Below are 58,754 nucleotides of genomic sequence, written 5' to 3' on the forward strand. Positions count from 1 at the left end.
CAGATTGAATAATCGCGAAGTAATCCCGACGTGGCCTGACTTTATAATCCTTGATAAGCGATAGCTAATCTCTGTCTCCTCAAACCTGATAAAATAGCGAGAACATTGCGACGTCCTCAAACTTGATACACCTGCATTTGATTTGATAATAAGGCTTTGGGGATAGGACTAGGGGTAGATCTAGGATACACGACGGAGACAGCCGGGTAGAAATCATGTATACTAACATAGACGCTCAAATGGGACGAATAACCCGAGCCTGTGCAATCCATTGACAGTCTGTTAAACATTTCCCGATACTTGGAAAGAGTACACCTCTGTCAAGGCAAAATTCTCCCTCATACCACACATCATGCTGTATGCCTGTTTTCTGTTGCAGAGAAGAACAACATGTTAAATTCATACATTGATCCTAACTAGCGGTTTGTGTTACCATGCTCTCGTCTACCGATTAGGATATTCCCTATTCTTACGTTAGCAGAAAGAGGTTGCGTAAAGTCAGTGGTCAATTGCCTCTAATTCAATGAATTTTTTTTTTGTATTTGAAAATGAAATTTATGTTAAATGAAGGAATTTCTTTAAATTACAAATAAAAAAACAAAACAAATGCGGATAAAAAATTCCTGGTAAATTTTTGTTTCCGGAACTTTCTACGTATTTCCCCTGATGTTTTGTTACAGTGTAGCCCCTTGTCTGACAGGAATGACACGGTGAAGCCAGTAAAACAGGAAGTATGGTATAACAACGAATATAGTAAGGCAAACAGCTGTCTCATTGACAACGCACTCGGTAAACAAATATTTACAGACATGACAATCTATGTTTTTATGTGCATATAAGGCCGATAAACTTCCTTGGGGTTTTCCGACGTGATTTCCCTTTGTCAAAGGTGGAGGACAGAGGAAGGACGGAGGACCTAAGCTCCCGTGTACACATTGGCAAGAAAATAAAACAACCACTGACAATTGAAATAATTAAGAGTTTCCCTCTTGCCAATGTACGGGGCGTGTATGTGTGTGTGTGTGTGTGCGCGAGGGGGGTCTAGTGGTTTAACGTGTGGGCGTGAAATCATAAGGTCTATCATTGAGTCAAGCGGCGTGGTTTCGAGTCCCCGCTTGTACGTGACAAGAAGTAGGATCGCGTGTCTAACCTCTTAGGTTTTCTCCGGGTCCTCCACCCCCCCCCACCACCACTGTTAAAGACGAATTATTAAAATAAAATTAAACCATATGTTAGTCCCAACATGACCTAGTGTTGTGTTTAGTGGACGTTAAACCCTATTTTAACAGGTTCTCGACGCCCTATTCTTATATCGAATTCCAACTGCCGAGGGTTCTTTTACGTGCATACCAATGTATACACTTGACCTCGTTCTTTCGTTCCATTCGAAAGACTATATGCCTGGCCTTCTATCCTGCATCACCGCCAGAAAAACCGATGAAATTTCGCCACCAACACCAGGATCGAACAGTTTAACGAGCTATTGTCTTACGTTCTGAATCACCGTGGCGCTTATCTCAAAAGAAAAAATCTCCATTACTAGATGAACTTTCTTGTCAACTGTGCCCAGGTAATAAAATATCAGAATAGTTAAAAGGTGACTTTCAACTCGAGGGGATTCCCCTATTTATTAAAACGTGTTTCTATAAATAATAATAAACACATAATCTTGTAATAAAGACACTCAACACGTCGACACAAAAAGGTTTAAAGTAGATGTATTATAGTTCACTCATCAAAAGAATATCTTAACACGTCTATTCTGCATGAACAATAGTAACGGTAAACCCATTCAGCTATTCAAGGGGATTCCCCTACTTATTCCCACGAGGCTTTTATAGTAATTCAACAAGAGCCATGACTTATTACATGCATGATAAAATACGACAGCAAAACAACATAAATTTATTCAGTCTTTGTCAACCGCGAAAGAGTTGGGAGGTGTGGTCCCCGAATGTTTTAACGTGTGCGCTTTAGATCACAAGGTCTGTCATTGAGTCAAGTTGGGTGGTTTCTGGCCGAGAAAGTTCATCAGGATTTCCCGACGTGGTTTCCCCCTTGTCAGTGGTGCAGAACGGAGGGCCTGAGAAGGCCAGCTGTCTAGTCCTTCGGATGACACGAAAAACCGAGGTCCCGAGAATATATTGGAATGCACGTAAAAGATCCCCTGGCAGTTGGAATTCGTTATGAGAATAGGCGATAGTGCCGCTGCCCGAGGAAAATTTCCCTCATAGCACACTGTATGGCGTATGCCCGTCTTCATTAGCCCAGTATAGGAGCAGAACAGTAGGACGTTAAACCCCATTTCATTTCATTTCATTTTGTGTGGTTTCTATTCCCCGCTTGTACGTGGTAAGGAGTAGGATCGCCTGTCCTACCTCGTGGGTTTTCTCCTGGTCCTATGCTTTCCTCCCATTGATAAAGACACCTACGTTCAAGCAAAATATTGAGATAAAATAGGATCATATGTTACTCCCGGTGACCTAGTTTGCATAGAGTATATGTTAAATCCTATTTTCAAGATAATTCATTATTATTTTAATTCATCCTCTTAAGAATGATAGCATTATATGAAGGGGCCGCTGTGTGATTTTCCCTTTTCAGTGCACGTGAAAGAACCCCTGACATAACTCTCGAAATAAGAGTAGGTCGTAACGCCGTTATCTGGGTAAAATTGCCAGTATAGCACACTGCATGACGTAAGTCCGTCTACATTAACCCGGGAGGGAGTAGAACATTAAATCCCATTCCTGAACTTCTTGGATAAATCCACAAAAAATCGGCGCGCGTTCCGCTACTGACACGTCATTATTTATATTGGCTAAGAGGGTAAAACGCTGGCTCGCTAACCTGGAGATCGCGTGTTCAATCCCTGCATTGGCCGAGAACGTTCATTGGAATTTTCCGACGTGGTTTTCCATTGTTAGTGGTGCAGGACGGAGGGCCTCACAAGGACAACAGTCTAGTTGTTTGGATGGGACCAAAAACGGAGGTCCCATGTATACATTAGTGTACACGTAAAAGATCCTTTGGCAGTTAGAATTCGATTTAAGAGAAGGCCATAGTGTCGCTGCCCGGGCACAATTACCCTCATAGCACACTGTATGACGTATGCCCGTCTTGATTAATCCAGTCGGAGTAGAAGAGTAGGACGATTAACTCCATTTCATTTCATTTCTTATAATGTATCATAATATGGTATCCGATCAATCTATGTATAAGGTCCCATTTGTAATGTCACTGCTATTGCTACTTTTAAAACTAAACTCAGGCCCGGATCCAGTATTTTGTCGAGGGTGGGGGGGGGCATACATTGGAGCAAAGGGTAATCATACCGACCCTAAACAGAAACTAAAATCTGGGAATCCCATTGCTGGCTGCAGGTGCTGGTCTGAACAGTGATGTCCAGTCTCACTGGGGCTGGGGGGGGGGGGGGTACGCCCCCCTGCCCCCACCCCTCTGGATCCGCGCCTGAAACTAAAGACATATTTATTTACAAAGGCTTTTACACATGAGTGATCCTTTTATATAGATTATTCTAAACTATTTTATTTACAAATTAGATGTAATTTTATCTAAATAACAATTTCATCATGTATGCTCTTTGTTATCTCGTTTTGAGAGATAGGCTTGCCGAATGGTTAATGCCTTGCATTATAAGGTCTGTAATTGGTTTTACTGCTTGTCGGTTTTGTTTGTGTTCTCCGGTTCTCTTCCACTGCTAAAGACTCTAGTCTTACACGCAGGCGAATTATTGAAACAAAATTTAACCACGTGTTAGTCCCGAAATGACCTAGTTTGTGTCAATTGGACGTTAAACCCCATTTTTCTCTCTTTCTCTGATATCTCTTTTTATCATGTAAATGTAATATTTAAAGCGCACGTGAACACAATAATAATAATAATAATAATAATAATAATAATTTCATTTTATTTCTTAAATATGAATAAACAAAAAAAATTCCTTTTGAAATATATTTTTGAATTTACAATGGCTTTACAATATATCTGTGAATATATATGCCTGTGTTGTTTGATAATAATATATTTAATGGGCATTTAGTGAAAGCGATATATATAATAACAGACAGCTTTATGGATAACATTCACCCGGTTTATTACCGACTTTTATTTGATAAAATTGTCGGCGCTATATAAATTAATTATGATTATTATTTATTACTGACTTTATTGTGATAAAGTGAAAACTGGCTGTTGAAAATAATTTTGTACTAAATATAATTGACCACTTTTCTAAGAATATCTGATAAATATATAAAAATATAACTTAATAATTTAGCAATGTGAAAGTTTAACTAAGACCAATTATTCATGTGAAGGTAGAGTTAAATATTTTAACTACATATCGTTATTACATAGTTAAATAATAATAATTAACCTATGTGTATATATATAATTCATTATTTTAGCTATGTATATATATTTATATCTGTATAACTCAATATTTTAGATATGTGTATATACATTATAACTCATAACTAAATATTTAACCTATGTGAAAATATAATTCATTATTTTAGCTATGTGTATATATAGCTGTATGTATATATAACTCAACATTTTAGATACATTTTAACTCATAACTAAATATTTAACCAATGTGAAATAAAACTAAATATTTAACCTATGTAAGAAATATAAATAGATAATAAAGATATGTTGAAATATAACTCAATATATTAGCTATGTGTATATATATAACACAATATTTAACATATGTGGAAATATAACACAATCTTTAACCAATGACCAATGTAAAAAATATAAGTAAATAATTAAGCTATGTGAAAATATAACCAAATATTTAAGCGATGTGAAATATAACATATAACTAAATATTTAACCTAATATAACTAAATAATGCAGATATGTGAAAATATAATTCAATATTTTAGTTATGTATATATTATATCTTATAACTAAATATATAACTAAATATTCAACATATGTAAAAATATAACTAAATAATTAAGCTATGTATAATATAACTAATTATTTAACATATGTAAAAATAAAACTAAATAATTAAGCTATGTTTAATATTACTCAATATTTAACATATGTAAAAATATAACTAAATAATTAAGCTATGTATAATATAACTCAATATTTAACCTATGCGAAGATATAACTCAATATTTAACATATGTGAAATAAAACTAAATATTTTACTTAAGTAAAAGTTTAACAAAATATTTTTCCAATGTGAACTTTTAACTACGTATGTTACTTATTTCAAAGCATAACGAAATATGGTATCTAAGTATCTAAGTACTTTTCTATTTGCAAATATAAAGAAATATTTGATCAATGCCAATATAACTAAATATATTCATTTCACATATCTGAAAGTATAACGAAATAAATGACTTAACTTAGAAGGTTTCTATTTATAATTAAGACATATTTCATCAGTGTGAAATAATAATGAAATTGTTAATGCTAGGTTCTCACTATGGTGCGGTGTGTTACGATAGCATTGTCTCTATTGAGACAAGATCGGCTACGTGCAGATGCATTCGGATACGTTTCGATACGATCAACACGATTGCTACGCCCTACCTCAATATATGATAAGACCTGATAGAATCACCACGATTACTCCACGATTAAAACCACGATTTCAATCGTAGCGTGAATCGTGAATCGTCATAGTTTAGCTCTATGACAACAATTCCAGGCCAAGTAAGATTCAATGCATATACATGTAGTTCAAAAAGGCATTTCCTGAACAATCTTAACTAGACCTGAGAATATAGGAATTTAGAATGGAAGACGAAACCAAGTGTCTGTACAGAAACACCAAACCCCACAACATCATTTGGCAGCCATTTTGAAAAGTTTATGTACAATATTCTATTTACTTTCCATGAACAACCATGGTTTATCCTATCATCCAACCAGATGTAATTCTTGGTATCTGGTACTTTCGACAAGAATTTAGTCTGTGGTGTCTATTTGATTGTGGGTATCTTTACTTATTGCAATCTGATTATGTATTTCGTTTCGTTTTTTTTATATTTTCCATTGCCTTCACTACATGAAGATCTGACCGGTTTTAGTGGTGAAAGTTCGCGTCAGGTGTCATACGAGCGGCGTTTTACCTTGTGACGTCAGACATTGATTAACCAATCAGTGGCTTTGTAGTGGGTTACCTACAGTTCCGTGCACTGCGGGTTATATAACAACCCATCCAGTTCCTAGTGTAGTAGAGACAAATAAAACGATATTTTGGACTATAAAAAACGAAACGGAATATGATCTGTGTTTTAATCAGATTGAGTGAAGACGTGGTTTTAGTCTATAACATCTTATTGACGTTCCTGATGTTTCTGAGATTCAGGGTTGTCGTCCCCAAGATGATTATAAGTAGGATCATCTGCCTGGCATTGACTGTCAAATGTTGAATTCGTCAAGACAGCGTTCTGATGGTGTGGTTTCGTGGTATGACCCTTTATACCGAGATGGTCATAGTTAGAATCGCAGTAGGGGTCATCCACGGTCTTCTTTGTCTGACTTTGACTGTTAGATGTGGAATTCGTAGCACCAATGTTCTCTTGAGGTTTTGGAGTATGACCCTTCTCACCAAGATGGTTATAAGTAGGGTCATTATTAGAATCATCGACATTCTTCGTGCTGTGGCTGTCTTGTTGTGCAGTATAACCCTTCCCACCAAGATGGTTATAAGTAGGGTCATTATTGGGATCATCGACATGCTTTGTGTTGTCGTCTTGTTTTGGGGTATGGCCCTTTTCACCAAGATGACTATAAGTAGGGTCATAATTGTGATCATCGACATTCATCGTGCTGTGGTTGCCTTCTTGTGATTTTGATGTATGACCAATTTTACCAAGATGATTATAGGTAGGCTCATTATGGAGATCAGCGATATTCTTCGTGCTGTGGTTGTCTTGTTGTGGAGTATGAACCTTCCCACCAAGATGGTTATAGGTAGGGTCATTATTAGAATCATCGACATTCTTCGTGCTGTGGTTGCCTTGTTGTGATTTTGATGTAGGACCAATTTTACCAAGATGATTATAGGTAGGGTCATTATTGAGATCATGGACATTTTCCGTGTGGTGGTTGCCTTCTTGTGATTTGGGAGTATCCTTTTTGTCACCATGGAATGGTGATTTCGAAAAGACAGTGTTGCCTGTTTGTGGTTTTGTGATAGAATGTTTGTCACCCAGATGATTATAGGTAGGGTCATCAATATTTGCCTTCGATTTTTGGGGTTGGTATTGACTGTTAGATGGTGGATTCAGATTTCTAGTATTGTCTTGTTGTGGTTTTGAGATTTGGCCCTTTTCACCCAGATGGTTATAGGTAGGATCGCTGTAGGGATCAGATAAAGCATGTTCGTCACCCTTTGGAATATGATCATAATACGTTTTATCTTTCACCATAGAGGTTGACGAGGTACGTTTAAATTGGTCGTAATTTGGATCCATAGGTTCCTCTTTTCCCAAATTATCTGCTGTTGTCTTCGCACTGATGTGATCATATTCCGATGGATTACCTGTACCCTGTCGTCTGGTATTCTTTGGTTTCACCACACTATATTGAAATTTCGAATCTAATGGTTGGGTTCTGGGGTCTAGCTTAATGCGGGGATCACAGTAGCCAGATGTCGGTTTCGATTTGATGTCAAAATCGTTGTCAATGACATGATAGTTTGACTCCTGTTTTGGCGATGTCTTGTTAGGTGGACTACCAACTGCTTTGATGGACTTGGTGCTAAAATCATGGTCTATGTATGTGTAGTTCGTCTCACCTTGAGACGATGCGGTGCTTGGTAGTTTAGCAGCTTTGGTGCCAAAATCACCGTCAATGTATGTGTAGCTCGTGTCCTCGTTTGGTGTTGTGGCGCCTGTGTAGTTTGTCTGATTTTTGGGCGATGCGGTTTGTGACTTAGCAGTATTCATGCCTAAATCATGATCTATGTCTTGGTAGTTCGTCTTCGCTTTGGTTGATTTAGCAGTAAAACCATGATCAATAACTTGGTAGTTTAACTCATCGTTTGGTGGAGTATTATTTGATGAACTACCCGCTGGGTTCTTGTTGTTGGTTGAGTTCTGTAAGAAACTATCGTCGATATAGTGGTAAGATGAGTCGTGTTTCTTTGTATCACCATCTTGTATTGTATTATATTCAGATTCAACCCTGTTGTTTTTATTGGTATATTCTAACTCCTGATGATTATCACCTGATTTACTTCTCCTTCTTCTGGAAAATAAAATCAACATCATGTCATAACCATATAAAATGTATGTGAAATGCCTAGGAGTGGGGTTCTGTAGTTGAAGGTTGGATTGGCAGGGTTCGGGTGTCTTCTAGGAGAGATTGGCGGGGTTCGGGTGTTGCGAACTCCCTGTAATCTCGGAGGTGAGCTGGTGGTAGCGGTAAGAGAGATTGTCGAGTTCGGGTTTTGATAACTACCTGGCCTCTAGAAGAGGAGCCGGTGGTGCAAGTTAGAGGTAGGCGGGATTGGCGAAGGGTTGGGTGTTGATCACGCCATGACCTCTAACGTAAGACATGTGGATTAAGATATTGTTTCTAATATGTGATGTCATCTTTAAACCATATCAAAGCAACATCACGTGACTCCTTTCCTGTCAATCTAATGATTGACTGACTAACGTTATATCATTAGTGCAAAGGGGGGCCATGGTTAGGGTGACCCACCATAAATAAATATCTCCATATATCTCGACAATTTCGCAACAATATTTATATATATGCCAAGCCTCAAATCAGTTTCACACAATTATAGTCACTAAATAAACGGTCATGTTGTACTTAATAAGCTATGACCATTAATCATCTATAAATAATAGACTGAAAACTGGTTCCATGTGTCGTCCATAACATCCAGACACTTTGGAGTAAAAGATAGGTTACGTGCCCTTGTTTTGAAATTAGTCTCGCTTAACCAGTCTATCGACCATTCTACGTCTGATTGACAGGTCGGGATAATACTTTTTTACGAAACATAACAGAAAGCTAGAACAAGAAATTGAATTTAGAAATGAGCACGTTAGCTAGCTCAACAATTGTTTTAAGAAGCTTGTAAAAGTAAAATGAAACTACTGCTAGTATCATGTTCCTGTCTAACCCGAGTGTTTCAGAGATATTATTTGTACTAAACCAAAAGATGCCGCTCTTAACGGTACAGTTAATGATAAAGCGATTTAAAAAATGAAACGAACGTAATTTCTAAATCTGCTGTAATAACCAAGAAGCTTAATTTTACTGCTATTCAAAATCGTCAACAATAAATTTTTTACGACTGTAATAGTTGATAGATTTGTAGAGAATTGCACGTGCCATGGCTATTTATAGTATCATACTGTCAGAAAGTTGGCCTCGACACGGCAAATGTACACGCCTCAGTGGTAGTCTCGAACTATCAGCGGTTGACTGTATTTCTGTAGGTGCATGGGTCACCCTACCAAGGTGACTCAGTCAGAAGGGCGTGAAACATTGTAGCACAATGTGTATATATTTATATGTTATATATTACCTGATTATACAGTAACCCTCTACAACTAACGACACGTTAACTTGAACCACGATGTATTATTATGTATGTAAATTCAACCATACCTTATTCTACAATAAACAACCACCATCACTACCAATATAACTACCACAATACCAACAACACAGCCAATTAATAAACCCAACTCATCTGAAGACCCTGGAACTGTTTCTGGAACTAACAAGTTGTTGAGATTAGATAATTACTGGTGGATCAATTATATCTTAAGAAGTTGACTAAAAGAATTGTAATCAGATTCTGGATTGAACGATTTCTACCTCTACCAAAATCTATCGTCTACCTTCTGTGCATGATGACAGTGTGTGGAAGACTTTGTCCTTTATAGATCTTAATTTGATCCAAACCATCAAATTGTAAAAACATCCATTAAGACCGGTCGTCCTTAGCAGTGATATAGGTCGTTAAACCCAGTTATGTCTATACAATACAACTGTTTCGCCTTATCAGCAGTAACAAATAACCTAATGATAGCCTGTTGTTATAAGCCGGAAGTTTTAATTAATAACCTACTTGAACTTGGTTGTAAATATCTGGTACAAGCAATGCTTGGTCCTGAAAATATAATTAATACTTGTTAAATAAATCATCAACTGATAGTGAATATACTATCTACATACGGTTAATGACAGTGAATATACTATCTACATACGGTTAATGACAGTGAATATACTATCTGTACACGGCCAATGGCAGTGAATATACTGTGTGTACACGGTCAACGGACAGTTAATGTACTGTGTATACGTTGTTCAATATAACGTCAACTGACAGTGAATAAACCATGGATACACGGTTAAGTATAACGTCAATTGGCAGTGAATATATTGCGTATACACGGTTGATTATAGACTCAACTGACAGTGAATATACTGTCTATACACGGTTAAGTATATATAACGTCAACTGAAAGTGAGTATTCTATATGTACACGGTTAATGACGGTGGATATAATGTGTATTCCCAATTAAGTTTTAAGCCATCTGACAACCAATATAATGTGTACATATGGTTAGTGTTAATACTTGGTAAACCAAGTCCTACGCCATTTTGTAATCGATCTATAGCGAAGTGGTTCCATATACAATTTTATTTTTTTATTGTTCGAATAAGATAGAAATTGTCCTACCTCCATATACTTTAATCCACAGGACACCCTCTTCTTCGTCTGTGATGTCATCAATTTTAACATTTATAGTTTTTCCAGATATTTTTAACTCTGAACCAAGACTAATTACATCTTTAGAGCAGTTTAATAAATCTTGGTTCCGGGAAAATACTTGAATTTTACTACATGATTTTACACTCAAGTTGATAAAAACACTTTCTATTTGAACTGTCTGTAAACTTGTAAGACTACAAGAAAGGTTACCACTGTAAGGTTGTTGATTAGAGATATAAAGATAGGCTTCATTCGGTAATGTTGTACTATCAATATTTACAAGATAATACATAAGATTATCTGAAACAGTAAAAGTTTGAAATAAAAATGTATGTTAATACTTAAACCCTGTAGACATATCAAAGCTCTGGAGTTTCGCTATAACAACTGTGATCAGTTTAAGTAAATCTTAATGAGTTAGCCTAAAATAATGTGATTTTTATATATTCTTTAAACATGGATTGCTTAACCCCTCCGATATGATCTGATCGGGAGTAGTGCCGATGCTTCCTTAAACGTTGTAATATATTCTAGTCTCTTTCTAAAATGAATAAAGTGAAAGTAATAATTTACCTGGTATACATATATAAGGATAGTAGATATAATTATAATCAACTCCAGGTGTGAAAGGAGAGGTGAGACTACAGGTACGTTTATTAGAACAGTTTTTATAAACTTGTAAACGATCGTCTCCATCAACAGGTAAGTGTAGATCTGCTATATTTCTTCTACAACATTTTCTGTCAACACATGAGGTGGTATTTAGACTCGGTTTACAGGACGAGTTGATCGTCTTATCATAACGTATTTTACGTATCTCGGTTCGTTCATCTATTACTATCACTTCACCTTCACCACAAGTCAACGTGTGTTTGGTACCAGATTCTGATCGACATTCATTCATTTGAGGAGCTGAAATATGATCATATCAAAGTGGTAGTCAAACGATCCTGCATTCTTATGCTGTCAAAAATCAATCGAAATTTGGGATTTGGAAATTTTATTATGTCACAGTGTTATTTATTGGAGATATATCATGTTTGGTTTAGACATTATTTATTTTGAGGGTATCGTAAAATTTAAAGGCATAAGTAAACAAAAACAAACCTAGGAGGCGTATATTAATTTGTGTCCATGTGGGTACGGTATATAAAATATGTACAATTTTTAGTAATATGGACTAATCATAATTACGGTATTCTAATTATGATACCAAGATTTTGTTTGACTGCTTTCTCTAGTTACCCATGTCCAACATTCATTCACTAAATATCAACCATTTTGAACAGATACAATAGCATCTACAAGAACATGTACAATTGAATAACTTAGTGTGTACTTACCCGAAGCAGTAGACACAGAACAACAATCATCACAGGTTATACTTATATTTGAATCTGTAATATGATATTGTTATACAATACACACTATATGGTATAAAAGATATGGAATGTTAATCATATACCGGTTGTTTAATGGGCGTTTTGTCTCCCCTCCCCGATGAACGTGTTTCCACAATTGCACTTCATTTAAAAAACACACTTCTTTGGTTGTAGGGTTGGATTTAGTTTATAATGAATGTATTAAACAATATTTCTGATAATGGTCTGGGGCATCGTAAAAACATAACTCAGTATGGAAGAGTTTCCAGAGGAGTTCTATTTAGTCCGGTCGCTAAAGCCAATATTTCGAGTCTCTTTTAAAGACTTGGACCAAAATTCCATAAATCATTAATCGGTTCTCGAGAGTATACTTATAACCGCCGAAGCCAACGCAAAATCAGAGCAGTTGATAAAAATCAATTCCGTTGGGCAATATTCATCTTTCAAGATGTTTTAGATTTATATGGAGGCAACCCACTTAGATATTGTTTCTTAGGAACTTATTTTGGATTGGGTATGCTTAACACGAGGAAACGTAATTGGCTTTCTTTTAAAAAAAAAAAAAAAAAAATTGGTATTTAAAGCAATATTAATAATACATAGTTGAGAAATTGACATCTGAAGACGATATAACACAGTCGTTCATAAAGACAAAAGCATTGACATTTCGTGTCATTAAACAGTCATTGACAATACCAAATCGAGACCCTTTTGTGACTTTAGATTTCGTATTTTATACCATCATCACCACACTGATCAGCAGTTAATAATCATCGAGGGGGTGACATAGGTACTGGATAATTAGCTAGCAAAAGTACCCTTGTCCTTTCTTAATTACAAGAAAAAAAGTTTTGAAGTATATTTAGGTACAAGATGTCTCCTATTTAGTCTAAATTAGTATTTAAAATGAGTATAAGGCACCATTCTGCCCGAATTACTTTATGTTAGTAAATAATGCACGCACCACCATCGAGCCATAAGTCAACGCCGTGTGATGTGACGTCACATGTAGAAGGCATTTGAACTTATAAAGATCACTCATCTTCTCCGTCACGCAATGCAGCGCAGGATTGATATATGCAGCCACTGGCTTGGCTCCATAACTGTACAGTGACATTCCAATTAGGAGTCCTAGTAATCAGGTCGTATAATCAAACTTTGAGAATAACCAGTCAAGTGGCGTAGTTTCGATTACTTGAGAAAACAGTACGGTCGCATGTCTAGCCTACGGGTTTTTCCACGAACCCCCCTTCAGCCAAAGAACCCCTACGCGCAAGGGAATTATTGAAACAAAATTGAACAATATGATCTCTCTCTCTCTCTCTCTCTCTTATATTCTCACTTGGTGTTGTTATTCGTAACCAAATATAATCATCATCTTCAACAGTTATGTTGTTAAGTACTACTTGGTAAATCTTGTCTCCAGAAATTGAAAGTTCTTCAAAATCATAGAATATACCACCTTCATCTATACATCTTAATAACGTCTGATTCCCGGAATAAATCTTCACGTTGTAACTTGATTCTTCTGTCAGATCAATGTAGACACTGTGGATGGTTATTATTTCAGGACTTGTTATATTACAACTTCTAGTAATTGTTGTACCTGTAGTTTGTGTTCTACCAGAATAATATAAATAACCTTTGTATTGAATACTGGCATCGGTGATGTCCATCATATTGTACATCAGACTAACTGTAAATACAACACATATATATATTGATGTAATATATTTGTTGGCAGAAAACAAAACAAACAAATAAAAAAAAGCGCTTAGCACATTGACTTTCACTGCTGGGTGCATAGTGTGTAGAACCTATCACTAAGTATTGACTAACAGGGTGGATTATATCGTTTTTTGTTTATCAGGAATCGGTTTGTAATATGCTGCAAATCTGAAGATACCAATAATAATGCTAATAGATATTCACACGATTGTTCAGTGATCAGAATTTCATCTTGTATGTGTGCATTGGTATGTGTATGAAATTCATTATTTCTGTTATTTACTATCAAATTATTTCTCAAATGTAAATAGATATTCACACGATTCTTCGGTGCTCAGAATTTTAGCTTGTATGTATGTATATGAAATTCATTATTTCTGTTATCTGCTATCATATTACCTGTTTCAATAAAATTAGTGAAAACAGATTTGTGTTGATGATCTTTTTTTAACCATTAGTTGTGATTCCAAATTTAATCCATACAGATATCAAAGTGCCGCACTTCCCAAAACATGTGCCAATCCGCATGTAACGAGAATAAATATGAATTGTAAATTAAATAACACTACATATTGCGCCGTATTCTGCAGACTACGGCGGTAATCGAAATCGCCGACAAATACTACTATTGTTCACTGCCATCCATTATTGTTTAAAAACATTCCCCGATTCGAGAATATTAATAAATAATTTAATAATTTATTTAGAATGTAGCGACAATTTAACCTATAGTAACAATGTGTGAGATAGCTTTATTTAACGTCCGCTTCCACCGACAATACTCACCAGAAATTTATATAGTTAACGATTTCACGCTCTACTGGCGTCGGTTCCACTTACTGACGCACATCAAAGATAACTGGCGGTTTCACTCAGATAGTGAACGGAAGCTCCAGTAGTGATGCGTTGCTAATTAGTCACGCTTTTGTCAATTTCTCCCGCACGCACCTGGCATGTGATATGGTCGGCTTAACTCACGTCTGTTTAATTACTCACGTTATTTTTACATACTGACACAAGTAAGGAATACTAACCAACTGACTTAAATAATCACCTTATGATTATTACTGACCATTTATAGGAATACTGAGTACGGTACAAATACTGACGGGTTTAAGCGATTACTGACAACACGTATATTTCTCACGAATTTCCATGAATAGTAACCACAATGAACATTTTCTACTTCATTTAAGGATATTCTAACACAGAGGCCGGTTAGTCAATACTTACAGATAGGTTCTACACACTATGCATGTTACCGTGTTTATTGCAGTAAAGCATGGTGCACTGAAAACATTGTTGCGATATGTTGTTAAATGTATGACAGTATTAGGAATACCATTATCATGACTTTGTAACATGCTTCAGATTATATTGTATATTGTGTACTATACAGTACAGAATAGTGAATTGAATATAATGCTTCAGTGTATATTTTTAATTACAATTATTGTTAAATATACGACAGTATTAACAGAGCAGTATCAGGACATTGTATGGTTGTATATAGAAGAATTACCTGGAACACATATATATGGATAACGTATATAATCATAGCCAGTATCACGCCTGTAAGGAGATGTGACGGTACAAGTTGGTTGATTTGAACAGTTTCTATAAACTGATAAACGATCTGATTGGTTAACTGGTGTAAAACCTTCATAATGTTTTTGCCGTTTACAGCATGTTGCGTTACATATTTCCATCTCATCTTGGCGGCATGCATATTCGGGCTCTTTGCTGGTATATGCAATTTTGTTGGCATCCTTGGATTCATCTACTGCTATAACTTCACCATCTTTACAAGTTAGAGTATGACGCGAACAGGGTGATTCTGGTTGTCTATAGCAACCATAAGTAACCTCACCATCAACTATAACAAACACTGCTAGAATACAAACAAATATGGTCATTTTATGGCTATAAATGAAATAGGGTTTAATGTTATACTGTTCTGTACTTATGTGACTAGCTAACAAACTAAGTCGCATTGAGGAAATTTTGAAAATTGAGTTGTTATGTTCACATTCTATATCTCAATACCTTCAAAATGATGCATGGTTGGTGTAAATCAGTCACAAATTGGCCGAGCTGTGTCTGTTTGAAGCCGCCCAAGCAAGGGAAGAAAGTTTTGAGAAAAAGCAAGTTAAAGATGTCGGTATGTTCCAAAGCAAAATCACATAGCAACCATGCCGTTTATTTGCTATTTTGTCGATTAATATTTCATTCTCAAGATTTTCAGGGGTGCTGAAGTCGAAAATCGTAGTCAAAATTTGATCCGACATTTGTTTTATTATATAAAGATTATATATTTTGTCTCACCAACTAGAACATTTATCTCATACAATGCACTCTTTACGTAACAAAACATCAACAACACATACGGCAAATTCACATTTCTTATGATAGTGTTACAATTTAAAACTAATGACAAAAATCTATACATTAGTAATCTATGTTTTGAATATTATAGTTTTGGTGAGATTAAGTTCTGTTAATCTCGTCAATTAATTAGTACCTTCGACTATCAGTAAAATTCTCTTCGAAAAGAAATTATTGCCCATTTTGTTTATTTCTATGTAGGTCTATAAATTAGTTATTTTTGAAGACGAAACGGCCTTACTCTTGGCAATTATCAATCAATTAATCATTAATCTGTGATAATTGATTAGTATTACCCAATGAATGAATGAAATGTTGTTTAATGGCACGTCAGCTCCAACCGGGATATATTGCGCCAAACATATAGCGAATTTAACGAGACAAATTAAAACAATATCACAGGGATGTAATTCATATATGTAAATAAAACAAATATCACAGAAAATATAATTAAATATAAATATATCAAATTCATTACAAATATAAATATTTAAAACGTAATACATATGAAATATACAATTAAAATTTTGAAAAATAAGTTTGTCTATTTAAAAAAAAAAAAATCTAGCGCTTTACAATATAGACCCGATTGGGCAAAGAACTAATATAGTGATTGGCAACGGTAATACCATGATCTTGTATGTTTGAGATGCTTGGAGTCAATCAAAATATGATTAACCGGCAGTGTTGACATTCTGGTTGAGGGTCTCGCTTTAAGATAAATATGTGAGTTAATGCGATATCACCCTAGGTATAAGTGGACGTAAAACTCAGGAACTAATGAACGAGGTATGATGACCTATGCGAGAGTGACAAAGACAACATCATTTCTCCTGTTAGACCTGTAGGAGCTTGGTCAATCTCCAAGGAGAGGCTTTATGTGAAGAAGTTTGTTGTTTGTGCCTGCAGGACTAGCACGGAAATCATGCGCATGGCCTCCGAGATAGACAAAAGGTATACATACTCAAGCCAAAAATATATTGAAATAAATCTAACTTGATTGACCCGAGCCGTGCTCTTCAAAAAGGCAGCTAGGACACAAAAGTAATTCTAAAGATCAAAAACTACCAAAGTCGATTGACCACTCTGACCTCCCGTCTAGGTTAACCAACAGTTAAACAAGTATTTATAACATAAACAACGATTTATAACATAATTACCTGTTGTAAGAAGTAATAAATACTTGATCATATTATACATGGCGATAAACTCGTCTGCAAAATTCACGCTGGCCTGTTAAACGTTTTTCCTGATAATTACTAAGTTAATTTTTCCTGATTCATTGGTTTGTTCGCTGTTCGTGCCTTATTATATCAGATGTCCAATTTTATGACCAACGTGAAGTCCTTGAATTAACACATATTACATCAGTATTTAACACACACATTACACTGGTTAATACCCGGTATTATGAGTTACACAGTACACCATATACACACCAAGGAATATTATGTTACTGATATCCCTCATGTCGTGCATATATCTCTTTATACATAGATATACATGTATCAGGCGACGATGATTTTGCAGTGTGTATATTTGTTTGTCCCAGATGATCATAATATGTTGACAAACCGACAGTGTAAAATACTACATTTATGTACAAGTTGAAAATGAGCCAATTTCTAATAATAGTATTTAACCTTCCTAGTTCGATTCTTTTCATATTTAATACGCAAACTGTATTTAATGATCAGTTAAAGAACGTAGAATCATAGAAAGGGGATGTGTGTTCGTGATTTGTAACATAAAAGATTTGTTTAATTAGTTATATTTATAGGTTACCCACAAAGCGTTTGTGGATATAAAAGCAAATGCATTTCTGTATACGCTGTTAATATTGAGTGGTCTACAACCCTTATAATTTTTTAAAAATACAAATTCTCTTTTGTATACAACACTGCCCATACTGCGACTGATCTGCTAAATAAAACGCGATGATAATCCTTACTGCACAAATCAAATCAATCAAATATATAGTATGTCAACTAAGTGTATGAAAAAAACATTTTTTTATTTTTCTGTGTAGTACGGTGGCTGATTTAGGACATGTAAAAAAAAAAATAATATCTAGAGCGCTTCAGATACTAAGTCGAGCGCTTGAGATAATTAAGTTGAGCGCTCGAGATAATTAAGTCGAGCGCTCGAGATACTATTGGTGTAGTAAAAGGTCGCGTCAGAGGTCGTACGACGTCAGACATTGATTAATTAATCAGCGTTGATGTTTCTAGTGGTCTACCCACAGTTCCATGCATCGCAAGCCAAGAAGTCGCCGTAAAATATGGTTTCATCGGCTAATCCTCCACGCCATCCAGAACGCAGGTTATATAACAATTCCTCCAGATCCTAGGTCAAACGAAACGAAATAGGATATGTGTCTTAATCAGATCGTATTATCCCAATACCCCTCCCCCCTCTCAAAAAAAAAAGAAACGTTAATGTAAGATGATTTTGCTTGCAAAGTTTTTAGCATTATGTTTTTGTTTGCAGACCTTTGAAACAAATTTGCTTGCTAGTTCTTATTCAGGCAAGAGCAGTTCGTGCCTGTGTCAAATCTGTCTTTCTTATCTAAAATTGTCGAGAAAGCTGTTAACAATAGATTGCGATCATACATAACGATAAACAATCTTTGGGATAAGTTTCAGTTAGCCTACCGTCCATCACATAGCACATAAACTACTCTTGTAAGAGTCTTAAACGACATCAGATCTTCTGTGGATAGGGGTTATGTAACGGCACTAATTCTATTGTACCTTTCAGCAGCATTTGATACTGTGGATCATCAAATCCTTTCCAGTCGCCGCAAAAATGAATTCCTGATAAGAGTAAGTGCACTTACTTGGTTTATGCCCTACCTTGAAAACCGCATGTTATAATAAATGATGTTAAGTCTGACCCAGATATCCTTAAATGTGGAGTACCCCAGGGTCGGTTCTAGGCCCAGTGTTATTTTTACTCTAATCGTTATTTGTGGCTAACATTATATCCCAACACGTCATCGATCACCTTTCATACGCTGATGATACACAATTTGTGTCATCCTTCAAGACAAATCAGATCACCCCTGTTCTTAACACCGTCGCCTTATGTTGTTGAGATATAAAATCCTGGATGACCGCAAACAAACTAAAATTAAATGATGATAAGACAGAAGCAATCATGTTTGGAACAAAGAAACATTTACAGGAACTATCTGAAACAAGTGTAACCATCGGAGATTATACCATTCAAGTTTCTAGTACGGTTAAGGATCTTGATGTGGTCCTTGATTCATGGCTTACCTTAAAGACTCGGGTTGATCATCTGTGGTGTTGCTCCCAGCTGCGACGTATTAGCGGTATTAGAAACATCATCACCAAGGATGCCATAAAATCATTAGTTCAATCACTTGTCCTGTCAAGTACACTCGAGCCATACTGTACAAACTCCAAAATGTACAAAATACATGTACAGCTGGATCATATGCAGAACATACAAGTCATCACACATAATCCCTGTCTTGAAATCCCTACATTGGCTTCCGATTCGTGCACGTATAGACTTCAAGAGCCTATGTTTAACGTACCAATGTCAACAGGGCACAACACCCCCATAACTTTCAGAACTACTAACTGTATACCAGCCAGCTCGTACTTTGTGTATTCCATCATCAAAATTAAAACAGTTCGGAGATAGAAGCTTTAGTACTGCTGCACCAAAACTGTGGAACAATTTACCTCAAAATATTCGCGACAGCAAAACTCTTACAAGTTTCAAAGCACAATTAAAAACTCACTTGTTCAAAAAATCTTATGTTGGCTAAAATTTTGAACATACATGTATCTAGTTTATTGCCGTTAAAGGACAATATTGGTGCCAGTCATTATCACATATGTGATAGAGCTGGTTAAACACATTCCCAATATAATTCTAACACAGAGATCATTGCTACGATAGCTGAGTAATACAGGTTTCCCGAATCGGAAGTGGCGAACGCCAAAGGAAAACACGAGTCATCTCTCTATATATCTGACTGATGTAACGAGTTATAACAGATACACGGCCGAATTTCTGCTCACTAATAATTCCTTCGAAGACCAAAAGTTGTTATATGGGACTGTAAGAGGATACCTGACAATTCAATAAAGTAATTGTATATCATTAGATAAGCGAACACGAGAAAAATAGAAATATTCCGTACATTCCCTTGTTTATATTCATACTATACCTTATAAAAACATGGTAATGCACGGAGATTTTATGTTTTTCTTTCGTGTTCACTTATCTAGTGGCAGTCAATTCTTTTTATGAATTGTCAGATATCCTCTCACAGTCTCACACAACAACTTTTGGTCTTCGAGGGAATTATTAGTGAGCAGAAATTCGCCCGTATATCTGTTATCACTCGTCACATCAGTCAGTTATATAGAGAGAGAGGGCTCGTGTTTTCCGTTGGCTTTCGTCACTTCCGATTCAGGAAACTTGTCCTACTCAGCTATCGTAGCAATGATCTCTGTGTTAAAATTATATTTGGAATGTGTTTAACCAGCTCTATCACATATGTGATATAAAATTATGTGTAGCTTAACATTGCTATATATACCGTTCCAATCTGACGTGTTGTCAATTTTGACATAATTTCCGTTTATTGCGCCTAATCAAGTAACATTAAGTCAGCATGCATGTGTGATTAAGATCATTGAGAATAAAAAGTACACAGTAATATTTATACGCTGTTATTCGCCTTGCTAAAATTGAGGGGGTTTATTGGCCATTCGACACCACTTTTTGACCAATCAGAATGGAGCAAATACCTACTTTTTACTACAATTTACAATAACCATTCCGTTCCTTTGTATGATTCGTGAAATTTAATGACATGAAAAAAGACCGAGTTTAACGTCCTTCATTATGTCACTAATTGGGCTAATGAAGTTGGGCATATGCCATACATTGTATTATGAGAGAACTTTTATTTGGAATTCCAACGGTTAATAGTAAGTGCAGGAGCACCAAACTACACACAAAACAAAATTCTACAAGATAAACCTGCGAAAAAGGCAGAAAATAGACATTGCAAAGAAATAAACAAATATCAGATGAAATGACGGGATCTGGAAAGCAAGTTGTAAGCGTGCCGGAATTTCTCCATGTCAACGAGTCAGCAGACTACTCCCTGATGTTGAAAGGGTACAACTCAATCCATTGATAAATTACAATATTATTAAATACTAGCTCATAGAATTTTATTGTACATTTGACATTATGCATGGCATAAAACATATTTATGCATTGAATGGCAGTTGGGATATTTAATGTATACAAATATCACGTGACTGCCAACAGGTAGTCAAACAAAAAATATTTATGCAAGTCCTGCCTTAGCTTTCAAATCGTCTCTGATTTCATATGCAACTGGTAATACCAAATATTAATATTAACCAATATATGGTGTGCTAATTTAAGTTTGAATATTAACTAGAATATTGTGTGTTGATTTCACCTGGAAGTTTTTACTGTTGTACTGTGTGTGAATATTACGTTAAATATTAATTAATATATGGTTTGCTGATTCCAGGTTGAATATTAATTACTATTTGGTATGCTGATTTGATGTGGAATGTTAATTTGTATATTGTATGGAGAGCTAAAGTTGAATATAAACTTCTATATGGTGTACTAATTTCCCCTTGCATATTAACTACGATATTGTGTATTGATTTCACCTTCAATATTAACTTGTATGGTGTATGGATTTCACCTTGAATGTTTAAAATATTGTGAACGAACAATCACCAAATCTATGTACAAATGTATCAGGAATAAAAGTATGTATTGGAAAGCGTGTGTATTGGAAACATGTATATTTTGATCAAGTATTTATTAATTTTATATGCAATTCACTATACATCCGTGGGAGTCCCTGCTTATCAGTGGTACAGCATGGAGGACCTGGCCACGGACAGTGGATAGTCGTGTCTCGGATTGGGTTGGGGCGAAAAACCGAGGTTCCGTGTACATATTGACTTGCACAAAAAAGAAGACCTGACAGTTGGAATTCGATATAAGTATAGGTCCTAGTGCCACTGTCCAAGCAAAACGTCTCTCATAGCAAATTACATGGCGTATGTCAGTCTTCATTATCCCAGTCTGTACAGAACAGTAGGGCGTTAAGCCCCATTTCATTTACAGCAATGATATAACTATATTTGTTTGTATTCCAGCAGTGTTTGTTATTATTGATGGTTTGGTTACTTATGGTTGCTATAGACAACCAACATCACCATGTTCACATCATACTCTAACTTGTAAAGATCGTGTGGTTATAGCAGTAGACGAATTCCCTGTTGGCATTGCATATGGCAGAAAAAGGCATGGATATACATGCCGCCAAGATCAAATGGGAATATGTAATGCAACATGCTGTAGACGGCAAGGACGTAATGAAGGTTTTACACCAGTTAACCAATCAGAACGTTTATCAGTTTATAGAAACTGTTCAAATCAACCAACTTGTACTGTCACATCTCCTTACAGTCCTCATACTGATTATGATTATATACGTTATCCATAAATTTGTATTCCAGGTAAGTCTTCTATACAATGTCCTGATACTGCTCTGTTAATACTGTCGTATATTTAACAATAATTGCAATTAAAAATATAAACTGAAGCATTATATTGAATTCACTGTTCTGTACTATAGTCATGATAATGGTATTTTTAATACTATCATACATTTAACAAGATATCGCAACAATGGTTTCAATGCACCATACTTTACTGCAATAAAGACAAGACGCTAAATGTTATTTGTTTGTTTTGTTTTCTGTCAACACATATTACAGCAATATGTGTTTTATTTACAATTGTTCTGATGTACAATATGATGAACATCAACGATGTGAGTATTCTATATAAGGGATATTTATATTACTCTGGTAAAACACAAACTACAGGTACAACAATTACTAGATGTTGTAATGTAACAAGTCCTGGACCAATACAGGTAGAAAGTGTTTACATATATCTAACAGAAGAATCAAGTTACAACGTGAAGATTTATTTAGGGAATCAGACTTTATTAAGTTGTATAGATGAAGGTGGTATATTCTATGGTTTTGAAGAATTTTCCATTTCTGGAGACAGGATTTACCAAGTGGTACTTAACAACATAACTGTTGAAGATTATATTTGGTTACGAATAACAACACCAAGTGAGAGTATGAGAGAGAGAGAGGGGGGGGTATCATATTGTTTAATTTTATTTCAATAATTCTCCTCCGCGTAGAGGTCTTTAGATGGGGGAGGGGGGAGGGGGGCGTAGGCTAGACATGCAATGCTACTTCTTTTCAAGTAATCGAAACTATGTCACTTGCTTTGATGTTCCCAAAGTTGTCTTATACGACCTAATTACTGGGCCTCCTAATCGCAAAGATATGGAGCCAAACCAGCGGGTTTATAGATCACACCTGCGAGACTGAGAAGGGGCCTTCTACATGTGACGTCACATCACGCGGCGTCGACCATTGGCACGATGGCGCGTGCATTGTTTACGTAACTAAAGTAACCTGATTTGGTTAGAATGGTGCTTTTTATGTACCCATTTAGACTAAATAGGAAATATTTTTTACTTACATATACTTCAAAAACTTTTATTTATTTTTTTATTGTTAAGAAAAATGCGCTAAAATTTAATTTTCAACAGGAAACAAGTAAATATTGCTAGATAATTTCCCCGCACCGATGTCACCCCCGGTGATTGTAGCGGCCTACGAATATTAACCGCTGAACAGTGTGGTGACGTTGGTTTAAAAATAAGAAATCTAAAGTCACAAAAGGGCCTTGATTTGATATTGTAAATAATTGTTAACAGGAACGAAATGTCAATGTTTTTGTCCTTATGAACGACTGTGTTATACCGTCTTCAGATGCCAATTTATCAACTATGTATTATTATTAATGCTTTAAATACCAATCGTCTAGATTTGACTGGCGTGGATACAACAGCAACTCTGTAATCTTGGACTTGTCTTATATACATTTTATATCAAGCATGATACAAAATTTATAAGCATAAATTTACATAAAACTCAAAGAGAAAATATATCCCATTCTCTCAACCCCACGCCACTAAGTCCTGCCAGTGTGGTCAGACGTCTGGCAAACATTACACCTGGTTTCTCCTAAGAACTCAAATGGTCGTCTGATTTGACAAAACAAATTTTCCTCTGTTATATTCCCTGGTATTTCATATTAATTAGGTGACTGGATAATTGCGCCCAATGACGTCGGGAATTAGCCAAATATGGATATGTAAACTAATTAGTCTTAAATATAGGTGGGTCACAAACCAATATCGTGACAGATACCATGTCATAATATCCTGTCCTAATCACGAAGTTGTAAACAAATTACGTTTTAATGGAATGAAATGAAATGGTGTTTAACGTCCTGCTAATTATGTTTGAGATAAATAGAACTTTTATGTCAGACTGACATAATTTATCTTATATTAATATATTACAATAGCTAGTTGTACGTGGCAAGGAGTAGGGTCGCCTGTCCAACCTCGTGGGTTTTCTCCGGGTCCTCCGGTTTCCTCCCACTGCTAAAGACCCCTACGCGCAAGCGAATTACGTAAATAAAATTAAACCATATGTTAGTCCCGAAATGACCTAGTTTGTGTTGAGTGGACGTTAAACCCCATTTCTCTCTCTCTCTCTCACAATAGCTAGTTATTCTAGTGGTCGTCCAGGTATTGTAGTATTGCGTGGCTTTGCTACAATATCACCCCGATTGAAGTGGACGTTAATTAAATCTATTTCGCAAAAAGATCGCCGTCTGTAACCCTGGTGTATGATTAACTTGCCATATCTTATATACCATATAGTTTGTATATGCATATTATATTACAGAGTCAAAGATAAGTATAACATGTAATGATTGTTCTTCTACGTCTACTACTTCGGGTAAGTACACAATAAGTTCTTCAATTGTAGATGTTATTGGATCTGTTCTAAAATGATTGATATTTAGTGAATGGTTGTAGGACATGGGTAACTAGAGAAAAAAGTCACGCAAAATCTTGGTATCATAATAATAATACTGTAATTATGATTAGCCCATATTGCAAAAAAAAAATGTTCTTTAATTAAGAAAGTAATTTCAATGAATAATTTTAAAATGGTTCATTCAACAATGTTTTAAAGTTGTTACTGGTCTGCCAGCAATCAAAAATTTAATATAACAATAGATGGAAAACGTTTCATATCCCACCCCATATACTTGCCTATGCCCACTACAGTGAATAATGAGAACAGATCGGATTCTGATTTAATATTTAATTTCATTTATTTATTTACTCAAGTGCAGTTTACGAAAGTTATCCGAAATATGAAACACCAGTACCGTATCATAACTCCCCCAGGAAACTGTAATTTACTGACTTTACACAGGCCCATGGCAATGGTATTTAAACAAAAAATATGACAGCAAAAAAAATAAGTGAAATGAAATGGGATTTAACGTCCTAAATTTCTGCTTCTAATGAAGACCGGCATACGGCATACAGTGTGCTATGGGGGGAAATTTTGCCCCGACAGCGGCACTGTGGCCTACTCTTATATCGAATTCCAACTACCAGGGGATCTTTTACGTACACGCCAATGTATACACGGGTCCTCGGGTTTTCGTACCATCCAAACGACTAAACAGTTGTCCTTGCCAGGCCCCTCGTTCTAAAATAAGATGCCGCATAAATATGCCTATACAATTATACATTCTGACTGTCAGCACGCGTGACCCTGATTTAATTTAAACTTGTGTTAGCCCAAGTCACATTCGGTATTTATCAAAAAATACATTTACATTAAATTAAATTTATTCTAAATATGTTCAATCTAGATGTAGGCCTATTTTGTGTGAAGTTTATAATTAATATGACTATATAGGCTACGTGCATTAACACTGGCTAGTCTACAATTAAAACCGAATTGAAATATATATGGGTATATAATGTCCCAGAAACTTCGTTTGTAAGAATGATTAACGGTAATTTTAATAATAGGCGTCACCTTGTTTAGATTAAACAGACTTGCACTGACAAGTCTCCAGATACTAAAAGAAGGTCCAGCCTATACCCGCTCTTTCCTGCTTGGGAGCATTCATTTTAACAATTTTACATGTAACCCGATGACCTTTGACCGTTGACCGTTGACCTCAAGAACTCAAGATGCAAAAGACAAAAGACAAATGACATTTTGCAAAGTTACTTTGTTGAAGTGTATATGTGAAAAGGTTGTGCACATTAGTGGATTTTTTCCAAAAAACATTTGTAATTTGACATTTGACTTTTACTTTAACAGTATTATGTATTCATCATTATAAGTATAACGACATATGTATTTTGCATCTTAGGTATTAGGTATTTTCTATGATGTATAATAACACTTTCAACATACATTTAGTTTTGGCCCTTAAATCCCGCCATATGATCCAGGATTCAGAGCGTATGTAGTCTTACAATCTTCGATTGGGAAGCCGGTCACCAGGATAGTCTTATACATGTACTAATTATTCTTAACAATCTTTTATTCGGATTTGTATCTGCATAGGGATTTGTATCTGAATAGGGATTTGTATCTGAATAGACATTTTGGAATCTACATATCCTATATCATGTCCGTCAGATATAAACATAGGCATAGATACATTTATTTACATTTTATAAATAAACAAAAAATGTACAAGTGGAAATATAATTACACTGTTTATTTTGTATGCTCAAATTTTGAACTATGGCGTTATCGTTGCTGCTGGAGACTTCTGATAATTTTGAAATACGAGTTGACAGTTTTAAAACTATTCAGTCAGCTCCCCGTGTCGTCAATATACAGTTAGCTCTCCTTGCCGTCAATATTCAGTTAGCTCTCCGTGTCGTCAATGCCGTGCAATATGACACTAGTGTTACGATAGACAGTAGATTGTGTTTTGTTCTGGACATCTGAATATAAGGAGCAATGTAAAACAAAGTGTTCAATATCTTCAAATTGATGACCACCATTACAGGATGGGTTGTCAGAAATAACCTTGTGAAAAGAGTAGAGTTGCAAACCTGACTTGCTGTCGTGTAACACTTACACCAGCCGTCTTACTAACTGATCCACCGGGGCTCTGGGTTGTACAAGCCAATAAAAAAAATAATAAATAAATTAATAATTACATTGGTCGGTTCTACCCTATTACAATACGACATGTTTAATGGAACACGGAACTCTTGAGTTGATAGGCTATCTCAAACACTGGGTTCATGAACACCCTATTACAATAAGACACGTTTGATGGGACACATAGCTCTTGAGATCATAGGCTATCTGAAACATCGGGTTCATGAACACCCTATTAAAAAAAGACACGTTTAATAGAACACAGAGCTCTTGAGTTCATAGGCTATCTGAAACACTGGGTTCATGAACACCCGTTTACAATAAGAACGCAGAGCTCTTGAGATCATAGGCTATTTGAAACACTGAGTTCATGAACACAATCATCCACACGATGACAACAACCAAACACACTAAAACACATCATTCCAACGACAACTAAACTACAATATTCTAGGGAACACCATTACTGCTTATTAATGAGAGACTTTTTCTAATGCTGCTTCTTTTCCAATTCTATTTTCTTTAACTTCACATTCTGAAGATATATAGAGTACATATTTACAATTGAAACTGAAGGCCGCAATGGCCCAGTGTGTAAGGCGTTAGGTCACTGACCAGTATGTCTCTGTTCCTCGGAATTTTCCGGCATGGTGCCCCCTTGTTAGCGATGCAGGGCATAGTACCCTCTTGTTAGGGAAGTAGGGGCCCTGGCAAGGTACTTTCTTGTAAGTGGTGTAGGGCGCATGACACGTCATGGTGCCCTCTTGACTTGTTACGGGTACACGACGCACGGCCTGACATGGTACGCCCTTGGAAGTGGTGCAGGGCCCAGGGTCTGGCAAATAACAGTTCGGATGGGAATATAAACCGAGTTCCCATGTACACGTTGGCGCGTACGTAAAAGAAAACTTGAGTGTTACAATTCGAAATAAGTGTAGACCGTAGCACCGATGTCCGGGCATAATTTCCCTTATGGCACACTGCGTACCCGTCTTTGCTAGCCTTACTTAAATCCCGTTTCCAGAATTAAAGTTAAACGAGTAGTCTCCCTTTATCTAATTTACAGTATTAAAGTTGCGTGTAGTTTTTCGTTCTCATGGCAACTCCCAACAAGTAAACATTCCCCGCCGTGTCAGTAATTTCATTTTATAATAACCAATAATATCCATAGACCAGGAAACAAGCCATATTGGAAATGTGACGTCATATCAAAAATCGAGGCCCGTCACTCGATGGTCGAATATGATGGAACAACAATGCCATATTTCATGTAGAAAGGTTTTGGAACTTGCGGTGCCTTAGGTATTTTGCCTATACCGTTTTGCCTGTACTTCGAATTTTGTCTAATGGTTTGGATTGTTCGTACTTGGTTTTATTTTATTTCGAAGATCGTCACTCCCAAGAAACAGAAAGACAATTAGATGAGTAAAGATTGGGCGTCATCCCCAAGAACAAGACGAACCACCAGATGAGTAAAGATCGGGCCCCCTGTTCCTGGTTCAAATGTTAAATTTTAAACAAAAAACATGCACAAATCCAAAATCCTCCCATTTACCTACTAGTTGGACGAAATCAACCATAGGACAGGAAACCTTGGCTTAGATCGCTACTTTATCCCTAGGTTCGGGACCTTCGTTCACTCTTTTAATCCAACCCATGTCGGGAAGCCTTGGGAAGATTCATTTTGTTCCAGTTGGGAATCCTTGGTTTAAATCGCTAATTTTATCCCAGGTTGGGAATCCGTGGTTTAGATACCTAATTTTAATCTCTCTTTGTTTAAACCGTTATTACTTTTCAGTCTTTTTTACCACTATTCCCTCCCCCCTGCACCCCCCCCCCCCCTGCCCCCCCCCACTCCCAATTACCATGTTCCACAATCAAATAGCTAAAACGATCTACCCAGGGTTATATCATTAATTTACCCACCTCTTCTTGTTTTTGACGATCCACTGTTATATGCATGTGTGTATATATTTTCTTCTTTTCTATTTTACTTACAGTATATACAACACTATTTAGTCCATCGTACCATATACGACTCTTGGCATTCTTTACAAGCGTGAATCTGAAATATATTACAGATTTGGGTCTTTGTTTTGGGTCGTAGTGTAGGACGTTGTCTCGCTAGCCTGTAGGTCCCATGTTCGATCCCTGGCGTTAGCGTGGTTTCCCTTTATAGATGTGCAGAACAGAAGGCCTGGCAAGGAACAAACCATAGTCGTTCGGATGGGACGAAAAATACCTACACATTAGCGTGTGCGTAAACGAACCATTGCCAGTTAGAATTCGATAAAAGAGTAGGTCGCTCTGTCGCTGTCTGGACAAAAACACCGTATGACGTATGCACGGTGGCTAAGTGAGTAAGACGCTAGCTCGCTAGCCTGGAGGTTACGGGTTCGATCCCGATGTTGGTCGAGAACTTTCATCGGGATTTCCCTTTGTCAGTGGTGCAGGATGGAGGGACTGATAAAGACAGCTGTCTAGTCGTTCGGGTGGTACGAATAACCGAGGTCCCGTGTACGCATTGGCTTGCACGTAAAAGATCTGTTGACAGTTGGGATTCGACATAATAGTAAGCCGTGGCGCCGCTGTTCGGGCACAATCTCCCTCATAGCACACTGTATGGTGTATGTCCGTCTTCATTAGCCGAATCGGAGCAGAACAGTAGGATGTTAAACCTAATTTCATTTCATTTAGCGTTTTTCAAGGTCTGCAAATATGACTACCATCCCCTTCTGCTGACCTTGACCTTGTAGATGGAATGCGTAAATCATTAATTAACGTTAAACCCCATTTCATTTCAAGGCAAGCCCGTCTTCATTAGCCCAGTCGGACCAGAACAATAGGACGTTAAACCCCTTTTCATTTCATTTTCCAACCAGAAGATTGGGAGTAGTAAGTGTATAAAAGTTGTTCAGCTCCAAATACCTGTCCGGGTTCAATGGACAGCCTTTATCCTTCCCGTGAACAGGGGTGGCATATCTACCATAAACTGCGGCAGGACGTACACACTTCAACCCTACCACCGCCAATCTGTAAAACAAATAATAGTCATAAATATCCAGCAGGTCTACTTTATGATCTAAAGCGTTTGCATTTGACACCCGACGATCCCCTCGCAGGAGCTAAAGGTATCGTAAAGAAAATAATTTGAGATCAAAGGTCAACAACAAAAATGATATCCACCATGAATGTTGTATTATCAAGTACCGTGGTCCACTAAATGTAATGTCTCCGGAATAAACATATGAACTCAAACATATAAACATATGAAATAAGCAATGTGAAGAAGTTAGTGGCAGACGCAAAAGTGAATTATTTCAATAATAAGATCAACGAATGTGAATCCAATCCGAAAAAACTTTATTCAACTGCTAACGATCTTCTGAACACTGCAAAGTCAAAAAACATCCTACCTGAGCATGACTTACCAGCGGCCCTTGCCGAGACCTTTGTACAATACGTCCACGACAAAATATCGAAAATCCGATTAGATATAATAACAACTCAGACAGCATGTACGGCACCATCCTCGCCTTACAAAGATTTTTCTTCTGCCACTTTCTGCACTTTCACCAACTATTCAGAACCTCAACTCCGTAACATCATCAAGAAAACAAAAACCAAATCTTGTAACTTAGATCCATTGCCTACATAGTTACTAAAGAACCATATCGACGTGTTTATTCAACCTCTGCTAGCCATCATTAACTCTTCCCTTCAAACTGGTATATTCCCAGAAGAACTTAAACATGCTATAATAACACCACTAATCAAAAACGCAACACTGGATCGTAACTGTCTCAAAAACTACAGGCCTGTCAGCAACTTAAGATATGTGTCAAAACTCTTGGAAAAATGTGTGCTTCTCCAGTTGAATGATTACATCTTCGTCAACAGACTAGTCAACGCTTACCAAAGCGCTTACAAGCCACACCACAGCACCGAAACAGCAATCATCAAAATTGTCAATGATGTTTATGTTGAGATTGACAAACAGAAAGCCGTTGTTCTTGTACTATTAGACCCGTCGGCAGCGTTCGATACCTTGGACACAGCTGACCTCCTCAATACACTTTGTAGCGAAATAGGTTTAAGAGGAACAGTATTTAATTGGTTTAAATCATACTTAACTAACAGAAAGCAGAAAGTGCTCATCAACGGTAGTTACTCAACAGACATGACCCTGCTTTGTGGAGTACCACAAGGTTCAGTATTAGGCCATGTACTGTTTATTATATTCACCAAACCTCTGAGCAAGATAGCACTCAAGTATGGATTAAACATTCACTTATTCGCCGATGACACTCAGCCATATATCAGCTTTCATCCCGGCACACAGCAGGCATCCATGACAAACATCAAGCGCTGTTTAAAGGAAATCCACAACTGGATGACCTTCCACTTCCTTAAGCTTAATCCTGATAAAACAGAGGTGATGTTCGCAGGTACTAGACATAAGCTCCAACAAATCAGAGACTGCAACATAACAGTTGGTGGTGAAAAGATTGAGCCATCTGTTAAAGTAAAGAACATAGGAATAGTCTTAGATAAAAACCTGTCATTTCAACCTCAAGTATCTGCTGTATCATCATCTTCATTTTATAAAATACACCAACTGAGTAAAATTAAACAATATCTCTCTTTGGATAACCTCTTGTCCCGTCTCTTGTAATATCTAAACTTGACTATCATAATTCAGTATTATACGGAATTCCTGACCATCAAATCCAAAGGCTCAATCATGTCCAAAACGCTGCCGCAAGGCTCATCACTGGCACCAAGAAGCGAGACCACACCACTCCCGTTTTGCGTGAACTCCACTGGCTGCCAATCAGAGCCCGAATTGAATACAAAATTCTCCTGGTGACTTACAAAGCATTACACGGTATAGCCCCAGATTACATAAGAGAATTAATATCAAAGCCACATTATTGTCAGTCTCTCCGTTCAGAAGATAAAGACCTTCTTGTCATCCCAAAATTCAACCTTCAAATGAGTAGACGATCCTTCCAATTCTCTTCACCTAAACTATGGAATTCAATCTCACCTAACAGCAACCTGAAGAACTCTGAATCAATTGACATATTCAAACAAAGACTCAAAAATTATTTGTTCCAATTACACTTTGGATAATTGGTAGATCTCTTAATCAAACATGCGCCTTTGGAACCATTCATTTGGTGTTTAGGTGCTATATAATTACTTTAATGTTTAATGTTTAAATGATATCCACCATGCATGTTGTATTATTAAGTATGTCTAAATGTAACGTCTCCAGGAATAAACATATGAATTCAAATGGTGCTAGAAACTGGATCTGAAGATAAGCCAAACTTAATTTAAAAAAATTCACATGTTGCATTTCAACATTCCATCATGGCGCGATCCAACAGCGACGTAGTGACCGCATTGAATTGTCTTTGTTACAAGAACAAGTAACATAACAATGAGGAATATATTACATATGATAATGATGACAGTCTTACCCATGGGCGTGTAAAGGTCTGGTGATGCCCGGGACCATCTCGTCGATTGCCTGCAGCCATCCCTATTCCCTCCACGCCACACACACCTGGGCTAAGTATAGAGCCTAACAGCTTGTGCACCAAAGTTAACATGGATAACACCAAATTTTAAAAAGCTTAATTCTAATTTCACTCTTTGTTTGTACCTCCACCCCCACCCAACCCAACCCATCTAGTCGTTCGGATGGGACGAAAAAAAAACCCCGAGGTCCCGTGTATATATTGGCATGCAGCTGAATAGGCAGCTGGAATTGGATATAAGAGTAGGCCATAGTGCCTCTACTCAGATAACACTTCCCCCATAGCACACTATATAGTGTATGTCCGTCTTCATTAGCTGAGTCGAAGCAGTACAGTTGAACATTAAACTTCATTTCATTTCCTTTAAAAACCCAATTCTAATTTCACTCTCTATTTGCACACCTACCACCCTCACCCCCCCCCCCTTCACATGCACCTGATTTACCTGAATCCTAGATCATCATCTTCACCACCCCAACCAAAGTAAAGATTTGAGAATCCATTGGTCTTCTCCATAACAGTCTTAGGATAAGCAACAACTCCACCATAATAATCAGGGTACGGTAATCTGGTGGAACAAAAAAACAACTTTTAGCATTCTAAAAAAGGCGTTAGGTAAGATTTAGATAAAGACTTGGTCGTTTTTTGCTATATAAATTCAAAAATAGATAATTTAAAATGAATATATTCAAACTTTCATTTAAATTACATTATTCTGAGCAAAGATGTAGCGTAGATTGTTCATTATCGTATCAACAGTACTGGACAAACGAGACGAAGTCTCTACTATTCATTTTATTCTTTCTTTTTTTTAATCCATTTATAAATCTAAAATATGATTCTCTAGAGGGTTGATTATAGTCTTTTCATGTGAATAGATGTGTAATTAATAGTTTATATAACACCTTATATAGGCGACAAACGATTTAACCTACAATAGGCAAGGCCCGAGTTCACAAATCATTCTCAGACTTAAGACTTTACTCAACTTTCAATCACTGTTTATGAGAAATATCTTTGATCCAGAAACACAAAACTTTGCACACAGCCTCTTATTGATGTATTTGATACATTAAAACAACAAAAGTTTTATAAAGGTTTATATTTTAGTTAAAATAAGGCGAACAATTTCGAGTAAATTCTTAACTTAAGTTAAGTTGTGAACTCGGGGCCCGATTTAGTTCTTGTAAGATTTAACTATTATCCAGGTTCGTTGCAACAGTTTATAAATGCGTATAATTAGTGAAAGTCATTATAAACTCTTTGGTCGTAAACGAAAAACCCAAACTGGATTTTATTGAAACTAGGGTGGTTCCTATACTGTTGGTTTTACTTTCCGAAATTGCTTTTTTAAAATTTTATTTCGAATTCCTTTTTGTATTTATTTACAGAGGTTAAAAGATTTCATTCGGAACTATTCTATATTGTTTTTGTTATAATGGATTTGCTCATGTGCGTTCTACTACACGTCTTAGAGGCCTACACAACCATACAACTGGTGGTTGTAATCATTTATTTATCATCTACTTACCGTTGAAAGTTTGGGTTAAAGTTAAGAGAGTGTAGATCAAACACGCCGCTGGCAGGGTGTGTATTGAGGTGTTTAAGATGAATTCTACAACGTGGCAAAATTTGGACAAAATTGTCGAACGGGGCATTCTGAGGTTTATAGTGCCATGCTAGTCCCTAACAACATACTTTGTGTTGAGTTTACATTAATATCAACGGGGGGGGGGGGGGGGGGAGAGAGAGAATTACTGGTCTGAATCCATGTTCTTATCAAGAGTTTTCTCCCCTTCGGTCTTACATATTATCTATAATTATAAAAGTACACTACCCAAATTTCCATTTCTCAACAGCTGCAGCCAAGTGTCTTGGAGATGTTGAACATTTGTATATATTATTATCATTAATAGGATACATGTCGACATCGTGAAATATAAAACATGAATAGTTATCTTGTTTTAATGCCTCTAAATAACCAACATTCGTCATAAGTGCTCGGTTAAATTGTCCTAGTGGATCCTGTAACGTAATAATATTTTTAGTATCAATAAAATCATGTCCAATATTTACAAAGTGTAAAAACATAATATTATAGACATTTAGCAACCATTTTACAGCATTATTAGGTGGTACTATTTTAAAGATTTTTCATGTACAGATACGTTAACTGTTTCTAAATTAATATGCATAGTTTTTTGGTGCAGGATGGGGGGCCTGACAAGGGACAACGTATAGTATTTCTGGTGATAATAAAACCGAGGTCCCGTGTATTGGCGTACACGTAAAAGAACAGTTGGCAGTTAGGATTCGATACAAGAGTAGGCCGTAGTACCACTGACCGGACAGAATTTCCCTCATAGCACACTGTATGGACTATGCCTGTCTTGATTGGCCCAGTTCAGAGCAGAACAGTACGAAGTTAAACACCGTTTGATTTTAAAACAAAAACATGTGATACAAACCTGCTCGATAACAAATATAGTAAATTCAACCTGTTGACGGAGCAGCATTGGTGGCATATGTGACAAGAAGTCCATCAGATGTCTCTGTCTCTCTCGGTATGGTATTATTATTGCTACTTTCTCTCTCGGCTTGCACTCCAATGGTTTAAATTTACCACCAAGTTCAGGCTTATATTTCTGATATTTATTATTCAGGTCTTCCAGCGTTCCATTAAAATGGTGAAAGACAAACGGACCTACTGCAAATAATCAAAACAATAATTTTCCCCAAAAAATTATTGACCTTTAAAAGGAGATACAGTCTTTTGCGCCAGAATCTTATTAATTTACGGGCCAATTTCTCCTATTAGCACGTGCTGGAATAAAATTTCCTACGCTAAACGATCCACCGAATCCTAACAGACGAAGTTGTTAGCGACATCAAAAGTTATGGGACGTTAAATAAAGGGCTTGCAGTTCTCCCTCTGATCCACTCTAAACCGATATATTAGCTTTTGAATTTTAGGCTTAGCCTCGATTATCATTACTAAAGTCGGTACGAGTACGATATGAAAAACATTGTCTCGATTATCCAATTTAATCACCAGTGAGCGTTGAGCGGCAGATCGGATCCTAATCCAATAACTATTGCAGGCTAGCAATGACATCGAGAGGTGATTATGCTCTTGTCATGCTAATAAATGTCTAATCAATAATTTAGATAACGTTTAAGGCATAAAGAAAGACCTACAATAGGCAAATTTAGCTCTTGCATAATGTATGTGTAATTTTCTAATACATGTATACAGGATATCATCGGTATGTTTTTTCCCAGTTTACAGGCCCTCGCATCATACACTGAATGCTAAATGGTTAGCAATGCATATCAAATATCACATGATTTTTTCAGCAAATTTCGGTCAAATTGGTTGTTTGTACTACTCGTACATTAAGGGAATCAATAATAACTCAGAAGTCCCATTCCTGAAACAAAGTACCTATACTGCTGCAGCAATGCCACATTGCTCAATTTCTTCTGCGTCATAGTGGAACACAGAGTTGATTTAATTCATTTGAAATGGCCGAAGAAACGTAATTGTACCACTACAGAATCATAAACCCGTTTGGGAATAAAGTGCGTCGTGATCTAACAGCAGTTTATTGGTATGATTGCCCTCGCCGAGAAAATTTTGAGAAAAAAAACCGTAGTCTCATTGGTGATTTTGTAGCACCATGGGTCTTTTGTCAGACGTGGAGAGCGGGCTATCCCAAACCCTAGTCTCCGGTTGTACGTGACAAGGAGTTTGGTAGCCTGCCCAACCTTTCGGTTTTTTCCGGGTCCTCCGGTTTCCTCCCACTCCTCAAGACCCATACGCGCAAGCGAATTATTGAAATAAAATTGAATCATATGTTAGTTCCGAAATGACATAGTTTGTGTCGAGTGGACGTTAAACCCCATTTCTCCCTCTTTTTGATATTCAATTTCAACCAACGAAAACCTAAATTTACATGTTTCATAGTGAAATGTATTTACTCAGTAGCATAGGATTACACTGTACAATAGTATTGAAGATTTTTGGCAATGATTGTACACCATAGGCCTACATAATCCCGGTAAATATGTCGCGTGATAGGTTGAAGTGATATTGTCACACTGAATGTACCGCCACAGAAAGCATGTTGCCTTCTACACAGTCTGATTAAAAACAGATCTATATTTTATTTCGGATTTTTTATACTTTCGATGGGCTACACTACATGAAGATCTGAAAAATTGTACTGGAAGGTCGTGTCAGAACCGTTCGAGCGACTTTTGACCTCTGACGTCAGACATTGATTAATCCATCAGCATTGACGTTTCTAGGGGTTTTCCCACAGTTGCGTGCATGGCACGCCAAGAAGTCGCCGCTGGCTCGCTAGCCTGGAGGTCGGATGTTCGATCCCTGCATTGGCCAAGAAACTTCATCGGGATTTTCCGACGTGGTTTCCCCTTGTCAGTGGTCCAGAACGGAGGGCCTGACAAGGACAGCTGTCTAGTCCTTCGGATGAGACGAAAATCCGAGGTCCCGTGTATACACTGGAATGCACGTAAAAGATCCCTTGGCAGTTGGAATTCGATATAAGAGTAGGCGATAGTGCCCGGGCAAAATTTCTCTCATAGCACACTGTATGGCGTATGCCCGTCTTTATTAGCCCAGTATACGAGCATAACAGTAGGACTTTAAACTCCATTTCATTTCATCTCATTTCCACTTGACCACAGAACGTGACACATAGAGAAACGGAATAATACTCTTATCTGAGGGGGGAGGGGGACAACTGCTAGGACCTCCACTTGCATTTGCCACTTTAAGAGGTCCATTAATCTCGGTAGCCCTCGCACACATGTGACACGTGCATTATAATGTCAAAACATTAAACTACCAAACCGATCGATAAGCTTCATAAATCGTGATTTATGTACACGCTTGATGATTGATGCTATATCGTAGCCCTTATTATACGGAGAAGGGAAGGAACTTAACATTGACTGTTTCCGTTTGACAACTTTCGTATGGACCAGGTTGGCGGAGTCAACATAACTACACGAGAACGTTATCGTTATTCTTTTTTTTCTTTTTTTTCTTTTTTGGGGGGGGGGGGGGTAGGAGGGAGGGGTAGTCAAAAAGATATGCACTATGTTAACGGGGTCCACATAACTACGTGAGAACATTATTTTCGTCAGCTTCACCTCCGCCTCCGAGCCAACCATACTCGTAGGCTCCGTCTAACTCCACCCCTACCTTGTATGAAATGAGTGAACCCATCGATGGACTAGATAATCGAGATTTATGCATGTGCCATGGTTAGGGGATTCTCGATTGTCAGGCCGAGGCGTGCGGAATGGACACTGTTTGATTGACGGGGCGTAATTTAACACATCAAATATGTTTCAGTTGTTATGTTTGATTGAGATATTTTCTTATGCTGTAACCCGAATCCCCCGTTTCACTCAAATATCACCATTTTGGGGACTCGGAGAATCCAGTTCCAGTAATTAAATCCAGTAAATCCCCCCCCCCCCCTAACCTCTTAGGAGTCACTTACCTAAAAAAGGGGGATTCTTCGGACATATCTTGATTGAAATTTCTGTTGTCTGTCGTGTTAACTGGTAACTATTCCAATATATCATTAATGACGACATTGAGAGTATGATGAACACGCCAGATATTTGTATTCGTCTATATGTTGACTGTAAAATTAAAACAAATCTAGAGTTGTCCTAGTAACAACTATACATCAATATCAACATCTGGTAATAATCACCTAGACCCCATAACATTGAAAACAAAACATGTGGTTCAATTTCATTTCAATAATCCGCTGGCGCGTAGGGGATTTTAGCCGTGGGAGGAATCCAGAGGACCCGGAGAAAACCCAATAAGATGAACAGGCGACCGTACTCCTTGTCACGTACAAGCCACATCACTTGGCTCAATGACAGACCTCCTGATCCAACGCGCACGCGTTAAACAATTGACTCCCGCCCCCGATATGTGAAAACAAAATTTAATCGTGGGCGAGACTTGAATCTCAAAAAGCAGACTCCAAGGAAGTATATCTGGAGTTTTTATGTTCTCAGGAACAATATTGAAATGGAAAACGAATAACAAAGAAAACACCCAAAACTGACAAAAAGAAACAGAACCGCTGATACTTTTCATCCCTTACTTCGCATAAAGTTAATTTTAATGGTCGTAACGACCTAAAACCGTAAAACACCAAACTCCCTCTCGCGAAATTGAGAGTTAAGGGATTAAAAATCCAATAGGATTAGTATGCGGGATAAGGGGATCACGTGTCTAAGTAGGTAAGACGCTGGCTCGCTAGCCTGGAGGTCGGGTGTTCGATCCCTGCATTGGACGAAAAAGTTCATTCAGATTTTCCGGCGTGGTTTCCCCTTGTCAGTGATGCAGGATGGAGGATGGAAATTCTGTATAAATTTGCAATATTGCTATTGTTTAGTTAGCTTTCCGCTTTATGGGTTCTTTTCCTGCGTGGTTTCTCCTTGTCAGTGATGCAGGATGGAGGGCCTGACAAGGACAGCTGTCTAGTCGTTTGGATGGGACGAAAAACCGAGGTCCCGTGTACACATTGGCGTGCACGTAAAAGATCCCTTGGCAGTTGGAATTCGACATAAGAGTAGGCCGTAGCGCCGCTGCTCGGGCAAAATTTCCCTCATAGCACGCTGTATGGCGTATGCCCGTCTTCATTAGCCCAGGTTAGGAGCAGAAAAGTAGGACGTTAAACCCCATTTCATTTTCATTTTCAGTATGTGCGATTACAATGAGTTTAATCGGATTATATGGAGAATCTCCTACGAGTCTTTTTGATATCACAAACCCTTCTTACATGCATAAATAAATAAATATAATTATTTGTTATGGATTTCACTTTTACTGAACCTGATTACATTACGGCGTATTGATACATCATTTTTTTTGACAGCAATTCAACCATTGCAACGTCTTTTATATTGACCCGGTGTTTCCATCAAGGTTAATTAAATAAAATAGTTCCTTTTTAATAAGAAATAAGTTACTTTTAATAAAAAAAATGAACTGTTCTTTGAAAATAAAAAAAGTAGTTCCTTTTTGATTGGCCAATCAAATTCATGTACAGCGATATCGCAGTAGATTATGAAATTTATCACACCAGCGATATCTACTGTAGATTGTATTATTGGCTGATCAAACCAATTATCTCTATACCTCCCTTTAAACATACATTACTAACGTTGAAATTAGTAATGTTGTATGCAGTGGAATTCACGACATACATCCTTTTAAACATACATTACTAACGTTGAAATTAGTAATGTTGTATGGAGTGGAATTCACGACATACCTCCCTTTAAACATACATTACTAACGTTGAAATTAGTAATGTTGTATGGATGGAATTCACGACATACCTCCCTTTATACATACATTACTAACGTTGAAATTAGTAATGTTGTATGGAGTGGAATTCACGACATAACCCTAAAGTTCAAACTAGTTATGTGGATTGTTTAGAATTAAGGAGTGGGATTGGATAGAGGAACCGAGTGGCATTCACGACACAATTCTAACACCGAAACAAGTAATGTGGATTGGATAGCTGTGTGGAGTGATATTCACGACATATTTCTAACGTTGAAGCTAGTAATGTATGGAGGAATAACGTTGCCAATATTATTCCAGCAGTTCAAAATATGTATTTTAGTTTTACAATTTGCATTTGTCCACACTACTAAGGTCACAGTGTTAGAATACAGAAAACACTTTTGAATAATAAAAAATACAGTATAATAGTTATTTTGCACATTAAACTTCTCCATTCTCTTTTTGCATTATAGACAAATGTATCATAGAACTTAGCATTTTAGAACATATACCTTATATGGAATGAACGACGAACCTCATTTGCATACGGAACAAGTCCGGACTAAGACGGAAATTAATGATTTATGGTCATGGTCAGTAGAAAGGGGTGGTACTCATATTTGCAGACCTTGAAAAATGATTAATGAAATAAAATGGCGAGCATACGCCATGCAGTGTACAATGAAAGAAAATTTGCCCGGACAGCGACGTTACGACCAACTCCTATATCAAATTCCAAATAGCATATAGTACAAATATATTTCAATAATTCGGAGTTTTTAACAGTGGGATCAAAACCGCGCCACCTGGCATTATTATTCCGATCCGTAATGTAAATCCGTCGGCTTTTCAGGTAGAAGTCGTGGAACAAGCTTTATTTTGTAGGTTTTGATGTTTGATGACAAAAAAAACAACAATGTTGACATTTTTTCTGAGTAGATCGTCATAGAATGAGACGCCAGGTAGCCATTGTGATTTGGCACTGTATTAGTATTCACATGGGTCATGACTATATTTCAGATATTATTTTTCCATCACTTCATAAAGATATTTCCAAGATGGCGGCTATTTTTGGTGTGAAAATGGGACAATGTGAAGAATTTGATTACGTAGTAGTGTTTGGTGTCAATATATATGTATTCTGGGTAGCAGATTCCATTTCTTACATTTACAATCTTGTAAAATGATCACATGTTCACATATTTAGCACATTTCCAATATTGCTGCCACTTGTGTCGGAAAAATCGGACGATGTGCTGATTTTGATTAAGAAGTCATCTTTGGTGTCAATATAGATGTTTCCGGAGCGCAGATTCGACAACTGCGTAAAATGATTCTACTTAACATGCGGATCGCAATTAGTGTGTTGGAGTTTCAAAATCACAACCAACAGTACTACAGTATGGGGTTCCCTAAGGATCAGTCCTCGGTCCAATTCTTTTCACAATTTACACGCTGCCTCTTAGCGATGTCATCAGGGAATGTGATGCGAATTTCACCTCTTTGCTGATGATACCCAGTTGTATCTCAGAGGCTCACCTGGAAAACTGCATTGAAAAAATCAGCGTGTGGATGCATGAAAATTACTTGAAAATTCAGACAAAACAGAATTTCTTTCGATCTCTAGAACGAGCAAACAAACCTCCACAGAAGATTTCAACAAAAGTCAAACATCTATCTTCGATTCATCCATGATCTTAAATAAACACATTTCCTCTGTAAACACATCCTGTTTCCTTCAGTTGCGCAATATAAGTAAAATTCAAAAATATCTTGATGTGGATTCAACCACAACCCAACCAATGCCTCCGTAACTTCTCGCCTGGACTATTGCAATTCCCTACTTTACAGTCTCACAAAAACTTCATAAAGTCGTCTAGAGAAGATTCAAATCAGAGCCACACGAATTATTACTAAAACCAAACTTCAAGATCATAATTCACCAATTCTTAGGGAGCTTCATTGGCTACCTGTGAGGAAACGTATAGAATTTAAGATTTTACTGTTGACATACAAGTGTCTTCATGCCACAGCTCCGAGCTTTCTCCGGGGCCTGATTCAAATAAAACCCCTTCAAAGAACAACCAGGTCGTCAAATATACAACAACTTTATATTCCAAGAACAAATCTCGTATCGTGTGATGATAGGACTTTCTCTGTAGCAGCACCAGTCCTTTGGAACTAGCTACCTCAATACGAGAAAGAAGAAGAAACTATTGCAGAATTCAAAAAGAACCCCGCGACTCATCTCTTTACTTCAATATAACATCATTTTCTGTGACATACAACTCGGCGATATTGAGCAGTTTATTGGATAATAGGCGCTATATAAAGACATTATTATTATTATTATTATTATTATTATAAAGAACAGCGTTTCTCTTTACCATAGTAGTATTATAGTAGGCCATGCGTACTAAATTATTGGTCGATTGAATTGCTATTTAAATAGATACATGTTAGTTTAAACAATATTTTTATTCAGTATAATTACATATAGTCAAGCCTTGAAATAAGGTAGCTGTCACTGACAATGCAAGGCACAGATTCAGGCTTTGTCAGGTACAAAACCTCTAGTGCCTGTCATTTTGTCCGGCACTGATTTGTCTTTTTTATTGATGTTACTAACACATGTCCGGCACTAGGTACATCTAAAACCGTTATTTCCAGGCCTGCATATAGTCATACAATTGTTCAGTCTAAAGGATACGAAAACAAGCATCATGCTTATGAATATCGCTTCCTGATATGGTGAAAGTGAGAGTACATTTAAAGAACAATAGGTTGAACATTTATGCTAAATAAATACGAATAACTATAACTATAAAGAAAAAAAAAGTGAAAGTGAGTTGTCAATCATCAATACGAGGGGGTGAATAGTTTTAAATGCCGGTACTTACTACATTTTCTGGATATGATTTACTCGAAACAAAGCACGCCTTTTGTGTCGCATGTATTAAACCCTATATCGCATTTAAACGGAATACTGTAAACGTTTCGGTCTTTGATTGCATGTGAGTATTGGGAAAGTTGGAAACAGGAGTTTGAAATGGTAGAGTGTGTCCACATCGAAAATACATTAAAGTATTGTTTTGATAAATCAACCTAAAAGCTGTCCAATATTTCGAGGATTAAAAGGGTAAGATATTTTTGATTTGTGTTCTTAAAACATAGTTTAGATACACAGTACCTAGCCCTCGCCATCCTCCATCCCTTTCGTTTTCTCACAAACTGAACTTTTTAGTATTGGTTATTGGAAGCTAGTCCAGAGTCGGCTTCAAATTCAAAGTGTAACTGTTTTCTAGAAATATTATACGTGAATAATGAAAGAGAACTGTAAATGTTCAAATTTTAGATCAGCTGGAACACAAAATAGATTTCTAAATTTACCCGAAATTACCTTAAAGTGACATTCCCAATGAACAAAATAAACTTAAACACAATTAGTTAAGTTATTACATTCATCAAACTGTGTTAATAATTAATTATTCCTAAGATAACTTAACAACGCTTCCAATGCATTAATAAAACGCTCCCATTTCGTTCTCTGTTAATCAATGAATGATTATCTTTAGTTTAAGTTGTTGCAAATTCGGAAGAAAGGTATGTCACATTAAGGTATTTAGAAAAAAGCATGCTGACATCCTATTCGCCACCTAACTAACATAGACAAACTGAAAATTAAAAATCTGACGATGTGGTGAATGTCTACATTCGTCATTTTGCAAGAACTCAATGGTGCAGACATTCTGATATTCGTCAATCGATCTTCTGTGTAGTAAAAATATTAACAGCTCGTCATAAATGCAGAGTAGTCAGAAAGTACAGAGCACTAAATTATATGTTTTGGCGGTAAAATCTCAAAATTGGAAAATTTGCGATTCGACGGTTCGCCAGAAACTTGATGATTTATTGACAAGAAAAACGACTACTTAATCAATATCAGCACATCGTCCCTTTTTTCGATACAAAATTGCCGCCATCTTGTAAAAATGCAAAATAGGTGAACTTTTGATCATTTTACACAGTTGTAAACAGTGGAAATAGAATCGGTCCCCTTGTAAACATATATATTGACATCAAACACTACTACTTAATCAAACTCCGCACATCGTCCGATTTTCCCGCCAAAACTGGTCGTCATCTTGGAAATATCTTCATGAAGTGATGGAAAAAATTTCTGAAATATAGTCATGACCCCTGTCAATATTAAAATAGTGTCAAATCACAGTTGATTTGTCGATAATAATAAAAAATTAATTGGATTATTATCGCAAAATGGCTACCCTCAAAAGATATCAACGGGTTTATTTTGTTTTTTTTTTTGTTATTTTTGTCATTAAACATCAAAACCTTCAAAACAAAGTTTATTCCACGATTTCTACCGGAAAAGCCGACGGATGGGAATAATGTTTAAACAAACCGAATCGGACTATATGACCTAAAGCGCGCACGAGTTAGATTACCAACGATCAAAATCAGACGATTAAACATTGGCCCTTGTCAGGAAACCACGCTGGAAAAATCGCGGGAAATTTCTCTGCAAACATGTAACAGTATTGTCGTGGCGACCAAGTTATCTGCACAAATTATTGATTCAAAGTTCAAAACAAAAAATATAGAAAGTATGCTGGTTATTTTGATACGTTAACGGAAGTATTTACGAGGGGGTGGGAGGCGAATGGTTAGCAAGTGCGCGCTGTATCATAAGGTCTATCACTGAATCAAGTGGCGAGGTTTCGATTCCCCAGTTGTACGTGACAAGTAGTAGGGTCGCCTGTCCAACCTCATTGAGTTTTTCTGGGTCCTCCTGTTTCCTCGCACTGCTAAAGAACCCTACACGTAAGCGAATTATTGAAATAAAATTGAACATGTGTTAGTCTCGAAAGAACCTAGTTTGTGTCGAGTAGACGCTAAACCCCATTTCTCTCTCTCTCTCTTTTGGTCTTTTACATTTTTCAAGGATAAGTTGTTATTGTTTGAGATAAACGCGAGTGGAAAATTACAAATTTTTTCATTAGGTATAAGTGAGCAATCAATCACCAGACCCGGTGGAGTGTGTGTGTGTGTGTGTGGGGGGGGGGCTTCAGCACGCCAAATAACTCTTTTCTTCGGGTTATTGCACACAAGTATTTTTGTCAGACACAACGAGATCTGATTTTATCATAGAAGTGACATGTCTAGAACGAAGACTTTCAGCAGAAAACCCTATAATAATAATAATAATAATAATAGTAATAACTAGACCTGCAAGCAGCACTGAAACGGCTTTCAGGAATCAGACAGGAAGTGTGTCATACAATAGCCCAGTTATCGAGTTACCAAACGCTATTTTAGATGTTTTGATCCTCTCACACCCGACGGTGAAATCCCGATTGTTGCAAGAGCACCGATTTTTTTACTGTCTTTTTTTTTAAAATATCGAATATTTTTTTGACTACTTCCTGTTTACGGATAATTATCGGGATAGATTTAACAAGTGGTATGGGAACTTAACTTCCTGTACCAGAAGTTTCAGGAAGATCCATTGGACAGTTTTACCTCCCTTATACCACTAGAAGCAGATTTACAGATATAACGATTTTTCGACTTTTTTAAAAATATTGTGGCGCTTTTGGACCATTTATACTATATTGAGGCTTTTAAATTTGCATTCACATCCCAGACCAGCGTTAGGACTCTAAGTAACAGAAGTTTAAGAAAGGAAATAAGAGTAATTTTCGAGATAAAAGCGTCTGAATAGGCTCCAAAAAGGAAAATACTAGATTTTCTGCATCTCCTAATATAACGTAACCAGCGATTTTTTACCATTGAGATGTCATAAGATCGCCCATTGTTCGGGCTATCCAATGATACTTTAGTTGTTTTGATTCGTTGAAATATGGCGTTGTAATCACTTTTTTCGCAAGATCACCATTTTTTACTTTTTAAGTTGTTTTTTACAAAATATCGGATATTTTTTTTCGACTACTTCCGGTTTTTGGATCAATGTCAGGATAGTTTTAACATGTTGTTTGGATAGTTAACTTTCTGTACCAGAAGTTTTAGAAACACCCATTGAGCTGTTTTCAAAACAAAGAATAATAGAAGAGCATTTTCAGTAATTTGAGGATTTTTCAACTTTTTTCCAAGATTGAGGCTCTTTTTGGACAACTCATGTTATTTCAATGCTTTTATTTTTGGACTCACGCCATAGTCCACCCATAGGACTCTGAGTAAAAAAAGTTTAAGAAAAAACGTAGTTGTTGTGTTTGAGAAAATGGCCTCTCAAATTGCTACAAAACGGAAAATACTAGATTTTTGGCGTACCATAATTTATTTTCTAGCCATCTAAATCGTATCATTCAGATGTCATATGATAGTCCATTAATGGGGCTATCCAGCGACACTTTAGTTCTTTTGGTCCGCTAAGATCTGGTGGAGAAATCAAGTTTTTCGCACGAGCGCTAAATTTTTTTTAACGTCCGGTATGGAGATTATTGTCGGGGTAGTTTTAATAGCCAATTAGGACAACTAGATAGCCACCGGGCTCTGTAATGATATATTACATTATCTGATCAGATAAAATGGCCCTGAGAAAAAGTGCCAAATATTCAAAAATGTCAAAATCTCGAAAATTAAATTTCACTAGCTCAATACCATTTATACATCGTTAGAATCGTAATTAGGTCAGCTATCTGAATGTGTAACCTTTTCGATTTTCAGTCCCTTTTTTTTTATCCTATTCCAGACATTTCAAAGACTTCTTGGATGTTTTCATGCACAAGACCAACTCAAGGACTCTCGATAGAGAAAGTTAAAAAAAATTGTAGGTTAAGTTTTTGAGATAAAGGCGTCCAAAAACGCTTAAAATCAGAAAATACTTGATTTTCAGCTTGTCATATTTTGCTGCTTGGTCATAGTATCCGTATAAATTGGACATCATTCGACAGTCCATTCCTCGGGCCACTCAACGAAAGCTTAATTCGTTTAATACATTGATAATGGACGGAGAAATCGAGTTTTTCCCCCAAAACACCCATTTTTTGCCTTTTTTTCGAAATATTTATCATTATTTCGACTACTTCCGGTTTTCGGATCGTTGTTGAAATTGCTTTATCCAGCGGTCTGACTATATAGCTTTATGTTCCAGGACTTTCAGAACTATCGATTTATTCTTTCCCAAAAATATAAAGGTTGGCCAATGGGCAGAAAATTCGAAAAAAATCGAAAAATAAAGGGCGATAACTCAGAATGAAAATCGTATTATTATTGTAGTAAAATCTTTCGTTTTTGCGTACAACACCTCCATTTCTGAATACTACAACCTTTGTTTTTGAAGTGTTAACAGTAAAATTACAATCAGTACAAAAATTATGCTCTTTACTGATCCCTGGTATGAGAGATCCCCAGTTGAGAGCAAAGCCGTACAGGCTCAATAAATGTTACGGGAGCAGAACCTGAAATGCCCCATAAAAATATAGATTATAGATGGTGGTGCCGGTCGGCTGCGGGAGGCGAAGCCCCCCCCCCCCCCGTTCCACTTAAAGATAATTTGGAAAATTTGATGGTCGTAGACACGTTTTCCTGGCGCAAATTGTGATAGTGGGATATTGGATTAAGACGGTTGTGAAAAAAATTTGTTCAGAAAATAAGAATATCAGGTTTGTGATTTTGGTATTTTTTAATACAATGTATTTATAACGCAAATTTTTCGTTTCGGTTAAAACAAAATATACGTCCATTTTAATTGGCCGAAGGATGTGTGACTAATAGAAATATGGCGGGCGGACAAACTGACCAAACAGTATATTTCGAGGTATTTGAGGTAAGCTAATTTAATATTATATCATAACTGCATGTGCATAATTGTGTTTCTGTTTGATTAAATATTCAAAAAATCATTCTTAGGATACAACCTCGACACCAGTCCGCCCTGAATTGCAATGTTTGTTTTGTGTTCTGGGCGCCATTTTGAATATAATACAATCCAGCGATAGTGTAGTCTAATTCCTAAGGGAATCCGAATTTGTTAATTTTCTGCAATATCACTTCGGTGGAAGCGGACGTTAAATAAAGCTATTTCACGTACAAAGACCTACAATAAAATCCAGGTGAATTGGGAAAAATATTCATGTATTTTCTTGATGAAGAGTAGCTATTTCAATTTGTAAATGCCCAGTCATCTTAGAAAAATAATAATTCCAACTTCAAATCAGTTGTATTTATTCAAATCATACCATGAAGAATTGTATTTTTCCACTTGCATAATAATAAAAACTTGACTTTTATTATTTTATTTCTTCAGGCCAAGAGCATGGAAAATTGGTGATTGCCTTGTATCACTGCTAACTATAAATCACAGGGAGCCTTGGGCAGAAATGATAATATGGTTCTCAGATATGTTACTGTGTACAGACTGAACAGAAAATATTTATACACTTGCTATTACAGTACTGGCCAAATTAATAGCAATTTTTTCTAAAAACGTTGCAGAAGTAACTCACTAAAATTGAAGTATGAATAAAATCATACACCGTGGATATATTGAACTGAATATTCTTACACATAACCATAGGCGTACGGGGAAATTTTTGACTGGGGGGCGTTGGTGGTTGGTGCCCCAAAAATGTAGTTAGGTTCTTAATATGTTACATAATAATAATAAATTCGCTGTTAAATTGGAAACATTCAAGAACACAATATTTTTTTATACAACTTTTACAAAGTACAATTGTGTGCCCAAATTTTCCCAGCCCCCCCCCCCCCCCCCCAGCTCGTACGCCTATGCACATAACCATATTGACATCTACTTAACATTGCATGGTTGGTCGACGCAACGCCGTGTATAGATAAAGTTGCGACAACTGTGAAGCCAGGAATTTCATATGACGTCATGCAAACTTATTATCTATTTATATGACCTATTATATTGTTGGATGTCATAGATTTCAGCGAATAAGTGTATATAGGACATAAAACGTACATTTTTTAAACGAAAAGTATAGCTGAACATACTATTATTAGTATTATATAACAAGAAGCGCACATTATTGTTATATAGCCTTATTCTATAAGAAAAATCAAAATAAAAGATACACTAGATAAAAGTACTATTAAACCAGGGGCGGATCTAGGAATTTTGAAAAGGGGGGGGGGCGCTGCAAAATGAAGGCATTGACCGCGGAGACGGGGCTTGCCGCTGAGGGGGGGGGGGTCCCCAAGAAAATTATCCGTCATTTCCTTGCATCTGTAGCCATTCCAAGAGCCATTTCCCAGACTGGTGTGTTTGAGTCGATGGTTCGAGTCATTTGGGATCCCTACAACGGGTTGGGAACGGACATATTTGAGTCTGAGAAAAGGCACTTTCAGCCGTAAAAAAGGGCACTGTTGAAAATTAGGGGGGGGGGGGCGCCCCTCGCGCACCCCATTGAATCCGCCTCTGATTAAACATATTTAACTTGCATTCGCTTTTAAAGGAGCTAAATCGCTAATATTTGGGAACTAGAAATTGTCACAAATGGGTCGCACTAACCTTGATGTTGACAAATACGTAAAACGATATGAACATCAAGGTGATATATGCATATATGCAGCATAGATAATTAAAACTTCTATTCAAGTTAAACCAACTGTATCTATTTATGTCTTACGTCGAGCTGAATACATTTTATGATTTATTGTCATTAAAACATCTATTGGTGGTTAACAGTGTGTAACTAAAAACTAAAATTGGATCTTATTATTGCCAATGATATAATGTACCTTGAATTTTTTATCACGAAGTCTATCGCATCCAGATATTTAAAGCGCGTTTACAATATATTCATTTTTTTGTATCGTAAAATTCATCTTCATTTGACGAACTACACCCAAACTACAGTCAGTGTAAACACGGTTTGGAGACTGTATCTGAACTACAGGGTACATCGAACTACAGTGTACATCATGCTTAAGAGACACTATCTAATATCCAACAGGAAAAATGACGATTAATTTAATATCCGCCAATTGGTGTTGCTGCTATTTTGTATTTTCAAAATTTATCTTCAAATTCAGAGACATCGAAAACCATATAAAAGACATTGCAAAAGTCATATCTTATGTATCTTAAGAGATGCCCTTTTAGTCTACCAAATTTATGTTTTTTTTGTTAAATTGCCTTATACATGTATTACCAAATTCGGTAGCCCTTTTAAAAGAAATGCCCGGCACCACATGGAAAATACATTTCTTTAATTGATGTTTGTCAAATTCGATTTCCGCACATTTCGCGTACATAACCACGATATAATGGTCGAACATTACGTACATCAGATAAACTATTTTTAAAGCCCAAAACTGTTCAACTAGTCTCTTTTAGTTATCAAGCACCTGTTTTATGGGATAATCTACCATTTAGTTTAAGATGTTGTACATCTCTATATTCTTTTAAAAAACAACTTAAATCACATTTATTTAATGAGGCTTTTAACTCATTAATTGTTAACATGTCCATAATCTTGTTGTTTATTTATGATTACATTGTCACTTTGTAAAGTGCCCCTGAACATGTTTTATGAAAGGGCGCACTATAAATATGCTGTAATAATAATAATAATAATAATAATATTACCAAATTTGGCGGTCATTAAGAAAGAAACGCCCGGCACCATATAACAAATACTTCTTTTTTTTAATTTGACGTTTGTCAAATTCGATTTTTCGGCACATTTCGCTTTCATAACCACTCTGTGTTTGAGGAATTTAAAAAGAAATCATTTATAATCCAACGAGTAAATAGTAAAACACACTGATTACGAGATATCGATCTCAGAAAATTCCCCGATTTTGGGTATGATTTTGTTTGATATATTTATCACTGAACCAAACTGCATTGGTTTCTTTTGCATTTTTTTTTAGGGTAAAACGTTATATTATCCCTCAACGTCTAATACTGCAAGAAAAAAACAAATTTTGGTATGTAAACCTGTATGAAGCCATGACGTCATAGCTTTTATGGCGTCATAATTGGGACCCAAAATGGCGCCTGGAAATGAGTTGTCGTAACTTTCCCACAGTCTACTCACTCATGTGCTCATCGTTGTATACCAACTATCGTTGAAAAAATCAATTTACGTCGATTTTTGAACATTTTAAAAGCCGTAGTTCGATTCGGCGCCCAAGAAAAGATATAAATATTCACCAAAAACATGGCAATCAATCAAGTTGAAGCGTTTTGGCGTAAAACATCTGTTTAGGCGAGATGACGTGTTTTTGGTGTACATGAGTAAGCAATAATGCTACCTGACTAAAATACCCCCCCCCCCTCTTGCATTCGCATGTAGTCATACATATGAGTCTCAAAATAATATAATATATTGTTAAATTATGCTCTTTAACTCCCCCGCCCCCGCCGCCGCCCCCTGCTCAATGAGTTATTTTACTTTTATTCTGCCATCTAAATAACTCTATACCCATGACTGGTGTACCAAGTTAAATCCACATCAAAACCCCATTTGTCGATAAGTGTATTTATAATAATCACTTGAACATCCTTGGAGAATTATATCTATTTAGTGAATATTAATACCAAAGAAAGAAAACAACTCTAAATTCTGAATATAAAGTCATCAAATTCTTTTACAGATCTTATTGTGGAAACCCAAAAGTTATATGTCACCATTGCCTTTTTAATCACATTTTTGTTTTTAATGTCAAATACCAAACCATCTCTAAAATTGTTTCATTATATAGAATGCAGTGTAATCCTAAACACTAAAGATTTGGCCTGAAAACTTGAAATAATATAGAGGGATCATCAATAATTAATAGTAACATTCGATAATTATAAAAATGTATTATTGTAGGATGAAATCAACCTTTATTTTTAAACATTTAGTGAACATTTCGAATGTTAATGCCTCTTTTATATAAAATGGTTTTATTAATTAATCAATTTTTGTTTTACAAATTTTTAATTTTCTCCATTTTGTTTGATTTTTATGCTATATTTATTTTATCTATCTATAATTATTTGCCTGTGCTTTATCTATTAGTTCCCATTCATATACTGTAGAAAATTTTGAATTCCTAATCTGTTAAAGGGACTATTTTTTCTTAAAAGTATTTCAATTTAGTGCATTATTAATGTCTTTAGTGCTTGGTTTGGTTGATATTAAATTTAGATATATTTAAAATGTATGTTTTGGGACCATGGGGTAGGGATATTGTGAACATATATATTATATTCTCAGTTCTTTTTAAGGTTAATTGTAAAAAAAAATTAAATAGCTTTTTTTGATGGGTGGGGGGATATTGTTATTATTGAACACAATTTTATTAGTATTGAAATTAACTTTGTTGATTAATATTCCAAATGTCTCGGTGCTTTATTTTTCAATTTAAATAGCTACTTTTTATTTAATAATTGGGAATGGGGGGGTGGGGGTATTTTTTCATTGTGTAACACAATTTTATTAGTATTGGAATTAACTTTGTTTATTAACCTTCGAGATGTCTGTATTGGTATTAATTAGGCATTAATTTATTTTTTCATATCATTTATTGAATAAATAATAATTTAACAAACAAAATTATTATGTCATTTATCAATAATTACAGTTTAAACAGAACGAATGGAAGGGGTTGCATTCGAAAGGTTGCTATACTGGATATAAATTGGTAAAATACAACACAAGTTTTTGTTATACACAAGTTTGTACGAAACAACACGAGTTTCAGAAATTTCAACACAAGTTTCAGAAATTTCAACACAAACAAGTTTCAGAAATTTCAACACAAACAAGTTTCAGAAATTTCAACACAAACAAGTTTCAGAAATTTCAACAGAAATTTCAACACAAACAAGTTTCAGAAATTTCAACACAAACAAGTTTCAGAAATTTCAACACAAATAATGTGTAGATTTTCACACAAGTTTTGTGTTGTTTCAACATTTAACACAAGTTTTGTGTTGTTTCAACATTTAACACAAGATTGTGTTGTTAAATAGAGACACCTAACTTGTGTTGAAAATAACACAAGTTTGTGTTGTTTCAACACAAGTTTTTGTTCAGTGTAGAGTGACTCTCGACAAAATGCATTAATCCATAGTCAATCCAGTACAAATTCGTGGTATTCAATTAAAAGTAAAGTAAAGTGTTATTAGATTTCGGGCACTTTACTTTGCCAACCAAATGAAATATTAATTTTTATTTTAACTTTACCCGTCTGCCAGGCAAAATAAGATTGCCCAAAAGTTAAGGGGCAGCCCACCCGGTTCCACCCGCCTGGATAATATGCCTATGGTTGCAAGGGTCAGGATTAGTTAACTGAACAGTCGATTTTTATTTAAACCCAATCTCACTTCCGTTGTGTCTATGACGGATTAGGTAATTTTTTAAAAAAAACGACGGGATAGAGTTTTTCTCACACTCTTTCCATGTGTCCCTTATCTATCAAATAATTCACTGCTATCAATTATGACAAGATGAAACAACCGGTTCCCATGCAAAATACGCCCACATTTTCCAAGAAATTTATGGGGAAGAAGTAATATCAATAGGACTCATTCTCTCATTCAAGATCATTTGATCCTTGACATATTTGTTAAGCTTCATAGCCCTTCTGGAGGGCCTAAAGATTCATACATATTTTAAATCTTGCGTGAACGCAGGGGCTATAGCTCTAGAATGTGAGGTCTGCTGATGTCGAGGTCGAAATCATCCAATAACATTTGATCCTTAAAGGGCCAACCCCGATAATTTTTTGGAGAATAAAACTGTTTAATTTTGTGTTAAAATCCCTTAAAATCATTTAACTACGGGCCGAGCATTTAACTCAATATTTGTGATACGTTTTCAAACAACTTAAACCCGTCAGTCTTCATTTGGAAATGGAGACCGGTGTACTAGACTTGTATCAAAAATAATGTGTAGGTGATATTTACCTTTCATTATCAAGTACAGCACATCATTCATTTATTCATTCATTCATTCACTACCATGTGCAATAATATCAATTACTTATCATATCATTATAATATAAAAAATTCAATTTAGAACGAATGCCATTGTTAAATATTGTAGATAAAATAGAATGTCACGATAAAAGTTCCTGGAGGGAAAATGATAAGAGAATAGGAAATGCTATACGAGAATACATAGATTTAAGAGATTGTTCACCATCTGAATATATAAATTAAATGAAATAATTAATCAACCCTGTAATAATTTAGAACTTGTATATATTTATATGTATTTATTTTTGATATTTATTGTACCTCGTGTACGAATAAAATTTATTTATTTATAGACTTCTCAAGGAACGGGAATAGATTATCAGATCACGCAACGAAAACACTGACCCGAAATCTTAAAACGGTTACGTGTCTGGATAAGGAGTTTTGGCTTTCACGTTCAAACGACTCAATATTTTGAGCCATGGTAAATACACCATTCATCTATATTTTGGCGCTTAAATTTCATACGTTCTTCGACTTTTATTTTTGAGGCTCTGTTCATATCGGGATAGTCAATTTAACACATAGTTTAAGTTTTATCTCATGAATCGGACAATAACTGTAGTCTCGAGAAGGTCCACAAACTTCATTTATATTTCACATTTTGCGTAAAAGGCAGGACGCCAATACGCACCAAAATCAAACTCATCCAAGAGCTATAGTTATACTCGTTTTAAGTTCATCTAAATCGGATAAAACCTTTGACTTCTAGATGGTCCACAACCTTGGTATTACATGTTTTTATACTATTTGCGTAATGGAGAGTGGCCATTTGACTGAAAGTTTCTGTCCGATTATGATGTAATAATGATTCATTTGAACAGTTTTGAAAATAAGATAACAATGGGGACCTCTAGAGGGTACACATGCTAAAAATGTGATTTTTCGAAAATTAGGGGTCATAATCCAGAAAGCTACGGTCCAATACGTGCCAATATCGAAAGGAACCCAGGCCTTTAGAATATATCGAAATTGGACGTAAATTCGAACCTTTGACCCACAACGTGGGTATTACATGCCTTTATGGGTAACGGCCATTTTCTCGGGCAGTTTCGTTCAGATTGTCACGAAATTTGAATTGAATCGTAATTATGGTGCCTCGGTGATATATTTGAACGGTTTTGAAATTCAAATAAAAAACTATGAGTTCTAGAGGGGTCCACAAGCTAAAAATGTCGAGATCTTTCGGCTATAAACATACATTGTCAGTTTACCTCTAGAGTGTCCACAACCTTGGAAATATTATGCATATATTTGTCAAGTTCCGCGTCGCAAGAAATTACCATCGAATGAGCATGCATGGTACGGGATTTATAAAAGAAATAAAATTTCATTTCATTACTGAGTAATTTCATTCGCCAAAAAGCGTCTCTAGATCCGCAGGAGCTTCCGGGGCCTAGGAAGCCCCTGGACCCTCTCCTAAAGTCGTGGGATGGTAGCCCCCTTCCCCTAATCAAGAATTGTTTCCGCCGGCCGTGGCAATATTTTGCCAATTGAATAATTGGTAGCGGAAATCTAGATATAAGGAATTGGATTTGGACGAAATACGTAGACACGCATTGGGTTCTTTAGACGATCAATTCATGATGTAGTGGTTTCCTGAGTCTGGTTAGACTTTTACAGGAGTGGAGTTGAGAGAAAACATGTTAAGTTTAAATATCAAAATGTAGACTATTGTTTACCTGATGTGATATAAAAACATATAGCAAAAAACTATTTTAGTTCCTGTTACATATTTGATTTCAGTATCGTGAGAAAACACCACGGTGAAGTCAATACGGATAGAGATACAACACTAGCCAGTCCACAGTCACACCAATCCCTTGATGACCAGGCCAAAACAAAGATATATGGCAGTGTTACAGGGTGAGCCAGCGTCCCACCCACTGGACCACCGTGGATCTTTAAAGTATTCACTAAATATCATGTGTTGTCAAAGATAATTCACAGAAAATTTGATTTCATACCTGTCGCATGTTGGATGTGGAACAGGTCGGTCACCTGCTTCTTTTTTTTTATACGATACAGATGTTTTAACTCCTGTACGCGTTGCGATCCATCAACTATTACACACTGATAGATTGCACTGATACTGACACAGATACGTATATCATTGTAAAAATCTATAGTCTAGATATATAGAGAAAATTTCACAATTTATTATAATAAACTAACAAGACGTTTCTTTACCGTGAGCGAAGTGACGTGACAGGGCGAGATTATGGCCATCTGTCGCGATTTTATTTCGCTCCGCCCTCGCATATAGTAAAAGCGAGTAAGGAGGCGTTTAGACCTGTCATAGAAACAATGATAAAATCTCTGTATTCATGTTATTGGGATGTGAATGACTTTTATATTTCTATTTGATCATCAGTCAATTTATATATAGCATGCTATAGATATATTGGTCAGGTAGGCATGCAATAACTATTAAAGATACATTCCCGCGTACAAACTGGGAGATTCGATGATATATTTGGACTAAAAACATATTCAAACTAATTAATTTATCATAATTTTGCTTCAAATTCTTTTCAAAACATTGTAACTGACAAGGAATACCCCGCTATAAAAATCGACCATGTTTGTGTGACGTGACTTACCTCTCTCGGTACCTTTAGCAACCCTTGCGAGATCGGAGGAGAATTCATTGCATACACAAGACGATGTTGTCTTTAATCGCTGACTGTTTATCTCAGAAAGTGTTGTACGTCTAAATCTTCATAAAGTTTATCAACATGTACATCAAGCGGTCAGTCTTCGCTGGCAACCTTCGACGTCACCCGTGCAGACATTCCTAATCGTCGGGCTGTCGATTAGGGGAACCCTTACATTTTTGTCCTGTATACTCTCTATGAGTGTTTTTCAGGGAATCCAGTACGTTTCTAGTAAGATTGGATATCTCTACTTTCCATATATACCAAAATTGCCATACTTTTATTGGAAATAACCAGCCGATAAATACCTTTCTGGGAACCTATCTTTAATATATGCATGTTATAACTACATCCCGAATCGCCATTTCTAGATTAACATATGGTTAAATTTATTTCAATGGTTCGCTTTATCAGTATTATACCGGTTGCCAAATGTCAGTTTGGCGGCCATCTTAAAAAATGGCCGTCGTTTGTTTGTTTTTTTTATTTGAAATAGTGCGAGTCGGGGAAGCCTTCATAAATCGTCAAAAGTTTCACCTATGGATATGTAATATAGCTCAAAAGGTTCATAATATAATTCTGCATCTGCGGGTATATGATATATGTTGTTTAATCAATACTATCAATTTTTTTTTTAAAAAAAAAGATTAATCTGAAAAATGCAACATTTTAGATTTTTTATTTTCATGTCAGTTCATAAGTTTACTAACAAATCGTGTTCAGACCCACATAAGCCAAATTATCTATACTGAGCGCGATGGAAAACGCATCACTTTTTTCCTAAATATTTTATTACTAGGTGGTTTTGTATGTATAATATTATGCAATACTATGAACTATTGTTTCACACAATGCTCCCAAACGCAAAAAATATCGGCACTTGTACACAAAAAAAATTGCACGAGCTGCACATGAAAAACCCAATATTCACGTGCAGCATTTTGTGTGAGCCATTTAAAAGCATGTTTTCAACTTAATGTGCAATACATGAACTGTGAAACGTCAATCTGTCGTAATTTGTTGTTGGACGTGTGAAGGAATCGAGCTAGAGATGCCTACTGAGCGCCATGGAAAACGCATCTCTTAGTTTTTCGTATAACAAAATGATCCTGTAAACATATCTTATTTATTTTGCTTCTTATTGTGAACAATATTCAAATGGGAACACATCAATAACAACACATTTGTACACTTATGGATGTTTAATCTATAATCAACGGTACAAAGTCAGAGGGGTCAAAACCAAAAGTACGACACAGATGACAGTAGCGCATGTGTCCTCCACGGGCTCTTACGCACGCTGTGCAGCGACGTCGCATGGAATTTACCAATGTTTGAAAGAAGGCCTGGGGCACACTGTTCCATTCTTTGACAATAGCAGCTTCTAAAGCAGCAATGGTGTGCATCTGTGGTTTCAATTTGTGTCGAGTGGAGTCTCTCTCTCTCTCTCTCTCTCTCAAATGCGTTACACCAAATTTGACAGTTGCAATTAGGTCATCATGTCATATAAATGCTGAATAGTGTCCTTATTGGTCAAGGCTATTGCATACATACATGGAAAAATGAACGAATACGTCAATACGGCATGATTAGTACAAAATTAATTAATTCCCAATGAATTGAAATGAGGTTTGACGTCCTATTGTTCTGCTACGACTGGGCTAATGAAGACGGGCACACGAGGGAAATTTTGCCCGGGCGGCGGCGCTATACGGCCTATTCTTGTATCGAATTTCAACTGCTAAGGGGTCTTTTACCTGCACGCCAATGGGTGGGCCTTTGAGTTTTAGTCGCACCCGAACGACTCAAGCGCTGTCTTTGTTAGG

At 36.4% G+C, this 58,754-nt stretch overlaps 2 protein-coding genes across 5 annotated transcripts; both read right to left on the bottom strand.

Moving 5' to 3' along the window:
• Positions 1–5,698: 5,698 nt before the first annotated feature.
• Positions 5,699–10,968, bottom strand: LOC130010828 (protein PFC0760c-like). Its single transcript, XM_056098907.1, has 4 exons — positions 10,713–10,968; positions 10,097–10,138; positions 9,631–9,742; positions 5,699–8,250 (listed from the first exon to the last, which is right to left on the bottom strand). Exons 3-4 carry the CDS (start codon positions 9,654–9,656, stop codon positions 6,333–6,335), a joined length of 1,944 nt encoding a protein of 647 aa, XP_055954882.1. The 5' UTR covers positions 9,657–9,742; positions 10,097–10,138; positions 10,713–10,968; the 3' UTR covers positions 5,699–6,332.
• A 16,003-nt stretch (positions 10,969–26,971) lies between these two features.
• LOC126811036 (beta-1,4-galactosyltransferase 1) lies at positions 26,972–56,463 on the bottom strand. Of its 4 annotated transcripts, none has more exons than XM_050536512.2 (8): positions 56,239–56,463; positions 38,471–38,615; positions 35,405–35,640; positions 34,774–34,961; positions 33,382–33,504; positions 30,316–30,420; positions 29,314–29,452; positions 26,972–27,394 (listed from the first exon to the last, which is right to left on the bottom strand). In XM_050536512.2, exons 1-8 carry the CDS (start codon positions 56,245–56,247, stop codon positions 27,299–27,301), a joined length of 1,041 nt encoding a protein of 346 aa, XP_050392469.2. In that variant the 5' UTR covers positions 56,248–56,463; the 3' UTR covers positions 26,972–27,298. The 4 variants fall into 4 exon arrangements, 3 of the variants coding, with proteins under 3 accessions (XP_050392469.2, XP_050392468.2, XP_050392470.2); XM_050536511.2 differs by having other exon boundaries at positions 35,405–35,643; XM_050536513.2 differs by having other exon boundaries at positions 26,972–27,922; positions 35,405–35,643.
• Between the last annotated feature and the right edge of the window lie 2,291 nt (positions 56,464–58,754).

Source organism: Patella vulgata, chromosome 2, assembly GCF_932274485.2.
Source record: "Patella vulgata chromosome 2, xgPatVulg1.2, whole genome shotgun sequence".
Lineage (NCBI taxonomy): Eukaryota > Metazoa > Mollusca > Gastropoda > Patellidae > Patella > Patella vulgata.

Coding starts and splice junctions, on each gene's coding strand:
- LOC130010828 (XM_056098907.1), bottom strand. CDS start 9,656: ATGGTGGTTGTTTATTGTAGAATAAG. Junction 8,251..9,630: donor GTTGTTTATTGTAGAATAAG/GTATGGTTGAAT, acceptor TTTATTTTCCAG/AAGAAGGAGAAGTAAATCAG.
- LOC126811036 (XM_050536511.2), bottom strand. Junction 35,644..38,470: donor GAAGAATCCCCCTTTTTTAG/GTAAGTGACTCC, acceptor GATTATTTGCAG/TAGGTCCGTTTGTCTTTCAC. Junction 29,453..30,315: donor TGTCCATTGAACCCGGACAG/GTATTTGGAGCT, acceptor AATATATTTCAG/ATTCACGCTTGTAAAGAATG.